The 70,638-nt window shown below is 40.3% G+C and overlaps 4 protein-coding genes and 1 pseudogene across 5 annotated transcripts; 1 reads left to right on the forward strand and 4 right to left on the reverse strand.

Moving 5' to 3' along the window:
• Window positions 1-3,703: 3,703 nt before the first annotated feature.
• Window positions 3,704-5,309, reverse strand: LOC309808537 (hemoglobin subunit beta-like). The gene is made up of 3 exons (XM_082628894.1): window positions 5,151-5,309; window positions 4,800-5,022; window positions 3,704-3,959 (listed from the first exon to the last, which is right to left on the reverse strand). The coding sequence occupies exons 1-3, from the start codon at window positions 5,240-5,242 to the stop codon at window positions 3,831-3,833; spliced, it is 444 nt and encodes a 147-aa protein (XP_082485020.1). The 5' UTR covers window positions 5,243-5,309; the 3' UTR covers window positions 3,704-3,830.
• Window positions 5,310-6,493: 1,184 nt separating this feature from the next.
• Window positions 6,494-10,338, forward strand: LOC309808520 (lethal(3)malignant brain tumor-like protein 2). The gene is given in 2 exon segments (XM_082628876.1): window positions 6,494-6,535; window positions 6,537-10,338. Coding segments are annotated over 2 exon segments (2,124 nt in total). The 5' UTR covers window positions 6,494-6,508; the 3' UTR covers window positions 8,634-10,338.
• A 5,334-nt stretch (window positions 10,339-15,672) lies between these two features.
• Window positions 15,673-17,057, reverse strand: LOC309808536 (hemoglobin subunit beta). The gene is made up of 3 exons (XM_082628893.1): window positions 16,899-17,057; window positions 16,548-16,770; window positions 15,673-15,928 (listed from the first exon to the last, which is right to left on the reverse strand). Exons 1-3 carry the CDS (start codon window positions 16,988-16,990, stop codon window positions 15,800-15,802), a joined length of 444 nt encoding a protein of 147 aa, XP_082485019.1. The 5' UTR covers window positions 16,991-17,057; the 3' UTR covers window positions 15,673-15,799.
• Window positions 17,058-23,303: 6,246 nt separating this feature from the next.
• LOC309808794 lies at window positions 23,304-30,041 on the reverse strand (annotated as a pseudogene). Its single transcript, XR_014296188.1, has 7 exons — window positions 29,950-30,041; window positions 29,603-29,825; window positions 28,634-28,751; window positions 27,975-28,032; window positions 24,530-24,657; window positions 24,179-24,401; window positions 23,304-23,559 (listed from the first exon to the last, which is right to left on the reverse strand). The product of XR_014296188.1 is annotated as an uncharacterized misc_RNA (transcript).
• A 6,396-nt stretch (window positions 30,042-36,437) lies between these two features.
• LOC309808538 (hemoglobin subunit epsilon-1) lies at window positions 36,438-37,887 on the reverse strand. Its single transcript, XM_082628895.1, has 3 exons — window positions 37,788-37,887; window positions 37,449-37,671; window positions 36,438-36,590 (listed from the first exon to the last, which is right to left on the reverse strand). Exons 1-3 carry the CDS (start codon window positions 37,877-37,879, stop codon window positions 36,462-36,464), a joined length of 444 nt encoding a protein of 147 aa, XP_082485021.1. The 5' UTR covers window positions 37,880-37,887; the 3' UTR covers window positions 36,438-36,461.
• Between the last annotated feature and the right edge of the window lie 32,751 nt (window positions 37,888-70,638).

The raw sequence follows: 70,638 nt of genomic DNA on the forward strand, positions 1-70,638 counted from the left end.
AAAATACATAAGGAAAATCTTAGAAGAACAGTGGTGTCTTTAGGCAGAAGAACTTAGTGGAATTATGGCTGTTAGGTTCTGGACAATTAAAGAGAGAGAAGACATTTACAAGGAAGGCTAAATAAAATAATTGATTTAAATAAAACATAGCAATGATCTAACTCCCAAATCAAACTGCAACTTGAATTATTTAAGGGAAAGTAAGAATAAGCAGCAGAGTCTGTTTTATATTAACTGTTTACAACAACTCCTGTCATGGAGTCCAAGATACAGATATATTTTCCCAAGTTCTCAACTAGCCCCTTATTTCTTTATGACTTAAATGCCTGCCCTCCCATGTGAGAGACATCTGAATGAGAGATGCGAAATAATTTAAATACACCAGTGCAATGAATATAAACGTTTTTATTAGGAAGAGACCAGATGCTCAAAACTCTTCTTTATTTTTCTATATCCAGGTTTTGGGCTATGAGGACAAAAAGGTCTTTCCTGGAAATCAGGAAAGGGGGCTTAGTGGTAATTGTGGGCCAGGGCGTTGGCCACACCAGGCTCCACCTTCTGATAGGCAGCCTGTAACTCCGCGGTGAATTCATTTTTAAGGTTCTCAGCCAGCACAACCACCAACACGTTGCCAAGGAGCTGTGTGGAAGAGTCAAGAAACAAGGGCATGGTTATAGAGGGACCCAGCTTAGCTTCAGCATATTTCAGTCTCATCACAAACTGTGCCCCTATAATATAATATTATTATGACATTCATCATGAGATGTGTGGTTTTATCATTTGTTTCAAAAATTACTTTTCAGTTAGAACTCTTTTGTACGTGCTCTAGTGTTCAATTTTATTTCCCCAAGTAGACCATTTCAGCAATCTAATCTATATGTTTCTGGGTAAAGCAGTTATTACTCCTCTCCCAGATACACAATATCTTAGTTACCACAGTTTTGGCATTCTTCCCAAAATAATAAAGCAAAATAAAATATAACAAAATAAATTAAATAAATACAATTAAATAAAACAAAAATGCTCCATGAACAGCAGAACTCATAGAAACAGAGGTCATACAAACAGAATAGTTTAAGAATAGTATGGTTTAACTCATTTAAAAAGAAAAAAAAGTCATATTTCTGTCTATTAAAAAAATCAGTATAACCGTAACTTTGATAAAGGAGTTATATTCTAATTATTACAGAACAGTTAATGTCTCAGTTAATAACTTCCTTATTAATATTTACTCTATTGGGCCCAGATTTTCATTCAGAATTAGCTTTGCTTACCTCATAAGTGGGCTATGTTACTGACATATCAAGAGCAAAGGGACAGTCTCTCCCAAGTTAAATTTGGAACTGTTCATCTTTAGAGGCAGAATCTTGGCTTCAGTCTGGAAACAGTTTACAAATATGTAAGACATTAAATCCTAAATCCAAACCTTCAGGGCCCTTCTCTGAGGCTCCAGAGATGGAAAATCTAGAATATTATGCTGAATTCCCTTGACATTAAATTAGTTTATTTTAAAATGGTTATGGAACGTAATGCAGAGTATTAGGTACTTCCCCTTCTCTCTCACAGCCTTCCTTCTCCCCTCCCTTTCCCTCTCTCTCTGACTCTCTGGCTCTGGCTCTCTCTCATTGCCTCCTCTCGTTTTCCATCTCTCTTTCTTCCACACACATACCCCATCTTCATGAACACATACTGAACATAGTCTATAAAGCAACATGGTAGAAGGAAATAGAAATTACCATTGGGTAAATTATCACATAAAATTGAAATCAAATGCTAAGGAATTAATTTTACTCCTAGACTTTTACAGAAGATCCACTTTAACAAGGAATGAAAGCATATAAAAAGCTGCCAGAGACTCCTTCCATCCCTTGACTTCCTCACTCCCGATGTGGAGACACCAACACCTAGTATATAGTAATCGTTTGAAATTGATCCAAGTCTTATCCCAGTGATGTTTTCTTGAATTCTCCAGTATTGGAGATTTTCAGGCCCAACTTCTTGTCTAGATTCATTGACCAGTTTCAGAGGTGAAGGAACAAAAGAGAGTGTAGTAAGTCTTTATATATATATATATATATATATATATATATATATATATATATATATACATATATATATATATATATTATGACCATTTAGAGGGAAGAATGGTACTTTGTTTCCTCATTTCCAGATTGTGAAACCCACAGCCTCTCTTACCCTCTTTCTAATCCTTTGGAAATCTCTTTGTCTCCTAATGTCTGATTCTTATGATGACTTTTCTGTGCTCAGGAGTGTGAAAGGAAACTTCCTAGAATCCTCCTGAGGCTCCTCTGCTTCTGGGATGTAACCAGGTGGTTCTTAAACATACTGTTGGGATGAAAAGCGTTCTCAGTGTCTACTGTGTGCAATGACCTGAGAAGAAACAAATAAATACTTAAAAAATCTTCTGCCTTCAGTTGATTCACAGTATAGTGGTGAAAGAGTAAACTGTAATGCATTGTCTATAACCTGGCAGTGAAACAGGATTATTATAAAAACACTTTTTATAGATGGAAGTAACATGTTCTGTTTCAGGTAGTCAAGTAAGTCTAAAATTAATCAACAGGAACATGATATAGATTTAAAGAAATGCATATAAGTTAGAAGGTTCTCGAAATCCTTCTAATGTTACATTTGACAAAAATAATGCTCATAGATACTTTATTACCTATGATGACAGAGCAACTGTCTGATGAGCGGTTTATTTTCCTATATGCTTCCTCAGTGGTTTACTTTCTTTGTGCATTAACATAAAGAAACTCTATGCAATGGTCTATTGTTTGGATTGTCCTCTATTCCCAGGAGTTCTAAGACAAGAAATAATTATTCATTCATTGATTATTTCATTTAGTAAGTATACATTTACTGTCTATGGAGGACCTACTACAAAAGGCACAGTAGTCACGTAGGATAATACAAAATACGCATAAATGCTTATACAGAATGGAGGGTGAGTGTGCTTGATAGGAAGAAAAGTGAAAAGTGGATAAAGGTAGGGGCAGGGTTTGGAAGGATTTCCTTAGGCAATACTGGAAAGTTCATTGAGACCAGGGTAAAAAGATATGTGAGCAGGTGGTATGTGATCACTGAACTTTAACTCAAAAGGGAGAGTAGGGTTAATTTTGTGGTCTTTTGGGGCAAGTGAGAGAGGGAGGTTATGCTTAGAACAGGAACATCTGATGTAGTATAGCATTGCTGCCTACAGCATGGAAGCAAGAGAAGTAGGATAAAAGGAGACATAACAGTACTTTGAGCAATAATTATGTGTCTGTTTGAGCACATTATTTTTTGAGTAATTACTGGAAATGAATGAGCATTAACCTGAACTTTCTGTCTCAGGTTTGAGGTCCCCCATAGAGCCCCTGTAATGCCGGTATCCTCTCTATATTTCAACTCTTCTTGACAGTTATAACGCCTTAAGATAGAAGTTTCATCCATTACTGACTGTGTATGGCCCCCTTCCTTTTCTCATTTCCCTTAACCTCTTTGTATAAGACACAAAGGCACCCTATCTGTAGACCTTCAGGGACTTTCCCATATCCTTAGGGAATAAAATGAGTAAAAGGAATCAGGAAATTGTGCTGAAAGTTCTTTATTAGGCAGAAGCCATACCCTTGAGGATAGACCTTCAGGGACTTTCCCATGTCCTTAGGGAATAAAATGAGTAAAAGGAATCAGGAAATTGTGCTGAAAGTTCTTTATTAGGCAGAAGCCATACCCTTGAGGATAGACATTATTTCCGCATGTTCAGAAAATAGAATCAAGGGAAATATGCTCTTCCAATGGTCACCAAGAAATAGGCCAGGATCTCAATGGTACTTGTGGGCCAAGGCGTTAGCCACACCAGCCACCACCTTCTGATAGGCAGCCTGCAGCCCCGGGGTGAATTCCTTGCCAAAATGACGAGCCAGAACAACCACCAGCACGTTGCCTAGGAGCTGTGTGGAAGAGATAAAAAGCAAGAGCATGGTTAGTAGAGGGACCCAGCTTAGAGTATTTAAGTCTCATCCCAAACTGTGTCCCTAGGGTATAAGCAGAAAAGTAGCTGAAGTGTCAGGGTTACTACTCATGTGAATCCATCCATATCAGCCTGAATTTATATTTAGAAATGTTTCTCTCTTTCTGCCTTAATCCAGAATGTGTTCTCATTTTTATTATTTAGAACCATTTCACGAAGCAATACAACATTTTATCCTCCTTCCTTCAAAAGGAAGAGATAAGAGGAAAATATTAGATTAACATTTTTTTTTTTTTTTTTTTTTTTTTGCGGTATGCGGGCCTCTCACTGTTGTGGCCTCTCTCGTTGCGGAGCACAGGCTCCGGACGCGCAGGCTCAGTGGCCACGGCTCACGGGCCCAGCCGATCCGCAGCACGTGGGATCTTCCCGGATCGGGGCACGAACCTGTGTCCCCTGCATCGGCAGGCGGACTCTCAACCACCGCGCCACCAGGGAAGCCCTAGATTAACATTTTTGGATAAAAAAAGAAAGTCTTTTTTTAAAATTAGACACCCTAAATAAAGTGTGATTTAAAAAGGAGAAGCCATTGCAGAGAACAAAACAGAGGAGAACAAGAATGAAAAAGAGGAGGTGATGGTTGTGAGCAAACAGGGTAAAATAAACTAAAATAAAAAAGTGGTCCCGGGAGTCCATAGTGCCTTAAGCAGAATACCTCTCTTCCATTCTAAACTGCATCCTGCCATTGAGCCCTCTCCCCATGACACGAGCTTGACCACAAAAAAGAAGAAGAAGGAGACCATTGAGGGTCCCATAGACTCACCTTGAAGTTCTCAGGATCCACGTGCAGCTTGTCACAGTGCAGCTCACTGAGCGCAGCAAACGTACCCTTGAGGTCGTCGAGATGCTTCAGGCCGTCACTAAAGGAGCCTAGCACCTTCTTGCCATGTTTCTTCACATTAGGGTTCTTCATAACAGCATCAGCAGTGGACAGGTCCCCAAAGGCCTCAAAGAACCTCTGAGTCCAGGGGTAGACAACCAGCAGCCTAAGGGGTGAAAACAGCAAAAGGACAGAGGGAGTCAGCACCTGTCAGGATCTCAGGGGATTGCTCTGTCTCCACGTGCCCAGCTGCCATTCACTCTCCTTAAGCGTGCCTGTCAGCTGGATACGTACCTGCCCAGGGCCTCACCACCAACTTCCTCCACGTTCACCTTGGCCCATAGGGCAGCGACGGCAGACTTCTCCTCACCAGTCAGATGCACCATGGTGTCTGTTCGTGTAGTTGCTAGTGAACACGGTTGTGTCAGAAGCAAGTGCAAGCAGCCTCTGGCCTTGCTCTTCCTTTTATGCCCAGCCCTGCCTCCTGCCATCCCTGCTTCTGTGACCAGATTGGCCCATGCTGGGGTGTGGTTCAACAGGGTGAGGCTTGAATGATGAGAGCCATACATCTCCTTAGCATTCCTGCACTGACTCCAGGCCTTCAGCCCTCTCTCTGGGTATCTCCAGGCCCCACTCATTCCAGCAATACAAATTGCTACTAAAATCATCATCCTTGGCAAATTCACTTGTACAATTTTTAGAATCACAGTGTAGTAATCTCTTAGAGACTGCCTCCTCTATTTTCTTAGTACACAACTGAAGAATCTGAGGTCCAGAATGTGGAAGGGATTTGCCCACTGTGATTCCACTTAAGACTCTATGGATGGATCATATCCTGTGCCTTCAGAATATGCAAAATTATTACAAGGACAGCAAGGATAAAACCTCTGCCCTAGTTCTAAGTATGTATGTCATTTCTTCTCTTGATTGGGATTAAATCCTTCTGGTAAGGAAACAAATATTCATTCATTCATTCATCTACTCATTCATTTTTTTCTTAATTTATGACCAAATAAATAATGATAGAAAAATAGAAATATGAATCGAGAGGTCCTGTGAGATAGTTCCTCTATTAGGGTTTGGGAATCCATAGATGAAAACAGAGATCTCTCAGTGTAGTAAGAAACACAAATAAGTAAAAAATTGATCACATCTCCAAGGTTTTAGTTACCCTGGGGGAAGCAATGTTTTCAAAGACTAAGCAGAGGCATATAACTTGTTTCTTCCTGGACTGACCTGGGAAAGGGTCTGGGAGAAAGAGAAGCTTCTCCATAATTTAAAAGGAGGGGTAAAAATGTGGAAAGGCATTCTAACCTGGGTTCAGATGATTTCTCTTCCTCCCCTAGGCCACTAAGAATGCTGTGTTTATAACAATTTCTCTTATTTAAATTCATCACCCATAATTCTATTTTCTCTCTATAATTTTGTTTGTTTGCTCCTTCTTTTACTAAAATTCATTCCTCTATATGTACAGCTTTTCCAATATTCCTTCTCCCTCTTTTTTCTCCATGTAATAAATCCTGTTAACTTCTTAGGCAGGAAAACCTTCTCTATAAGTATAGAGTTCTGCTTCTTACTATTAAAAAATTCAATGAGGAGGCCAATATGGCTTCCCGCACCTGGTGACGGTTGAAGAAACTGTGTTAGGTCTCATGGAGAAGCCCCGGGGCGCCGAGGTGAGAGGAGACTTCAGAACCAATGGAGGAGGAAGAGGAAGATGATGACTTGGAGCTCTTTGGTGGCTACGACAGTTTCCGGAGTTATAACAGCAGTGCGGGCAGTGAGAGCAGCTCCTACCTCGAGGAGTCAAGCGAAGCAGAAAATGAGGATCGGGAAGCAGGGGAGCTGCCCACCTCCCCCTTGCATTTGCTTAGCCCTGGGACTCCCCGCTCCTTGGATGGCAGTGGTTCTGAGCCAGCTGTCTGTGAGATGTGTGGTATCGTGGGTACGAGGGAAGCCTTCTTCTCCAAGACCAAGAGATTCTGCAGCGTCTCCTGTTCTAGGAGCTACTCCTCCAACTCCAAGAAAGCCAGTATCTTGGCTAGATTACAGGGAAAACCACCTACCAAGAAGGCCAAAGTCCTGCACAAAGCTGCCTGGTCTGCCAAAATTGGAGCCTTCCTCCATTCCCAAGGGACAGGACAACTTGCAGATGGGACACCAACAGGGCAGGATGCGCTGGTCTTGGGTTTTGACTGGGGGAAGTTCCTGAAGGATCACAGTTACAAGGCTGCTCCTGTCAGCTGCTTTAAACACGTCCCACTCTATGACCAGTGGGAGGATGTGATGAAGGGGATGAAGGTGGAGGTGCTCAACAGCGATGCTGTGCTCCCCAGCCGCGTGTACTGGATCGCCTCGGTCATCCAGGCGGCAGGGTACCGGGTGCTGCTCCGGTATGAAGGCTTTGAAAATGACGCCAGCCATGACTTCTGGTGCAACCTGGGGACTGTGGATGTCCACCCCATCGGCTGGTGTGCCATCAACAGCAAGATCCTGGTGCCCCCGCGGACCATCCATGCCAAGTTCACCGATTGGAAGGGCTACCTCATGAAACGGTTGGTGGGCTCCAGGACGCTTCCCGTGGATTTCCATATCAAGATGGTGGAGAGCATGAAGTACCCCTTTCGGCAGGGCATGCGGCTGGAGGTGGTGGACAAGTCCCAGGTGTCGCGGACTCGCATGGCCGTGGTGGACACAGTAATCGGGGGTCGCCTACGGCTCCTCTACGAGGATGGTGACAGCGATGATGACTTCTGGTGCCACATGTGGAGCCCCCTGATCCACCCAGTGGGTTGGTCAAGGCGTGTCGGCCATGGCATCAAGCTGTCAGAGAGGCGCAGCGACATGGCCCACCATCCCACTTTCCGGAAGATCTACTGCGATGCTGTTCCTTATCTGTTCAAGAAGGTTCGAGCTGTCTACACGGAAGGCGGTTGGTTTGAGGAGGGGATGAAACTGGAAGCCATTGACCCCCTGAATCTGGGCAACATCTGCATGGCAACCATCTGCAAGGTCCTCCTGGATGGCTACCTGATGATCTGTGTGGACGGGGGGCCCTCCACAGATGGCTCAGACTGGTTCTGTTATCATGCCTCTTCCCACGCCATCTTCCCAGCCACCTTCTGCCAGAAGAATGACATTGAGCTCACACCCCCAAAAGGGTATGAGGCTCACACTTTCAACTGGGAGACCTACTTGGAGAAGACCAAGGCGAAAGCAGCTCCATCAAGACTCTTCAACATGGACTGCCCCAACCATGGTTTCAAGGTGGGCATGAAGCTGGAGGCCGTGGACCTCATGGAGCCCCGGCTGATCTGTGTGGCCACTGTGAAGCGGGTGGTGCATCGTCTCCTCAGCATCCACTTTGATGGCTGGGACAGCGAGTATGACCAGTGGGTAGACTGTGAGTCCCCAGACATCTACCCCGTCGGCTGGTGTGAGCTCACCGGCTACCAGCTCCAGCCACCCGTGGCCACAGAGCCCACCACTCCTCTGAAAGCCAAAGAGGCCACAAAGAAGAAAAAGAAACAGTTTGGGAAGAAAAGAAAAAGAATACCACCAACCAAGACCCGGCCCCTCAGACAGGGGTCCAAGAAGCCCCTGCTGGAGGACGACCTGCAGGCGGCAGAGAAGAAGATCTCGTCGGAGCCCGTTCCTGATGAGATCATTACCGTGCGTGTAAAGGAAGAGCATCTCGATGTGGCCACGCCTGACAAGGCCCCGAGTCCAGAGCTGCCCGTTCCCATCGAGAACATCAAACAGGAGACAGACAACTGAGACTTCTTGCTGCCCACCCAGCCACCCAGCTGGCAGCCAGCCCAGGGCACCTCGACTGCCACCACCCCTCCACCCCACTTTCCTCTGGAGACTGAGCCTTTCCGCATGAATGCCGCCTGGTGCGGTGGGCGCTGGGCAGCGAACAAACACCCAGGGTCTCCCGGACCCGCCCTGTCACCTCTGCCCCCTCCCAGGCAAGGCCGGCGTGACTAGGGCTGCTGAGACCCGCAGACTCGCCTGTGAGCAGCTCCCTCTCCAGCTGGAGTTCCCGAAGCTCTTCCTTACCAGCCTCCGTCCACACCCACCGTGTCCCTCAACTGCCAGGGGTGAGGGGCCGCACACTGGAGGACAAGTTGGTTGGTGGGGGGGTGAGCTCAGCACGCCTGTGTGTGTGTGTGTGTGTAGTGTACAAGCACACTCAGCGTGTGTGTGTGTACAAGCACACTCAGCATGTGTGTGTCTGTGTGTATGTGTGTACGAGCACACACATCCCCTGAGAGGGAGGCTGCCACCAGCATTGAACTTAACCCGCTCTGGAGCCCAGCGGGGCTAGGACCTGTCCTTTTCATTCCCGTTAACCAGGGACGGGTCTGGCCCTGCCAGAAAGTCACAGGGCTGCGACAGAGTAGGGTGGTCAGCCCTGCTGGCTGAGGTGGCCCTGGAGGAGCTCCTGGAGGGGACACACTTCTGGCTCGTTTTCCTCACTGTTCGTGTCCTTAACTCCGTAACATGTTTTGAATCCCCTTCTCTCTGAAGTACCTTCTAGAAGTTCATCTAGCATCTGCCTAAATTTCAGCTGCTTTTTTTTTTTTCCAGTTAGTCTCCTTTGAAACTCTCCTCCCTCTGATCCATCCTCTCTTCAAGAGACCCTCTTCCTGGAACCTAAGGTGATGGCAGGTGCTGTCCTCAGCCCTTTTCTTTCCTTCTACATGTTTGGGGAGAGACGGCACGGCAGGGTGGGTCCCTGTGTCACCCCTATAAGGGCTGCAGCTGTGCCGGGCGGGTATCTGGCTCCCTGGACTGTCAGGTGCTTGCCAGATGGGGTGCTGACCGTGGATGTGCTCAGGACCCAGCTGTTGGGTGTCATCCCAGAGATGGAGTGACCAGCCCAAGGGGAGCTGATTTCCTGTCAGTTCAAAGAGAACTTGATCCTTTTTCCTTTTCTAAAGACCCTCTGCAGGCCCACATGGTATAGAAACCGGGCCCAGAAAGCACCCTCTTGCAGCCTGAGTTCCCCAAAACATGACTAGGTGTGGAACACAGTGACGACCAAGGACGGGACAGGTCCCAGGACAGAGGGGCCATGCCTGACCCCACCCCCATCTCACACACACCAGACTTGAGTGGTGACGGGTCAGTCAGTGGCATTAGCCCCCAGGGGAGGAAGGTGGCATGTGTGTGCACTTCATCTCTGCCTTTGTTGAGGGTAAACTGCCCAGCTGAGAATAATTCATCATCCCAGATGCCCTTGCCGCTAATGGGTCCAGTTCTGACTGAAGAGCTTCTAGGAAAACAGGACTTGTATGGCATTTTGGCCTTCGGTTGCTTCTTCCTGAATGGAGAAGTGAAGCCTACAGGTGCCATGAGCACAACAGGCAGAGCTGGAGGGCAAGATTAGCTGCTGCTGCGGCCCTGGACTGGCCTCCCATACTTAACTTGCATGAGACAATTGAATCCCTTTCTTGCTGAAAAAAAAAAAAAAAAAAAAAAAAATTCAATGAAAAAAGCAAAAGCAGCAAGCATTTCTGAGCTCAGCATAAGATCTCAAGTGCCCCTATTAGTTATGTTCCCTACTTTTCCTCATCTCTACCTTCTGCATCTTGCCTGCTTCCTGAATTCTCTTTTCCTTTCGGTAAGGAAAGGGCCATACGATTTTTACTCACCATGTTTCTCCTACCTTAGACTCTCCTGATTCGGGCACCTTGATGTCTAGAATCACCTTTCTCTCTGCTTTGTCATCATTGGCAACACATGTTTAACAAAAATCTCTCATCCTTTCAGCTCTAAGGCTCTGAAACTCCAACTAAAATAACTTTTAGGTGAGCTAGGAGAAAAGGACGTCTCTATTTCTCATTGTTCCAAAGAAATACATAAAATTCCCACTTTCATTGCTCCATTTTCCAAAATATTTTCTCCATCATTGCTAGATAAATAAAGATTCCTCAACCCTTTCACCTCTCCGAAGCCCCATCGAGCACTTGTGAACAAATTCACTCTGATTATTCTCAGACATGTAAGAAAATCTTGGTTCTTGTTTTGCTATCTGGAGGTTAGGGCAGAATTATATGCCCAAAAAAGATTATAGGGGGGCTTCCCTGGTGGCGCAGTGGTTGAGAGTCCGCCTGCTGATGCAGGGGACACGGGTTCGTGCCCCGGTCCGGGAGAATCCCACATGCCGCGGAGCGGCTGGGCCCGTGAGCCATGGCCACTGAGCCTGCGCGTCCAGAGCCTGTGCTCTGCAACGGGAGAGGCCACAACAGTGAGAGGCCCGTGTACCGCAAAAAAAAAAAAAAAAAAAAAAAAAAGATTATACGGTTAAAAAAGATAGAATTTAAACATTTTCAATTTATATTCATTCTTTTCTAAAACATTGAAGCAAAGAGGATCTTACTATTGTTCTATCCTTGGGAAAAAAATTTTACATGTTGATTTCTGGGGAAAGACGTCTTTCAAATGTTTTAAATGTTAAAAACAAAAACAACCAAAAAAACCAACCTCACATTTGGTTTGACCTTTAGGTTTTGAGTTTCATTTTATTCAATTGAAACCTCTATTAGCTTTATCATTGTTTTACGTTTGTACTCTTTTCAAGACCCTATTTCAGACTCCTGATATCAGAGGTCAGGCATATGTACGTGAAAGGACCACTTCTGGGGAAGTTTGGACATATCTTTTCAGGAAACCTGTGTCATGGAAAACTCATGGAACTTACTAAATAATAGTATAGAATATGTCTATATTATCCTGTAAAGAGCCAAATTGTCAAGGCTACAATTTTGCCGTCTTGACTGACAGAAATAGCACCTACTTAAAGACTTCCCCTACCATTTCCTGTTTTCAGAGGTGGTTTCCCTAAATTCTTTTGATTTTAATTTTAATTTAATTAATTAATTTTAATTGAAGTATAGTTGATCTACACTATTATATTAGTTTCAGGTGTACAGCATAGTAATTTATTTAGTACTTTTATAGATTATACTCCATTAAAAGCTTTTACAAGATAATGGCTATAATTCCAGTGCTATATAATATATCCTTGTTGCTTATCTATTTTATACATGGTAGTTTGTACCTCTTAATTCCCTACCCCTATCCTGACCCTCCCCTCTCATCTCTTCCCACTGCTAACCAATAGTTTGCTCTCTATATCTGTGAGTCTCTTTTTCTTTATTTATATGAATTTGTTTGTTTTGTTTTTCAGATTCCACATAAAAGTGACAACATGCAGTATTTGCCTCTCTCTGTCTGACTTATTTAACCAAGCATAATACCCTCCAGGTCAATCCATGTTGTTATTATGGCTGGGTAATATTCCATTGTATACATACACACCTAAATTCTTCAATTGTGTCTTCTTTCTTTTTTTTTTTCTAACATCTTTATTGGAGTTGTGTCTTCTTTCTTATGCCTTCCTCTGCCGTGGATGGCCTATGAGCCACTCTTCTGTGTGGACAACTGTGGCAGCCAGCACCATCCAAGTCTCAGGGCAAGAGTTGCTGCTTTGTTTCACTGTTGCTACTTGGTATGATTAAAGAGTTAAACAGGTTTCTCCTTCTATTATCATAACCCTGCAGGGACAAGGCTTCAAGTTGTAATAAGGCATCAAAAGCTCAGACATACCAGGCAAATATAAGGAAGAGTGAATTGTGTGATAAATGGTGTATGTTCAGAGCCTCAAGCTCAAATCCAGGTCAGCACTCAAAGGTTCTGGAACACTTCTCAGGCCCACTGACACCTTCATCATTGTGAGCTAATTTGTAGTCTGTGAAGGGATCCACAGCATGTCTGCTCTACTTTGATTCCAGCCGCAGTGAGCACTAAACACACACGTGCATGTCCCCCTGCCCCCCCCCACACACACACACATGCTACAAGTCCCCGAGAGAGAGTTTTTTTATTTTTCTTTTTCCTTTACTCTAGTCGGTCAAGTTTAACTAATTCCAAATGTTCTATACCAGATGGGCCTAGTCTGAATATAATTAAGAGGATGATTATTAACTTTCTTCAAGAGAATCATGACATTTATACAGACATGTGGGGTTTTATCATCTGTTTCAAAAACTACTTTTCAGTTAGAACTCTTTTGTACGTGCTCTAGTGTTCAATTTTATTTCCCCAAGTAGACCATTTCAGCAATCTAATCTATATGTTTCTGGGTAAAGCAGTTATTACTCCTCTCCCAGATACACAATATCTTAGTTACCACAGTTTTGGCATTCTTCCCAAAATAATAAAGCAAAATAAAATATAACAAAATAAATTAAATAAATACAATTAAATAAAACAAAAATGCTCCATGAACAGCAGAACTCATAGAAACAGAGGTCATACAAACAGAATAGTTTAAGAATAGTATGGTTTAACTCATTTAAAAAGAAAAAAAAGTCATATTTCTGTCTATTAAAAAAATCAGTATAACCGTAACTTTGATAAAGGAGTTATATTCTAATTATTACAGAACAGTTAATGTCTCAGTTAATAACTTCCTTATTAATATTTACTCTATTGGGCCCAGATTTTCATTCAGAATTAGCTTTGCTTACCTCATAAGTGGGCTATGTTACTGACATATCAAGAGCAAAGGGACAGTCTCTCCCAAGTTAAATTTGGAACTGTTCATCTTTAGAGGCAGAATCTTGGCTTCAGTCTGGAAACAGTTTACAAATATGTAAGACATTAAATCCTAAATCCAAACCTTCAGGGCCCTTCTCTGAGGCTCCAGAGATGGAAAATCTAGAATATTATGCTGAATTCCCTTGACATTAAATTAGTTTATTTTAAAATGGTTATGGAACGTAATGCAGAGTATTAGGTACTTCCCCTTCTCTCTCACAGCCTTCCTTCTCCCCTCCCTTTCCCTCTCTCTCTGACTCTCTGGCTCTGGCTCTCTCTCATTGCCTCCTCTCGTTTTCCATCTCTCTTTCTTCCACACACATACCCCATCTTCATGAACACATACTGAACATAGTCTATAAAGCAACACGGTAGCAGGAAATAGAAATAACCGTTCGGTAAATTATCACATAAAATTGAAATCAAATACTAAGGAATTAATTTTACTCCTAGACTTTTACAGAAGATCCACTTTAACAAGGAATGAAAGCATATAAAAAGCTGCCAGAGACTCCTTCCATCCCTTGACTTCCTCACTCCCGATGTGGAGACACCAACACCTAGTATATAGTAATCGTTTGAAATTGATCCAAGTCTTATCCCAGTGATGTTTTCTTGAATTCTCCAGTATTGGAGATTTTCAGGCCCAACTTCTTGTCTAGATTCATTGACCAGTTTCAGAGGTGAAGGAACAAAAGAGAGTAGTAAGTCTTTATATATATATATATATTATGACCATTTAGAGGGAAGAATGGTACTTTGTTTCCTCATTTCCAGATTGTGAAACCCACAGCCTCTCTTACCCTCTTTCTAATCCTTTGGAAATCTCTTTGTCTCCTAATGTCTGATTCTTATGATGACTTTTCTGTGCTCAGGAGTGTGAAAGGAAACTTCCTAGAATCCTCCTGAGGCTCCTCTGCTTCTGGGATGTAACCAGGTGGTTCTTAAACATACTGTTGGGATGAAAAGCGTTCTCAGTGCCTACTGTGTGCAATGACCTGAGAAGAAACAAATAAATACCTAAAAAATCTTCTGCCTTCAGTTGATTCACAGTATAGTGGTGAAAGAGTAAACTATAATGCATTGTCTATAACCTGGTAGTGAAACAGAATTATTATAAAAACACTTTTTATAGATGGAAGCAACATGTTCTGTTTCAGGTAGTCAAGTAAGTCTAAAATTAATCAACAGGAACATGATATAGATTTAAAGAAATGCATATAAGTTAGAAGGTTCTCGAAATCCTTCTAATGTTACATTTGACAAAAATAATGCTCATAGATACTTTATTACCTATGATGACACAGCAAATATCTGATGAGCAGTTTATTTTCCTATATGCTTCCTCAGTGGTTTACTTTCTTTGTGCATTAACACAAAGAAACTCTATGCAATGGTCTATTGTTTGGATTGTCCTCTACTCCCAGGAGTTCTAAGACAAGAAATAATTACTCATTCATTGATTATTTCATTTAATAAGTATACATTTACTGTCTATGGAGGACCTACTATAAAAGGCACAGTAGTCACGTGGGATAGTACAAAATATGCAGGAATGCTTATACAGCATGGAGGGTGAGTGTGCTTGATAGGAAGAAAAGTGAAAAGTGGGTGAAGGTGGGGGTCGTGGTATGGAAAGATTTCCTTAGGCAATACTGGAAAGTTCATTGAGACCAGGGTAAAAAGATATGTGAGCAGGTGGTATGTGATCACTGAACTTTAACTCAAAAGGGAGAGTAGGGTTAATTTTGAGGTCTGTTGGGGCAAGTGAGAGAGGGAGGTTATGCCTTAGAACAGGAATATCTGATGTAATATAGCATTGCTGCCTACAGCATGCAAGCAAGAGAAGTAGGAAAAAATGAGACACAACAGTACTTTGAGCAATCATTATGTCTCTGCTTGAGCACATTATTTTTTGAGTAATTACTGGAAATGGGTCAGAACATTAACCTGAAGTTTCTGTCTTAGGTTTGAGGTCTCCCATAGAGCCCCTGTAATGCCAGTATCCTCTCTATATTTCAAATCTTCTTGACAGTTTTTACGCCTTAAGATAGAAGTTTCATCCATTATTGACTGTGTATGGCCCCCTTCCTTTTCTCATTTCCCTTGACTTCTTTGTATGAGACACAAAGGCACCCTATCTGTAGACCTTCAGGGACTTTCCCATATCCTTAGGGGAAAAAAATGAGTAAAAAGAATCAGGAAATTGTGCTGAAAGTTCTTTATTAGGCAGAAGCCATACCCTTGAGGGTAAACATTATTTCCCCATGTTCAAAAAATAGAATCTAGGGAAATATGGTCTTCCAATGGTCACCAAGAAATAGGCCAGGATCTCAATGGTACTTGTGGGCCAAGGCGTTAGCCACACCAGCCACCACCTTCTGATAGGCAGCCTGAAGCTCTGGGGTGAATTCCTTGCCAAAGTGACGAGCCAGCACAACCACCAGCACGTTGCCTAGGAGCTGTGTGGAAGAGATAAAAAGCAAGAGCATGGTTAGTAGAGGGACCCAGCTTAGAGTATTTAAGTCTCATCCCAAACTGTGTCCCTAGGGTATAAGCAGAAAAGTAGCTGAAGTGTCAGGGTTACTACTCATGTGAATCCATCCATATCAGCCTGAATTTATATTTAGAAATGTTTCTCTCTTTCTGTCTTAATCCAGAACGTGTTTTCATTTTTATTCTTTAGAACCATTTCAAGAAGCAATACAACATTTTATCCTCCTTCCTTCTAAAGGAAGAGATAAGAGGAAATTATTAGATAGCATTTTTTAAGTGGATAAAAAAAGAAAGTCTTTTTTTTTAAATTAGGCACTCTAAATAAAGTGTGATTTAAAAAGGAGAAGGCATTGCAGGGAACAAAACAGAGGAGAACAAGAATGAAAAAGAGGAGGTGATGGTTGTGAGCAAACAGGGTAAAATAAACTAAAATAAAAAAAGGGTCCCGGGGAGTCCATAGTGCCTTAAGCAGAATACCTCTCTTCCATTCTAAACTGCATCCTGCCATTGAGCCCTCTCCCCATGACACGAGCTTGACCACAAAAAAGAAGAAGAAGGAGACCATTGAGGGTCCCATAGACTCACCTTGAAGTTCTCAGGATCCACGTGCAGCTTGTCACAGTGCAGCTCACTGAGCGCAGCAAACGTACCCTTGAGGTCGTCGAGATGCTTCAGGCCGTCACTAAAGGAGCCTAGCACCTTCTTGCCATGTTTCTTCACATTAGGGTTCTTCATAACAGCATCAGCAGTGGACAGGTCCCCAAAGGCCTCAAAGAACCTCTGAGTCCAGGGGTAGACAACCAGCAGCCTAAGGGGTGAAAACAGCAAAAGGACAGAGGGAGTCAGCACCTGTCAGGATCTCAGGGGATTGCTCTGTCTCCACGTGCCCAGCTGCCATTCACTCTCCTTAAGCGTGCCTGTCAGCTGGATACGTACCTGCCCAGGGCCTCACCACCAACTTCCTCCACGTTCACCTTGGCCCATAGGGCAGCGACGGCAGACTTCTCCTCACCAGTCAGATGCACCATGGTGTCTGTTCGTGTAGTTGCTAGTGAACACGGTTGTGTCAGAAGCAAGTGCAAGCAGCCTCTGGCCTTGCTCTTCCTTTTATGCCCAGCCCTGCCTCCTGCCATCCCTGCTTCTGTGACCAGATTGGCCCATGCTGGGGTGTGGTTCAACAGGGTGAGGCTTGAATGATGAGAGCCATACATCTCCTTAGCATTCCTGCACTGACTCCAGGCCTTCAGCCCTCTCTCTGGGTATCTCCAGGCCCCACTCATTCCAGCAATACAAATTGCTGCTAAAATCATCATCCTTGGCAAATTCACTTGTACAATTTTTAGAATCACAGTGTAGTAATCTCTTAGAGACTGCCTCCTCTATTTTCTTAGTACACAACTGAAGAATCTGAGGTCCAGAATGTGGAAGGGATTTGCCCACTGTGATTCCACTTAAGACTCTATGGATGGATCATATCCTGTGCCTTCAGAATATGCAAAATTATTACAAGGACAGCAAGGATAAAACCTCTGCCCTAGTTCTAAGTATGTATGTCATTTCTTCTCTTGATTGGGATTAAATCCTTCTGGTAAGGAAACAAATATTCATTCATTCATTCATCTACTCATTCATTTTTTTCTTAATTTATGACCAAATAAATAATGATAGAAAAATAGAAATATGAATCGAGAGGTCCTGTGAGATAGTTCCTCTATTAGGGTTTGGGAATCCATAGATGAAAACAGAGATCTCTCAGTGTAGTAAGAAACACAAATAAGTAAAAAATTGATCACATCTCCAAGGTTTTAGTTACCCTGGGGGAAGCAATGTTTTCAAAGACTAAGCAGAGGCATATAACTTGTTTCTTCCTGGACTGACCTGGGAAAGGGTCTGGGAGAAAGAGAAGCTTCTCCATAATTTAAAAGGAGGGGTAAAAATGTGGAAAGGCATTCTAACCTGGGTTCAGATGATTTCTCTTCCTCCCCTAGGCCACTAAGAATGCTGTGTTTATAACAATTTCTCTTATTTAAATTCATCACCCATAATTCTATTTTCTCTCTATAATTTTGTTTGTTTGCTCCTTCTTTTACTAAAATTCATTCCTCTATATGTACAGCTTTTCCAATATTCCTTCTCCCTCTTTTTTCTCCATGTAATAAATCCTGTTAACTTCTTAGGCAGGAAAACCTTCTCTATAAGTATAGAGTTCTGCTTCTTACTATTAAAAAATTCAATGAAAAAAGCAAAAGCAGCAAGCATTTCTGAGCTCAGCATAAGATCTCAAGTGCCCCTATTAGTTATGTTCCCTACTTTTCCTCATCTCTACCTTCTGCATCTTGCCTGCTTCCTGAATTCTCTTTTCCTTTCGGTAAGGAAAGGGCCATACGATTTTTACTCACCATGTTTCTCCTACCTTAGACTCTCCTGATTCGGGCACCTTGATGTCTAGAATCACCTTTCTCTCTGCTTTGTCATCATTGGCAACACATGTTTAACAAAAATCTCTCATCCTTTCAGCTCTAAGGCTCTGAAACTCCAACTAAAATAACTTTTAGGTGAGCTAGGAGAAAAGGACGTCTCTATTTCTCATTGTTCCAAAGAAATACATAAAATTCCCACTTTCATTGCTCCATTTTCCAAAATATTTTCTCCATCATTGCTAGATAAAGATTCCTCAACCCTTTATCTGTCTTAAGCCCCATCAAGCACTTGTGAACAAATTCACTCTGACTATTCTCAGACATGTAAGAAAATCTTGGTTCTTGTTTTGCTATCTGGAGGTTAGGGCAGAATTATATGCCCAAAAAAGATTATAGGGGTAAAAATGATAGAATTTAATCATTTTCAGTTTATATTCATTCTTTTCTAAAACATTGAAGCAAAGAGGATCTTACTATTGTTCTATCCTTGGGAAAAAAATTTTACATGTTGATTTCTGGGGAAAGACGTCTTTCAAATGTTTTAAATGTTAAAAACAAAAACAACCAAAAAAACCAACCTCACATTTGGTTTGACCTTTAGGTTTTGAGTTTCATTTTATTCAATTGAAACCTCTATTAGCTTTATCATTGTTTTACGTTTGTACTCTTTTCAAGACCCTATTTCAGACTCCTGATATCAGAGGTCAGGCATATGTACGTGAAAGGACCACTTCTGGGGAAGTTTGGACATATCTTTTCAGGAAACCTGTGTCATGGAAAACTCATGGAACTTACTAAATAATAGTATAGAATATGTCTATATTATCCTGTAAAGAGCCAAATTGTCAAGGCTACAATTTTGCCGTCTTGACTGACAGAAATAGCACCTACTTAAAGACTTCCCCTACCATTTCCTGTTTTCAGAGGTGGTTTCCCTAAATTCTTTTGATTTTAATTTTAATTTAATTAATTAATTTTAATTGAAGTATAGTTGATCTACACTATTATATTAGTTTCAGGTGTACAGCATAGTGATTTATTTAGTACTTTTATAGATTATACTCCATTAAAAGCTATTACAAGATAATAGCTATAATTCCAGTGCTATACAATATATCATTGTTGCTTATCTATTTTATACATGGTAGTTTGTACCTCTTAATTCCCTACCCCTATCCTGACCCTCCCCTCTCATCTCTTCCCACTGCTAACCAATAGTTTGCTCTCTATATCTGTGAGTCTCTTTTTCTTTATTTATATGAATTTGTTTGTTTTGTTCTTCAGATTCCACATAAAAGTGACAACATGCAGTATTTGCCTCTCTCTGTCTGACTTATTTAACCAAGCATAATACCCTCCAGGTCAATCCATGTTGTTCTTATGGCTGGGTATTATTCTGTTGTATACATATACACCTAAATTCTTCAATTGTGTCTTCTTTCTTTTTTTTTTTAACATCTTTATTAGAGTTGTGTCTTCTTTCTTATGCCTTCCTCTGCCATGGATGGCCTATGAGCCACTCTTCTGTGTGGACAACTGTGGCAGCCAGCACCATCCATGTCTCAGGGCAAGAGTTGCTGCTTTGTTTCACTGTTGCTACTTGGTATGATTAAAGAGTTAAACAGGTTTCTCCTTCTATTATCATAACCCTGCAGGGACAAGGCTTCAAGTTGTAATAAGGCATCAAAAGCTCAGACATACCAGGCAAATATAAGGAAGAGTGAATTGTGTGATAAATGGTGTATGTTCAGAGCCTCAAGCTCAAATCCAGGTCAGCACTGAAAGGTTCTGGAACATTTCTCAGGCCCACTGACACCTTCATCATTGTGAGCTAATTTGTAGTCTGTGAAGGGATCCTCAGCATGTCTGCTCTACTTTGATTCCAGCCGCAGTGAGCACTAAACACACACATGCATGCCCCCCCCGCCCTCCCACACACACGTTACAAGTCCCTTAGAGAGAGTTTTTATTTTTCTTTTTCCTTTACTCTAGTCGGTCAAGTTTAACTAATTCCAAATGTTCTATACCAGATGGGCCTAGTCTGAATATAATTAAGAGGATGATTATTAACTTTCTTCAAGAGAATCATGACATTTATCCAGAGATGTGTGGTTTTATCATCTGTTTCAAAAATTACTTTTCATTTAGAACTCTTTTGTACATGCTCTAGTGTTCAATTTTAATTCCCCAAGTAGACCATTTCAGCAATCTAATCTATATTTCTCTGGGTAAAGCAGTTATTATTTACTCCTCTCCCAGATACACAATATCTTACTTACCACAGTTTTGGCATTCTTGCAAAAATAATAAAGCAAAATAAAATATAACAAAATAAATTGAAACTAAATTAAATAAATATGATTAAATAAAAGAAAAATGCTCCATGAAGAGCAGAACTCATAGAAACAGAGGTCATACACACAGAATAGTTTAAGAACAGTATGGATTAACTCATTTAAAAAGAAAAAAAGTCATATTTCTGTCTATAAAACAATAAATTCAGTATAACCATAACTTTGATAAAGGAATTATATTCTAATTATTACAGAACAGTTAATGTCTCAGTTAGTAACATCCTTAATAATATTTCCTCTATTGGGCTCAGATTTTCATTCAGAATTAGCTTTGCTTACCTCATAAGTGGGCTATGGTACTGACATATCAAGAGCAAAGGGACAGTCTCTCCCAAGTTAAATTTGGAACTGTACATCTTTAGAGGCAGAATCGTGGCTTCAGTCTGGAAACAGTTTACAAATATGTAAGGCATTAAATCCTAAAGCCAAACCTTCAGGGCTTTTCTCTGAGGCTCAAGAGATGGATAATCTAGAAAGTTATGCTGAATTCCCTTGACATTAAATTATTTTAAAATGGTTATGGAACATAATGCAGAGTATTAGGTACTTCCTTTTCTCTCTCACTGTCTTACTTCTCCCCTCCCTTTCCCTCTCTCTCTGACTCTCTGGCTCTGGCTCTCTCTCATTGCCTCCTTTCGCTTTCCACTCTCTTTCTTCCACACACATACCCCATCTTCATGAACACATACTGAACATAGTCTATAAAGCAACATGGTAGCAGGAAATAGAAATAACCGTTCGGTAAATTATCACATAAAATTGAAATCAAATACTAAGGAATTAATTTTACTCCTAGACTTTTACAGAAGCTCCACTTTAACAAGGAATGAAAGCATATAAAAAGCTGCCAGAGTCTCCTTCCATCCCTTGACTTCCTCACTCCCGATGTGGAGACACCAACACCTAGTATATAGTAATCATTTGAAATTGATCCAAGTCTTATCCCAGTGATGTTCTCTTGAATTCTCCAGTATTGGAGATTTCAGGTCCAACTTCTTGTCTCGATTCATTGGTCAGTTTCAGAGGTGAAGGAACAAAAGAGAGTGTAGTAAGTCTTTATATATATATATATATACATATATATATATATATTATGACCATTTAGAGGGAAGAATGGTACTTTGTTTCCTCATTTCCAGATTGTGAAACCCACAGCCTCTCTTACCCTCTTTCTAATCCTTTGGAAATCTCTTTGTCTCCTAATGTCTGATTCTTATGATGACTTTTCTGTGCTCAGGAGTGTGAAAGGAAACTTCCTAGAATCCTCCTGAGGCTCCTCTGCTTCTGGGATGTAACCAGGTGGTTCTTAAACATACTGTTGGGATGTAAAGCGTTCTCAGTGCCTACTGTGTGCAATGACCTGAGAAGAAACAAATAAATACTTAAAAAATCTTCTGCCTTCAGTTGATTCACAGTATAGTGGTGAAAGAGTAAACTATAATGCATTGTCTATAACCTGGTAGTGAAACAGAATTATTATAAAAACACTTTTTATAGATGGAAGCAACATGTTCTGTTTCAGGTAGTCAAGTAAGTCTAAAATTAATCAACAGGAACATGATATAGATTTAAAGAAATGCATATAAGTTAGAAGGTTCTCGAAATCCTTCTAATGTTACATTTAACAAAAATAATGCTCAAAGATACTTTACTACCTATGATGACAGAACAAATGTCTGATGAGCGGTTTATTTTCCTATATGCTTCCTCAGTGGTTTACTTTCTTTGTGCATTAACACAAAGAAACTCTATGCAATGGTCTATTGTTTGGATTGTCCTCTACTCCCAGGAGTTCTAAGACAAGAAATAATTACTCATTCATTGATTATTTCATTTAATAAGTATACATTTACTGTCTATGGAGGACCTACTACAAAAGGCACAGTAGTCACGTGGGATAGTACAAAATATGCAGGAATGCTTATACAGCATGGAGGGTGAGTGTGCTTGATAGGAAGAAAAGTGAAAAGTGGGTGAAGGTGGGGGTGGTGGTATGGAAAGATTTCCTTAGGCAATACTGGAAAGTTCATTGAGACCAGGGTAAAAAGATATGTAAGCAGGTGATATGTGAGCTATTAACTTTGCCTCAAAAGGGAGGGTAGGGTTAATTCTGAGGTCTTTTGGGGCAAGTGAGTGAGTGAGGCTATGCCTTAGAACAGGAACATCTGATGTAGTATAGCACTGCTGCCTACAGCATGCAAGCAAGAGAAGTAGGAGAAAAGGAGACACAACAGTACTTTGAGCAATCATTATGTCTCTGTTTGAACACATTATTTTTTGAGTAATTACTGGAAATGGATCAGAACATTAAACTGAAGTTTCTGTCTTAGGTTTGAGGTCTCCCATAGAGCCCCTGTAATGCCGGTATCCTCTCTATATTTCAAATCTTCTTGACAGTTTTTACGCCTGAAGATAAAAGTTTCATCCATTATTGACTGTGTATGGCCCCCTGCATTTTCTCATTTCCTTTAACCTCTTTTTATGAGACACAAAGGCACCCTATCTGTAGACCTTCAGGGACTTTCCCATATCCTTAGGGAAAAAAATGAGTAAAAGGAATCAGGAAATTGTGCTGAAAGTTCTTTATTAGGCAGAAGCCATACCCTTGAGGATAGACATTATTTCCCCATGTTCAAAAAATAGAATCTAGGGAAATATGGTCTTCCAATGGTCACCAAGAAGTAGGCCAGGATTTCAATGGTACTTGTGGGCCAAGGCATTAGCCACACCGGCCACCACCTTCTGATAGGCAGCCTGCAGCCCCGGGGTGAATTCCTTGCCAAAGTGACGAGCCAGCACAACCACCAGCACGTTGCCTAGGAGCTGTGTGGAAGAGATAAAAAGCAAGAGCATGGTTAGTAGAAGGACCCAGCTTAGAGTATTTAAGTCTCATCCCAAACTGTGTCCCTAGGGTATAAGCAGAAAAGTAGCTGAAGTGTCAGGGTTACTACTCATGTGAATCCATCCATATCAGCCTGAATTTATATTTAGAAATGTTTCTCTCTTTCTGTCTTAATCCAGAACGTGTTTTCATTTTTATTCTTTAGAACCATTTCAAGAAGCAATACAACATTTTATCCTCCTTCCTTCTAAAGGAAGAGATAAGAGGAAATTACTAGATAGCATTTTTTAAGTGGATAAAAAAAGAAAGTCTTTTTTTTTAAATTAGGCACTCTAAATAAAGTGTGATTTAAAAAGGAGAAGGCATTGCAGAGAACAAAACAGAGGAGAACAAGAATGAAAAAGAGGAGGTGATGGTTGTGAGCAAACAGGGTAAAATAAACTAAAATAAAAAAAGGGTCCCGGGGAGTCCATAGTGCCTTAAGCAGAATACCTCTCTTCCATTCTAAACTGCATCCTGCCATTGAGCCCTCTCCCCATGACACGAGCTTGACCACAAAAAAGAAGAAGAAGGAGACCATTGAGGGTCCCATAGACTCACCTTGAAGTTCTCAGGATCCACGTGCAGCTTGTCACAGTGCAGCTCACTGAGCGCAGCAAACGTACCCTTGAGGTCGTCGAGATGCTTCAGGCCGTCACTAAAGGAGCCTAGCACCTTCTTGCCATGTTTCTTCACATTAGGGTTCTTCATAACAGCATCAGCAGTGGACAGGTCCCCAAAGGCCTCAAAGAACCTCTGAGTCCAGGGGTAGACAACCAGCAGCCTAAGGGGTGAAAACAGCAAAAGGACAGAGGGAGTCAGCACCTGTCAGGATCTCAGGGGATTGCTCTGTCTCCACGTGCCCAGCTGCCATTCACTCTCCTTAAGCGTGCCTGTCAGCTGGATACGTACCTGCCCAGGGCCTCACCACCAACTTCCTCCACGCTCACCTTGGCCCATAGGGCAGCGACGGCAGACTTCTCCTCACCAGTCAGATGCACCATGGTGTCTGTTTGTGTATTTGTTAGTTGTGTCAGAAGCTAGTGTAAGCAGCCCCTAGCCCTGCTCTTCCTTGTAAGCCCCACCCAGCTTCCTGCCCTCCCTGCTTCTGAGAGCAGGTTGGCCCAGGGCACAACACAAGTTCATTGGTTTGGGGGAATGTGAGATGTACTCTTGTTCCTCAGTTCCCTTCATCTGTGATTGTCTGGTCCAGCGTGTCGGACTCAGAAACCCTGCTCTCCCTGTACTTGCCTCCCAGATTCATTTCCTTCATCAGTAGCTTCTACAAATATACTGCCAGTCTCTATGCATAAATGTTTTAGTCAACATTGTGGAATTTATCTTACAGTTTAACCCATCCAACTCTTTCAATTCATACATAAGAAAACTAAAACCTAGAAAGTAAAAATTTTATCAAGTTGACTCTATATGGAGCTTCACTTTGTTTCTAGATATGTTTATAAGTTGTTGGAGTGAATAAATATTTTGCTATAGATTTAACTTTCTTTCTCCTTTGTATAATACTTTGGGTCACAAAATTCTTTCCTTTCCCATCCCTTCATTGAAATAAATGTCCATTAAGTGAAAGAAAAATAATAAATATTGTCTCTCTACCACCTACTGAAATAGGTTTGGGGAGCATGGATTATAATGGGAAGAATTTAATGAGAAATAAAGAAAAATATCTGATACCTATTGCATAAGTACTTACATGTATGATGTGACTAAAGAGAGAATGCAAAGGAATTGCAAACAAGATTTATCTTATTCAGCTTGTTAAAGTCTGACAGGGTTTCTGGGAAAATGCCAAGTGAAGAAATTTCCACCGCTGGGTCCTCAAGAAAAAAGTGGAGCTGGACCCAGGAATGAAGATTCAAAGCGAATTTCACTCTTTTCTCAATTCAAAATAATACTACAATGATATACATATATATACCCACCAGCATAGCTGGAAAGAAGGAAGGAAGGAAGGAAGGGAGGAAGGAGGGAGGGAGGGAGGGAGGGAGGCAAAAAGGAAGGAGGGAAGAAGCAAGGGAATGGAAGGAGTAAGAGAAGGGAAAATAATGGAATGAAAGGGAAAGAGGAGGGAAAAGAATATAAAGGAGAGGAGAGATTGACAATTCCAAAATTTCGCAAGGCTGTAGATAAAGGAAAGTTTTTATACTTTGCTAATGATAGTGTAAAACAGTATAATTGCTTTTGAAAATATTTGGTGGTGTCTACTGAAGCAGAATATGTGCAGCACCTATGACCTGGCAATTATACTTTTATATATACAGAAATGCTTGCTTGTGTGCATCCAAAGACATGTATACATGGAATGCTTATAACATCAATATGCCTCAGAATCTCAATTCAGTAGCAACTTAATTGTTCCTCACTTAGTGGAATAGATAAATTATGATATGGTAAGAGAATGAAATATTATACAACAATGAAAAGAATCTGTATCACATGCTGTAATACAGATTAATTGCACAACATAATGTTGATTAAAAATTACCAGGGATAATAATTCAAATTATATGATTTATATATAGAAAGATGGACAGTGTGACTGTAGTTCAGATGACAAGGGGGGAATGTAATATTATAGGAAGTTGCTATGAACGATCTTTACACTATGTTACAGTTTCTTTTTCTTTAACCTGAAAGTCAAATAAAACTTGAAAAATTCAAGGACTGGAGTAGCATGATTTGATTTGTATTATTTTGGCTTCAGTGGACATGGGGGTAAAATAAATGAGAGACAAATAGGATGATATTGTATTAGGGAGGGAAGTAAAAACATCTCTATTTTCAGGCTTGAGCAATTGATGATGTGATAGTCATTAAGAAGGGGAACACAAAAAGAAGCATCAGTTAGCAGGAGTCAATTAAGAAAAGATCAGGAGTTCAGTCTTGGACATACTGTATATTTTGTACTTTTGAGCAATCCAAAATGGGATATTAAGCAAATAGTTAGATATCTAGTTCTGAAGCTCAGAAATAATGCAATCAGTTCAAGAATATACAATGAAACAGGGCACAGGGCTTCCCTGGTGGCGCAGTGGTTGAGAGTCCGCCTGCTGATGCAGGGGACACGGGTTTGTGCCCCGGTCCGGGAAGATCCCACATGCCGTGGAGCGGCTGGGCCTGTGAGCCGTGGCCACTGAGCCTGCGCGTCCGGAGCCTCTGTTCCTAAATGGGAGAGGCCACAACAGTGAGAGGCCCGTGTATCGCAAAAAAAAAAAAAACAGGGCACAGAGGAATAGATCATAATGCATCATATAAACCACTACCACTACCTTTTCAAAAATGACAGACAATGCACTTTTTTTTTTTTTTTTTTTTTTTTTGTGGTACGTGGACCTCTCACTGCTGTGGCCTCTCCCGTTGTGGAGCACAGGCTCTGGAGGCGCAGGCTCAGCGGCCATAGCTCACGGGCCCAGCCGCTCCATGGCATGTGGGATCTTCCCAGACCAGGGCACGAACCCGTGTCCTCTGCATCGGCAGGCAGACTCTCAACCACTGTGCCACCAGGGAAGCCCCAGACAATGCACTTTACAAATATCTCCTTGAAACCTTGGAATGTATTTGTGGGGTAGGGGTAATTATCCCATTTACAAACAAGGAAATTAATTCTGAAAAATGTTAACTAAATGTTTCAAGCCAATGGGGCAATAATTTGACATTGTCTGTTAATCCCAAAGCCCTGGCTTTTCACTTTATGCCAGGGACTTCAGTACAGAAATTTGAAGTGATTTTTACAAAGGTGGCTATGCCCATTGCCAGCTCTAAGTAAGAGACATCTAGGATTTTTCTTCTTCTGTCAATAGATTTCCTCTTTGCATTCACTAGACAGGGAACCTGGTTATCACCCATGACTTCTCCACTCTCTATTTCGCTATGTTTCAAGTCCTGCAGCATCTTTGCCACAGTGGTCCTTTATTTGATTTTTTTCTTAGTTCCACCGCTCCTGTCAAGTTTAATCTTTTACCTATCACTTCAGTTTACTCACAGCAAATTCCTATGCCCAGATTCAGGGTAGATTCTGCCTTGTCAAATCTATGCCCACATATGGATCAATTTCCCTAAAATACCCTTTCATTATGTCACTCTGGTGTGCAAGAAACCTCACTGGTAATTTTGTTTGCAACAATAGCTTCTTTTACTTCTTTTTCTGGTCTCTCTAGCAGATTCTATAATTTTATACCACCCCACTGTTTTTAATGGGCCAGTTTCTCCTCTGTCAATTAGACCTGGCATGCTGATTCTTGAATTTGTCATTTTCCCTAATAAATGGCCTTTACCTCTACCAATAGAATTAGAAATGTGTTTCAGGTCACAGAGCTACCAGGTGATGATAGATTCAAACCAAAGCTGTCAGTTCATATGCTTTAGGGATGTTGCCTTCATTAGTACCATTGAAGATGCTAGGAAAAAGTTGAGAGCAGAGTCCTTAACTGTGTCTCTAAAAAGTACCATCTTCACTGTATTATAGCTGCTAAAAATATGTTTCTTATATTAAATAGAACTGAGCTATAGTCCAAAAAGAACTCTATCCTGAGTTTATACAAATAACAGCCTATACAGGTCCTCTACTTTGTGTCCTAACAACTCACTATCAATAATCATTTTGCATCTCTCAAGAGTAACTCCATTTCCTTCCTTTTTCTAAAGACCTTGTCCAACTCAAGAGTCTAGTTTCCCTTCCTAGGAGTAATTAGCCATTGAAGCCACTCTTATCCTGTAGAATCTTATAAGGGTCCCTTCTCTATCATCCCCAAGCTCTCAATCTCCAATATTCTCATTCCAATAGGAGTGCTTTCTTTTAGCTGAATCAACTTATAAAAGATAAAGACAGAGAGAAAATACAAGGATATTCCTTATAGAGCATGACTTTTATTTTATTTGTATTATATAGGAGTTAAGTCTGGAAGCAGGGCTCTCTCCCTCCACCTTCAGGAGATGGACTGTTGAGACCCAGGGCCCTCAGGTAGGCACCAACATAGTTGGCCAGGCAACTACTGGTACTTGTTGGCCAGAGCATTAGCCACAGCTTCTGTCAGCTTCTGCCAGGCAGCCTGCGTCTTTCGGTTAAATTCCTCGCTGAAGTGGGTTGCAAGACTATTAATATCATGTTGCCTAGAAGCTGGGGATAAAAAGAAGATAGTGCATAGTGAACAGAAGGTCTCAAGCTGCCCTTACAGCAAATAGATATAACATCCATTTCCTTCTTGCTAAGAGGTTGAGCAACTTTCATTGTCATGCTCCCACAAAAGTGCATCATTATATGCTTGACATTGGCTTCAGTGACTCCCAGCCCTGAACCCCCATTGTGTTCTATCCTTCTCTCATTTTCCCTGCCAACTTCCGACCCCAGAGCATTGCTATGGATTGCTTCTCTCCTTTTTTAAAAGTAGGATTATAGTGCTGGGCTTGATACGCGTAGTCCAAGTCTTCAGATATTGCATACATTCAAATTGCTTGGACACCCATTTGACAAAGAATCCAGTGCTTTGTATACAAGAGCATTTCATCATTGCTGGAGTTGAGAGGAGGAGGGGCAAACCATGAAAAAGTCGCTCTTACTTTGCTCTGCTTACTCCTGGATCAAAGCTCAAGAACCATGCAGAAATGTGTTCATCGATTTTTATAGAAAATTTCAGTTATCAAAAGCAAGGTGTTCTTCTTCCTGGCTCAATTTGTATTCTCCAGGCCAAACTATTTAGCTCACTTTTGGCCAGTGTTCTTCACGACATTTATTTTTAAGAAATAGCAGATGGCCAGTGGCCTCCACTGGTCATAGCATAATTAATTACTCTACTTGGTCTTACTTTTGACCTTAGGAACAGCCTAACTACCAAAATCAAGCTTTTTCCTGAAATATTACCTCCCAAAAATACCTCTATAGGATAAGACTTAAGTACCTGTGTTCCCTACTGTAACCACAGCACAGATACCTGGATGAAAGAACAAAGCACAAGCATGCCCAGAACTCACCCTGAAGTTCTCAGAATCCACATGCAGCTTGTCAAAGTGCAGCTCACTTAAATGTGCAAAGGTGCCCTTGAGGTCGTCCATATGTTTAATGGCATTTCCAAAGGAGGTCAGCACCTTCCTACCATGGGCCTTGACCTTAGGTTTGCCCACTATCGCAGATGCAGAGTATAAGTTAGCAAAACTGTAAAAGAACCTCTGGGTCCATGGGTAGACAATCAGGAACCTATGGGATGATCATAGTCACAGAGCAGATGGGAAGTCAGAGTATGTAAGAAACCTGACCAATCCATCTTTTTGGAAAAATTTCTGCCTTTCTGCCCCCTGTCCTACCTGTGTCCAGTGCTTACCTTCCCAAGCTCTCACCTCCAGCCACCTCTACATTCATCTTGGCCCACAGGCTAGCAACAACATCCTTCTCCTCAGCAGTAAAATGCACCATGGTGTCTGGGAGCTTACTGGTGATCACTAATGGGCCAGAAGCAAGTCTGTGCTGCTGCTTCTCTGCATGGCCTTTTATTCCTCATCTCTTGTCCCCAGGCCCTTACTTCTTCCAATAAAATGAGACTATTTTTCAAAGGTGGGTTGTCACCACCAGGGATGGGACTTGGGCAAGGGAGGGTCGGCTAGATGGACATTTGTGTCTCTGATAGTGTTGGGTGGCTCTATCAGGGGGATTCTGCTGTCCTCTCTCCTACCATCTACCATGCAATTCCTATCTCAAGCTCCCTGCCACCAACCCTGAGTTGACCATAAGGCATAAATAGATTTAGGAAGAGTAACAATTAGAACTCTGTTGAGCATTGTATCAAGTGTTTACAAGACATCATTCTGCTCTTCGGCCAGGGTATAGAAGAAGTCACAGCTCTTCTTGGTTACCAAAGCTATTAAAGCTTATATGGAGCTCATAATTTTATAGTTCTTGTAACCAAGAAAAAAGACCTCAATCCAGAATCTGTTTATAAATAAGATAGGTAAGAACTGTGTAATTTAGAGAAAAATTGAGCATCACCCCATTGTTGTTGAGTTCTACCAATAATATATGTACTTGCCTGAATAATTTTTTTCACTCTGATTATATGGACAAGTGTCTCTGGCCAATGCATGTATCTATGCATTTGTATCAGAGAATAAACAACTGGCTGTTGGGGAAATAGGTGTTCCTGTGTTCAGTGAAGAGAGTATTAGAATTCTCTTTGGCAATGGCTATGGAATAATGGAGTTGTCTCTTGTGTGCTGAATCCACACTCTCTGGCTGTGTGTAATGTTTCTTCATATCTAATCAGGCAGAGGCAATCTTCACTGAGAGTACTCCACACACCACTGCCACTGTGATCTAAGGTACTTTGGTCTCATGCATCCAAATAAGCATTTACAGGACTAGAAAAGGCACACTTGTAGTGGGAGAGGGAATGGTTCATTTTGTTTCCTTATTTCAGCATTTGTTTTCCTACATTTTGACCTCCAGAAAGCTGGTTTGTTTGTTTCTCCCTGAGATCAATCTTACAAATATATATACATATAATAATAAATAATCTCCATGTGTATTTACAGAGGTACTCTAAAATTTAAAGAGTTCAACCCAATATATTCAGTATATTATAGATGAATTTCTACTACTAGAAAATAAATCCTGTCTATTTGATATAGCAAGAGGCTTTTATCTATTCAGCTTTGAAAAGACTTAAATGTAAAATGTGGATAAGAATTACTAAGCTTCTGGAAGCTGGTTTACCATGACAGACATGATTATCTGTGAGCTCTCCATCCCAAGCTATGTTAATGTGAGCACTTTGGTACAGAGATATGAAGAAAAGAGTTTGAATTAATGCTAAAAGAATTTGCTTCAAGATAAGAGGTCAATGAAATAAAATAAAGAAGAGGGACCTATGACTACAGCTAGGAATCCCAGTCACACTCAGGTGTGGGTTTGGCCTGCCAGGGTGGATCCAGTCACTTGCTGTTTGGTAGCCCTGACCCCCATCTTCAGCAGAGTATGTGCACCCTGCAAGCCCCCAGACTCAGGGGCATCTGCAACTCTGAATGTCGTGGAATAACCACCCATCTTTCTAGGAAACCAGGCAACAATTCTGGAAGTTACCTCTAACTCCTGTTTTTCTCTCACCCTTTTTAGATAATCACTCTTTCTGAGCAGTTTACAATGATCTCTCTTTATAAATGCTGTAGCCAATCTGCATACGTTTCTCTCCTGATAACAGCAATCAATTTAACATTCCTAGGCAGCTTTCATCACTTTAAGCAGACAGTTCTTTAGTAAATCCCACAACCAGTTCTTTGGAGTTGACTTTAAAAAGAGTTATCCCTTGCTCTGACGTCCAACCCCTCCCATCCCTAGTCTATGCTCACAAGGTCTGTGACAAACCAGCTGCTTTTAGAAAACGTGTTCTTATAATTAGAATGGAATGACAATCCTTGCCTGGACTTTGCCATCTTAAGACCTGGCTTAGTTTTCCTCTAAAGAATCTCCACTTTGGTGTTCTACCTCCACCCAGATCCTTTTCCTTCACAGAAGTCTTCTCTCAGACTCACTTAATCATCTGGTCCTGAGGAGTTCTTGTCTCATGACACACTTCCCCTCTCACCAGAACTCTCCCATATCTTTAACTTTAACTGGAAAAACTCACAAGTGTATGTTTCTTCCAAGTGTATATACCAAGCTTAACCCTTTATTGCTCTGTTTTTTATTTTCTTGTCAAAATCTCTACTTCATACAAAAATTTAATGGGGAGCTCACACACACACACACACACACACACACACACACACACCCCTCAACATATAATCCCTAAGGTTTTCACATATTTAAGAGCACATGCGAAAAGCAGAACTGAAGACAATTACAGGAGAAATCTTAGCAGAGCATTGCTACTACTACTACTATCGTTATTATTATTATTTAAAAAATAAAGCTATTTCTTGGTGATGCTACACTACTGGGCAGGGCCCTCAGTGATACATGTGGGCCAGAGAGTTCGCCAGTCCAGTCACCATCTTCCTCCAGGCAACCTGCACCTGGGGGGTGAATTCCATGTAAAAATGGTTTGCCAAGCCGATCACTAGCATGCCTCCCAGGAGCTGTGGAAGTGGAGAGAGACAACAGATGTGCCCAGTGAGCAGAGAGCTCCAGGCTGGCCTCTCAACTTCCACTTAGAACCCAGCGATGTCAACTTTTTGCAAAGTCTGGGGCCTTGCCTAGTCACTAAACACAGCTAGTTTGTTCTCCTTGATAGACTAGTACTTGACCATGATTTCACTCTTTCTATATTCTTAGCACCACCAACTTCATATTTAGTGGGTTTAAAAATAAAAACTCCTAGCTTTCTACTCCAGCCCACATGTTCCAGCTGTATCCCTCCCTCAGAGACACTTCGCCCCACTTCTGGACTTATAGGACATAAGTTTGAAATGGGTCTCTAGAGGCAATTCTGTACAAATGTCCAGCCAATGTATGAATAGCCTTAGCAATATATTTGTGAACTGTAGGTTCCTCCCTTATACAGAGCCAGCATATGCTTGCATAGACATTTCTCCTTGACTATTTTTTTCTGCCTCCAGGAGGGGAAAAATTGAAAAATAACAAGTAAAGGCAAAGTTCCTTTCATACAATTATACTTTCCAATAGACACTTTCCTCATCTCTATACAAGCCTCTTCTAAAAGCCAATAGAGTCCAAACAGGTCCCTCTAGACTTCTAAGAGCACTGTTTAGGCCCAAATACGTTACCTCTTGGTGTTGGTCCAGTCCTCTGGAGTTTCTTTCCTTTCAGCATCAATATTTCCAAATGTTTCACCTCCCACAGCTATCCTTGATTGCTTTCCAAATTTGATTATATCACCCCTCTATTTTCAAAGGACTCATCTGTTCTCTCTCATGCAGACCTGTCATGCTGATTCCCCAAATTCAGGCTTTGAATTTGCCACTTTCTCACAAAATAACCTTTTATTTCCACCAAAGGTCAATCGGTTTCAATAATGATAACTATCCTTACAGCTAAATTTTTAAAAAAGTATTATCATTCATAACAAAAGATCACATATATTTATGAATACATATATGTATATAATGTAGATAGGTAGAATTTATAGAGGACATAAATGCTACCACTAAAGGAAAGAAATTATACAGAAAGTTAATTATCTTTTTTTAGAGAAAGATAAAGAGAGCTTATGTTCCAAGTAGTGAACTAAAGATGTGAGATCTATTAATTTATTTAATTCTCATAAAATAGTCTTTGATAAACATGATCAGTGAATGAGGGTTTAATGTATTTAGTAATGTATCTCAGGTCATAGAGCTAGCAGGATGCTCAGTGAGTTCTTAGGTCTTAGGGATGGCTCTCCATTAGTATAATCGACAATACTGGGGAAAGGCCAGGCAAGGGTCCTTGACTTGTGCTCTGAGAAACACATTTCATCTCAGTACAGCTGACCAAAAACTATGTTTCTTACATTAAATAAAATTAACTATAATGTTTTGTCAAACATTTATTCCCATGGGTTCTCAAATGTTCATTCAGTAACTATTTGTTGAATGACTATGATCATAATTGTTCTATGTACTGGGGATTTAAGATAGACAAAGAAGAAGAAAACCTTCCTCTTAAGATTTATAATTTGGGGGTGGAAGATACAGAAAATGAATAAGGAAACCAATCAACAAAATAATTCCCCTTATTATCATTTGCTATGAAGAAAATTAATATCTGGAATTAATGAGAGAGGGACACAATTACATCAGGGATAGTCTCTCTAAGGAGGTAGTAGTTGAGATGGGGCCAGATGGAAAGAAGGAATCTGCCATGGGAAAGTATTGGGATAGAGATTCTGAAAGATGGAATAGTGAATCCAAATCTCTGAGGAAGCAAACCTTTGGTATGCTAGAGATAGGAAAAATGGGCTAGTGTGGCTCATATGTAAATAGTAAAAATGAGAATGGCAAAAAATATTGTTGCAGAGAAAGCATAAACCTAATAACTTAGAACTTCTCTTCAGCGGTAGAGAGTAAGAAGCCAAGGTGGGATTTTAATCCTGGTAACGACATACTCTGTAAACCCTCTGACTCTTAGCTAAATGAACATTCCAAGCATATTCTGTTTATCACATTGTTTTACTCAGGTGCCTTTTATTGCCTAACAACAAAAATTAGACATCCTTTCTGACCATCTACTGTATGCATATGTGTACGCATGTGTGTGTGTGTTAATTATGAATTTGTTTTCCATTAAGCTGTCTTGAACTGGCAAAATCTAGATCTAAATTTATATCCCTAAGGGATAAAGAATGAATCTTCTGCTCACCATTTCGTCATCACCATCCCTGACCCCTTGACATTCATAGAATAATAGTTGAGGGGCAAGAAAGATGGAAAGAAACTGATTGATTAAAAATGTACCTTGCTCTCATTTGTTGACTGGTTAACTGGCTGGGTTAAACGGTTTAGTGCCATGAAGAGCCTCTGTTTACTCTGTTTAGGGGAAAAATGAGAGTCTATGGGACCCAGAGAGACCAGTGCTGTTGACAACATGCAACAATGTAATCACTGGTCTCTCATCCCCATTGTGGAGACAAAAGGCCAAATTAGAAGGTAATTCACAGAACATGTTGTGATCAATGTGTGGGAGCAATGAAATGCTTAATAGAGTTAAATTTGCCAAGAAATGATACTCTAACTTGTAAAGTGTGAAGATCTTAACCTTTGATAGGACAGTTTGACTCAAAGCCTGAAGGTCATGATTCCCTCACCAACCTGGCAATAACTCCCTCAAGAATGATTCAGTTAATGCCATTCTTACATGAAAGTCCCCAAGTCATTGCAGGCCTCTTCTCGATAGATCCAGGCTGAGAGCTTTCAATCATCTCTCATCACTTCCTTCCTTCTCATCCACCCCAGCCAATCAGAAAACATGTCCTCCTCGCTTTCCCCTTGTTCATCCTTCACTTTTTGCAGACCTCCCTGCTCTTCTTGGGTGGAGGTCATTATGTCTGTTCTTCTCAATTAGCATCCATGTCTAGACTCTGCAATTTTTAATTCATTTTGTGTGCATTAAGCAGATGACTCTCCCCCCGAATCCTATCCCTTGGGTCATTTAAAGTTCTAAGAATATTTATTGTTTACTCTTGCCACTATCATAGTAATAGCTTTTCTTTTAATATTCAAGGCCTTGCATTATCTAGTCTTTCCTAACCCTCTACCTATGTCTTCCTCTCTCCTTTACTTCCAGAGAGTCACTTTCATGCACGTTACCAAGCCCAGGCTTGCTAGTCTTAGACTATGCACCTTTGTTAGTATCTTATCTTATCTCCTACACTAAGTCTTGGTCATCACCCGCCCCCCATTCACATACTGTCTTAATTCTAGCTTTATTTTAGTGCATGTTACATTCAATCAGTATATGATGCACAATGACTTCAAGTGTGTTAGCCTTGGCTTTTTTCAGGCACTGCTTACTACCTCGTTTCTTCCCCCTACAATAAGTTTTTGCCACACTGTCCTGTAAGTCCCTGCCCACTTAACTAACCATTTCCCACCCCAGAAAACTCCTTTCTGCATCTTGGCATCCTCTCAATCATCCTGAATCCTCCCAGGACGTCTGTCTTCTGTTGATGAGTCCACACACACTTCTCAAAGGGCTCTTCTTCTTACGTCTCTCCCCACCCCTCAGCCAATGAACCTTTTCTCCTTTAACACAAGAGTAAATGATGGAGAAGATACAATATTAATTTTTGATCACTGAATAGAATGTACTTTATTAAACAGAAGCTGGGCTCTCAAGGCCAAACCCCAGTCCCCATGTGCAGAAGGAAGGCATTGGGGACAAAAAATGGTGAACTAAAAAGAGAATTCAGTGGTACTTGTGGGCCAGAGCAGTGGCAACACCAGCCACCAGCTTCTGCCAAGCAGCCTGCAACTCAGGGGTGAATTCTCTGCCAAAGTGAGAAGCCAGAATAATCACCATCACGTTGCCCAGGAGCTGTTAGGTGAGAGACAAAATGACAATTAGATATGTTGAGTAGAATTTTCCTAAAAGAGTTGCAGAAAATAATGGCTTAATACTTACACCCACTCCCAACTCCACATCGTAAACTGTTCCGTGGTTTGTATCTGTGCAATAAACTCTGATAAGCTAGTTCTTAAATTTTATTTAAATTCTATGAGCCCTCCATTCAACATTCTGTCTACCTGTATCTCCTCACTCTCTCCCATTTCACCATTTTTATTTGCCTCTCTCCCTCCCTCTCACATTTACCAGTTGTCTAATCCTTGTAATCATAGGATTTCAGGGCTGCATAGGTTCTTAGAGTGAGTTTAGTAAAGTCTCCAACCTATGCAGGAATAAGCCTCCACTTAGTCCCAATATTGATGGGTAATTTAATATAGTTAGAGAATTGATTGATATTTCTTTGAGACAATCTGCCTAAAAATTATTCTCCCAAATATCTTCCTAAACTTCAGTCATCAGGAGCCACATAAAATAAGACATTTCTCTTTCCTTGAGACAGATTTTCACCTACCAAAAACCAGATTCCATTCCGCCTTGAACAAGTCTGTTATTCTTTGATATTCTCTAGGGTAAACAAATCCAGTTCTAACAAAAGTCCCCGAAAAGTTTTAAGCAAACTCAGGCTTAAAAGGGCTAGTAGCCCTTTAGTGTCACTAGTCCCGAATCAAGGTGCTTTTGGTATGTCCACTGGAATTCTACCCTCTTAACACCAACTTTGATCTATGATTTCTGAGATCTTTGCTAGTCTTTGCAACCAAAGACTCAACTTCCATTATTATTCCAAAGTAAAAAGCATAAAAAGAACACATGACCATTTCCTGAACTCACCCTGAAGTTCTCAGGATCCACGTGCAGCTTGTCACAGTGCAGCTCACTCAGCTTAGCAAAGGTGCCCTTGAGGTTGTCCATGTTCTTAACAGCATCTCCAAAGGATGTCAGCACCTTCTTGCCATGGGCCTTGACCTTGGGGTTTCCCATTATGGCAGAGGGAGAGGACAGGTTGCCAAAGCTATCAAAGAACCTCTGCGTCCAGGGGTAGACAACCAGGAGCCTATGAGATGAGACCATAACAGATGGAAAATCAGTGACTCGAAAAGTTTGAAGAATTTCCTGGTCAATTTACCAGGCTCATATTCACCATCCTCCCCCATGAAGTCCAGTTGCTACCTGCCCAGAGCCTCGCCTCCAGCCTCTTCCACATTCACTTTGCCCCACAGGCCAGTGATAGCTGCCTTCTCCTCAGCAGTAAAATGAACCATGATGTCAGGTCTTGAAGCTTACTGGTGATCACAGAAGTGTCAGAAGCAAGTCTGTGCTGCTGCTGGAAGGTGTGGCCTTTTATTCTTTACTGCTGAACTTCTGGCCCTTTGTTCCCCCTAATCCTTTAAAGTCATTGGTCAAGGCTGAGCTGTGTCCCTCAGGGGTGGAGTCAGGTCAGGAAATGGTCAGCAAGGAAGATGTATATTGAGTATGTGATAATGTGTTGGTTCCTGAAACATCCTTCTTTTGTTGGCTCCTCCTCCATCCTCAACACAATTTTTCATTCATTCTCTCTTTTCACCCTCTTCTCTCTCCATGTCATCCTCCACGATGACATACATGTCTCCCATTCTCCTTATCCCAGAAAGACCCATAGAGGGCAGTTAAGCCCAAGATAGAGTTCCAGTCAAACCAGGTTTAATATTTTGGTTAAGGATGGTGAGATGGTGACAGGGACAAAGACACAGTCAAGAAAAAAAAAAAATTGTTGACACAGAACCTCAGCCAGTTCTAGCTCTCTTGAGGAGTGGATTATAGCCAAGCTCTGGATTTTAGTTTTCTAAGGGAGACAAAACATATACACGGTTACTTCAGGAAGCTGAATGGAGATACAAGGGATCTACAATAGAACTAAGACCTCAATCCCAAAGTAAAATAATCAAAGATTATTTCATAGAGAGAAGAGGTAGAATAAGCTTACATCCTGTGCCTCCAGGGAACTCTCTCTGTCCATTTCTCTATGACAACAAGGGAAACTGTCTACTCTGGAGATATTGCCCTGAGTGCTCTTCTTGATTTTCTGTACTTATTTATACCAGCGAGGTTGCTAAGGAGTCTGAAATTATTTAAAACCAGGACTAGTGATCAAACTGAGGAATAGATGAATTGATATGATAGGTTAGCAGTTGAAGTATGTTTAATGTTTGTTGAAGCCATCAGTTCAGGAGACTTCAAGTTTCCCTAGTGTCCTTATTTTTTGTTTTCTTTTGTATTTTGATGTCCCTGTTGGCTCTGGGTTTCCCGAAGAACACATCATCATGAAATAGGTTATGTACCTTGCAACTTTTCCAGCTGCAATCCTCTGTTATTATACTGGAGTCCTGTTGATATAGTGATAAGGAATGGTGGAGGAGAAGCCATCTATAATTGTATAATTAAAAATCAGCCTTCAGTGGACCAGTTTTCCTGGGCTGTGACCTTCACAAGTGTTTCTTAGCTTATTCCCCCCTTAAGAAAGATAGGAAACACTCCCTGGGCTAGACTATATAACCTAGGATGACAGAATTCTAGGTTGAGAGAGAAGACATTTGATCACTGACGTAGAGGACCAATGAAAGGACAAGAAGTATCTGGCTACTCAGTGAAGAATAACCCTTGTATGAATAAGAGTTTTATTTATTTACTTATTTATTTTTAAGTATAGTTGATTTACAATGTTGTGTTAGTTTCAGGTGTACAGCAAAGTGATTCAGTTTTATATATATATATTTTTTCAGATTCTTTTCCCTTATAGGCTATTACAAAATATTGAGTATTTTTCCCTGTGCTATATGGTAGGTCCTTGTTGTTTATCTATTCGATATATAGTAGTATGTTTAAGTTAATCCCAAACTCTGGTAACCATAAGTTTGTTTTCCATGTCTGTGGGTCTATTTCTGTGTTGTATATAAGTTCATTTGTATCATTTTTTTTAGATTCCACATATAAGCAATGACATATGATATTTGTCTTTCTCTGTCTGGCTTACTTCACTTAATATGATAATCTTTAAGTGCATCCATGTTGCTGCAAATGGCATTATTTCATTCTATTTTATGGCTGAGTAATATTCCATTGTATGTAAGTACCACACCTCTTTATCCATTCATCTGTCAATAGACATGAAGGTTGCTTCTATGTCTTGGCTATTGTACATAGTGCTGCTACAAACATAGGGATGCCTGTGTCTTTTTAAATTACGGATGATTTTTTAATCAGTAGAGATAGGGTTCTAGGTTTCCAAGGCAAATTTGTATAGATCCACAGTGTGAGTACAATGACCCTTCCCTTAGACCTTGGGTATGAGGATCAGACATTGTCAAAGCCCAGGGAATAAGAAACAGGCTGCACAAGACCAAGAGTTTGGGAAACGAACCTCACCTGAAGCAGACAGTATAAGTATGTTCCATTCTCCTTCCAGTTCAGAGTGTGGACACAAGGCTTCTCTTAAATTCAGAGTGTGCGGTTGATCTCCTTTCTCCTCCCTTATACCCATTTCAGGGCTCATATATCCTTCTCTAGTAACAGTCTTTGGGAAAAGAACTGGTTTGCCTCCAAGGATCTGGCCCATCCCTTGCTTTCTTATTACTAAAGATTGTGGGAAAAGGCTTCAAGAAATGTTACAGTGTTGAAAGACAGCATGTCTGTAACTCAGTTCAAGGCTTATGAATTCTGATTCTGAAGTCACTTAAGCTGAATATAATTTCATTTTTGCTTAGGTGCTTGTTGATTCAAGCTCAATTATCTCAGCTGCTCATTCTGAAGTATTTTATTTATTTCTCCTGTGAAATACCATGATTATTGTCTCTTTTTTCTAGATGAAAAACCCAAAGTTCAGAGAGATAAATGACATGATTATCCATGATACATCAGAAAGATTAAATGGTCAGAAAAAAGAAAAAACTAAGAGTATTCATTTATTGCCTATAAATTAAAATTAATAAAATAAAAATATTATCTCTTAAGGTATTTAAATGAAAAGTTTTAAAAGAAACTTCAAAATTTGTTAAAGATTAACTCCTGCCTCTTAGGGTGTCCTGTGGCATTTGTACTTTGGTAAACTCTATGCAGGATTTTAAGAAAGATGTAAGATGCCTCTTTTTAGCAAGGAAAAATAAAATATTTCCTTAAATCTTGCTAGCTTATTTATGACATATATACTAATCCTGTGAGTCAAATACTGTATTATCTTTAGGTGCTATTAGTATGGAGGATTGTATAAATTACATTGTTAATAGATAAAATAAGTCTTTGATCCCATTACATTTCTTCATAATATTAGCTGAGAAAAAATCCTTCAAAAGTTATTCATTACCACAAATGAGTTTTTTTCTATTTTTTATTTTAAAATTGGAAAATTATGGACTGGGTTTATAAACCACCGAAGGTACAGAAAAAGCTGCTTAGGATTCTTGATTAGTGAAGCTATAAGTTAGTCTGCTTTCATTATGCATCTCAATTTATCTTCTTATAGCAGAAATAGATGGGATAAAAGTCCTATTAAGTGTTGCATTAGTCTAGAATAAATTGCGTACCACGAGTAGCAGGAAATTCTAATGGCTGCCATGCAGGGAGTCAATGAATATCTTCTGTTATGATTGCAAAGAATGAGAGAATAGACCACGACCACTGGTCAAGCAACACTACTGCTTTGTAATCACTGGGCCTCTGCATCATGTCTCACAAAGGTTGCAGGTGACTGTGAACCCAAGCTGGGTCTCATTCTCAGAGGGATTTCTTTTGTTGGAGGCTTATAGCATGGACATCGATGGTTTGACTGACCTCTGGGACCACTGTGACTAAGGCATAGCCAGAGATGCATGTGAGTGTTAATTAAGCAAGAGGAATCTTCACTGGGAAGAGGGAATGGAAAGGCAGAACCAGCCAGTTATTGTACACTTGTCTACACGATGAACCTTGAAGGTTAAAGCTGGAATCTGGCAACTTACAAAAGTCAGAAACTTCCCATATTCCCATTTTATAACTTCACTTTCTTGGCTTCCTTGATGCTTTTTGACCTTAAGCAAAGTTGCCTTCATTTATTTTTATGATTAATTTTTTGAGAAATTCCTGTTTTTTTATGTTCAGTTTAAATAGTATTGCCTAGTGTATTCTATGAACTAAGACAACTCTGAATAGTTAGAAGGAATGACACTATCATTAGAGCCAGTGCTTGCTAATCTTCCTTCCCTCTACCCCACTACTATAGCTCATTGGTCCATATCTCATGGTTCTTACTCAAGACTTTAGTCAAGTAGTAATTTACAAACTTTGCTCATATGTAGTAGCTCTGAAGCACACATAAACTCAATATTTAAATTTCTACCTACGATTGATTCAAATGAGATTCTTCTAGGTATAGGGCTTAGAATTCTGTGTCCCAAGATTGGGAAGTCCTTGACTTGATGACTTAGAATTTCGAAAAAGTAATGGCTTTTTTTTTTTTTTTTTTTGCCTAGTCACGTTATCTTCAGTACTTTTGATACTCAATACTGAAGCTATAGCATAGCATGTTTCTTGAATAAAAAATCTGCATCTATCAAACAGTATAAATTTGAGGTTTGGTAACTATGCAGGCCTTAAATGGAAGCAGTATGGTTAGATCCCACCCATTAACAAGATCATCTACCATGAGGAATTATGAGAAACTAGGATCCTTTGACCTAGTGAGGGCAGTTAATGATCACTCCTCTCCCAAACCCCTTTCAGCCTTTGCTAATTCTAGCCCCAGAAGGGCTCCTTCTGAAACCAAATTTTCACAACCCCCATCTTACTGAATCTGAGGCATCTCTGAGGGAAAGGAAAACTTCTTAGATTCCTAGACCAACAAGCTACTGTAGCCCTTCTCTCTACTCCAGCCCCATTTAGGCATTAATGTCACCAGTTATTTCCTGCACCTGTTTTGTTTTTTGTTTGTTGGTTTGTTTTCCTTTCCCTTCCCTTTTCCCTTCCCCTTCTTCTTCTTCTCCTTCTTCTTCTTCTCCTCCTCCTCCTCCCTCTTCTTCTTCTTCTTCTGTGTATTCATTTGTTTTCTGGGGTTTGGGTGTGCATTTATTTTATTTTGGTTTGTTTTTAATTAACAGAGGTAGACAGATCCAGTGTTTTTTTCCTTCTGGGGACTTGGGCTGGTGATAGCTGGGTGGGGTCAGAAACTGTGAGCTTAGATAGGAGCTCAGGACTACACAGAGCTGTGGCAGAGAAGAGGACTAGCTAAAGAAGTGAAAGCCAAAGTGTTTTTCTTACTGGCTTCAAAGACTCTATTCTTGGTTTTTATACAAGTAGACAAGTGAAAAAGATTTTGGGTTAGTGTTTGGGGGTCTTGTATGGTTAACTGTTTAGAAATGCCTGATAAATATGCTCTGTGTAAAATATATTTGTGTGCATGTGTGTGTGTGTGTGTGTACAAATATGTGAGTATTATCAAAATATGAAGGCAACAGTGACTAGATAATATGCAAGACCTCAAAAGACAGGGGAACAAATCTCACCCTAATTTCAGTTGCTATTAAAAATACATTTAGTGATAAAAAAGAGAGACTCAAAGTCACCTGAAAGAAACAGAATGAGTCCCAGGCCAGAAGCTCTTAACTATGATTATAGTTAGATTATAATCTATGGAATGTTCTGATGTATAAAGAGAAGTGTATTAATCATTAGACAGTTGACCAACAAAGAAAGTATAGGAAAAAGAATGTTGCTCTGTTGGCTCAGAATCTAGAGATGTTTTGAACCTCACATAACATTTATGTCCAGACCAAACTTATCCTTCCCATGAAGATGGATGAACAAGCTATGTCTGACCGTAGTGGCAAGATGCTTACTTAGCATGCTTGAATCCAGCTGCTTGCTTTGGAACAGTTTGTTTCCTCTACTTTTACTTGATTGATATAAGGAAAGAATGTATTGCTCACAAAGACATGAGTGTTCAAGTTATAAATCTCAATGTAAATGGATAAATAAGTACACAGGTTTCTATTTTTAGGTTTGTGTGCCTTTCATTTTAACAAGAATAAGACTTTAAGAGTCAATCTCAGCCTACAGAAGAAATGGGCCACATCCTAGAACTAAGTAATTCGATCAAGGTCCTGGTTGCTGAGGTCTAAATAGATCTAGTTGGCATTACCTCTTTTGGCATTATTACACTGTATATCTTGGTATGTGTGTAGCGGTGGGTGTATGTGTATATGTCTTTGTAATGATAGATGTATGTGTTTGGCTCTTCAGTTGTTCATTCAATACTGCAAAAGTTCTAAGAATACAGAAGCAAAACAAAACAAAACCTTTTCATGGAGTTGATAGTAAAAGAAGTGAAACAATAAGTAAATAAATAAAATGTATGGTATATGCCAAATGATGTTAAGTGCTATGGAGGAAAAGAACACTGGAATGAAGGATAGAGTTTGATGGGGACAAGGGTGGAAGGGTATTACTACTTTAAAATGTGTGGTAGGGATTTCTTCACTATAAGGGGACACTTGAGAAGACACTGACAGATGAAAAATAGCCACTGCATGTGGATTAAATGTTTAAGACATAGGAATTACAAATATAAGTATCTTAAAGTGGGAAGATGCTTAGAATTTTCTGGAATTGAAAATAAGGCCAATATAGGAGCAGACTGAGAGGGAGAGTAGAAGTGCTCATTGTGGAGGTGCTAATCTATAAAATTTGTGACAATAATAATACCTGTATCATAGAGTTGTAAGAAAAAGCATATATATATTTATAAACATATATGTATACATATTATATCTGCACATGTTATATATATACATACATATACACCTATATTTACAGATACTCATATATACATGCACATATATACATACACATATATGTGCGTATGTGCCAACAAACATTGGCAATTGTTGTTATTGTAGGAAATTGTTATGGTAGGAAATTTGGCTTTATTATGATTGATGCAGGAAACTATCAGAGACCTTTGGACAAAGAGGTTACCATACATGATTTACACTTTTACAAGTGTGCTTTGGCTGCAGTATTGGGAAGACACTGTCCAGTGACAGTTGTAGAAAGAGAAGGATCAATTAGGACTCTGCAGTAAGAGTTCAGGTAGAGATTATAGTGCCTTACACGAGGGTGGTAGCAATGCAGATGGTAACAAGGGGTCAGACTGTAAATAAATGTTTAAAGTAATGCCAAATGGATTTTCTAACAGGATGTGGAATTTGGGAGGTGCTTTTGTTTGTGTGTGCACACGTGTATGCCCATGCTCTTGTACATGTTAATTTCTGAATGTGCGTATATGTCAGTGTGAGGATTTGGAAGCTGAACAAGTAGAGTCTTTATGTTGAGTTTTGTCAGTTCCTTTGTTCAGCACACTAACTGCCTCAGAATTCTTGCTTTAAAATGAAGATGGTGGAAGGGTAAGTAGGAAAATCAGAAAATATCTCACATGTCAGAACTTTACCCAAAGTGACGTGAAGACTGCATCTCTTGGGTGCTGAGCAGAGGCTTATAAGGTAAGACATTTTCCCATGACAGTGGTAGCACCAAGACTGGCCTTAGATGTTTCCTTAAGTTGAGGGTCCCCAAGTGGCATCCCTAGTCATGACCAGCACGTGAGTGTGGGCCCTCTAAGAGCACAGAGCCTTTGTCAGCAGATGTCTGAGGGTGCCCTAAAATGCCGAACAATGTTTTCCTTTTCCTCTGTTTCATGCCTCTCTCTTTCATCATCATATCTCAGTCCTTACCTACAGGACACTGCAAAGTAGGTGTGCAGTATCTGGAATCTTAAAAAGGTGAGACCTGGAAAAATTATTTAGTCATCCAGCCCTGCCACATCTTTATATACACGAGGAAACTGTATATAAAGGTTCTGTCCTGAGTTATATGGTGCATAAGAAAGGGTCAGGGATCTCACTAGCAAAGGTCTTATGCTTCTTATTACTCTGATCACATTTGATTAATGACTATATATTTTGTGAAATTAAAAATCCATACACATGTACTTATAAGGTTTTTTTTTTTCCTGCTTCTTGGTGTGAGAGACTACCTGCAAGATGATTATTAGATGAACAACAACTGATCATTCTATGGCATTTATGGGATGGCCAGAAATACACTTTTAAATCCAACGGGAATATATTCTAGGACATGTCACATTCTGCCTCGGTATCCCTCTCTCTTCATTATGTTGGTTGGAGTTACAGTCAGGCAGTCAACTTCTCCTTTCTTGTCACCTGTCCTGTAAGCCTCCTGCTGGGGACCCAGATAGCAGTCATCATGCAGGGGCTGAGAACATCTGGCCATACACCCTAAGCCTCAGCATGACTCAGCATGACTCAGCATGGCTGTGTTGGGGCCAGATCCTGGCCTATAAGGCTATGCAGACCAAGAAGATAGGGAGCAGGGCATTGACTCAGAATGGGGCCCAGCATAAATGTCTATGCTTAGACTATGGGAAGGCAGCAGCGGAGGCTTAGACAAAAATGAAATATGAATTAAGGGGAAATTGGAGCTTATTTAATTGGAGATAAGGTGGCTGAAGGGGATAGAGGGGCCTGGACTTGTAGGCAAGACAGTCATCTAGTAAATGTTTTTGGAGTAGCTGCTATGTGCTAGACACTAATTTCACTGCTTGAATCATAAATAAGAATAAGACATGTATCTTACCTTCCAGGAGTCCTAGTCAAAAACAATAGTTAATTATATACAATATTTTTCATACTTAATAGAGATATATTCAGGAGGGGAAATGTATGACTCTCTTAAGTCTGGGATCTTTTTAGGGAGTAAATAATATACCAAAAGATCTTACAGGATTAAAGAAATGTAAGCTGGGTCTTGAGAGATGAATGATTTTTCATAATGGAGAATACCTGTTCTCCAATGCTCTTTAGGCAAGGTGTATAGAACTAGCTAGAATACAGTGAGACAAATTGATTTAACCTTAGAGAGGAGCCCCCCTGGTGCATGGTCACAGAAAGAGACTTCATCACTCACCACAATAAACTCTCCCCTCCTCCTCTCTTCTACATCAGAGGTTTCGTAAGTCTACTGAGGTCAGGAAAATCACAGAAAGGAATAGGTTGTCAGGGTCTTCAATGAATACAAGCCCATTCCTGATCAAATAGGGCTGACAATGCTTTAGCCAAATGTTGCCATGAGGAATTGGGAGAGGCTCAGTGATCCCAACACCACCTACTTCTTATGTAACCTTGGGCAAGTTTCTTAATGTCTCCATGTCTCTGAAATATAGGATGGTAACATGACTTAGCTCATAGGATAAATCATGACAATTAATTTAGTTTATTATGTAAAGAGATAGAGATACAATATATGCTCACTAAGTATTATCTGTTGTTATAGTATTATAATAAGTATTTACATCATATAACTATTAGAGTCACATCTTATGTCCAAAGGATGATTAGAAATACAGATATTTTGAATCATTTCTTTTTTATTTTTTTCTTTTTTAAATAAAAATCATACATTTGTAAAGTGTATAACATGATGATTTGAAAGCCACAAGCCAAACTTGTGGCTTGGCCAAGGGTAAAGAGGTCATTTGGGCCACTATAGACCTCCAGTGTTCTCGGGGACCTATACATAACCTACAATCCAACAATCTCTGTAGTCCAAGCTAGAGCCTCTTTTTATTCTGAACTTGTTTCCAATTTTTTTCTTTAATTCATTCTCTTTCAGACTTTCTTATGGAGACACACCCATGTTGAGGATGTATGGTCTGCAGTTATGACTTGAACCCTAATCTCCAATATCCAAGGTATAAAATTGGGGAATAGGGGCAGTTTAATCTGCTTCTATTTCTTGGGTCCACAGTAGATGTCCGTGTTGGTGTTTTGTTGTAGGAAGAGCACAGTCTTTAGCAGCAGCAGAACTGGGCCTACATCTTAACCTCACTACTTACTAGCTCTATGAGCTTGGACAGGTTATTTCATCTCTTTGACCCTCAAGTCCCCCACGCTTAAAAAGAGACAGTGTAATGTAGACAGCTGGAGAGCTTGGACCACCTGGGTTTAGATTACAAATTGGCTACTTATTCAAGAAATTGTCTTACATTTTCTGCACCTTGGTTTCCTCATCAGTTGAGAAACATTAATGGACTTCTGAATATTGGTATGAGGATAAACTAATTCATATAATGAACTTAAATTATATCTTAGTATATACTAAATACTCAAGAAACATCACTTATCATTAGCATGGATTACAACATGTTTCATGATATATACTTCACAGAACTACCATATTAAATGAGACTATTTAAATACCCTAGAATGGCACCTGACATATAGAAAGATTTCAGTAAGTATTAATTCCCATCCTCTTTTAACTTTTCTCTAGTCTAAATCTCCTCTGTTTTTTCAAATATTTTTCTTGTGGTCTCTAGTTCCGTAATCATCTTGTTTCCTGTTCAACTTCTGGTCAGATTCTTAGTGGATCTCTTATGCTTCAGAATGTGAAGAGAGGTTTTCTTAAAGTGCAAACTTGCTGTCATCTGCCTTCATCTGCACCTGTGGCTTCAGGTGTTTCAGCCTTAAAGCTAAGCTCTGGACTTTGACCACAGTACCTGGGAAGATAGCCCTCCTGAGGGAGGGGAAGGCTCCTCTCACACGACATCTCAGGCCATTGTTAAATGATATATTGGGCTTTGAGAGTCTCTACATATTTAAGAGTGATTGGTGTTATTTTCTAGAACTTACCTGCTGCTTTGAGACATCTGGTCCCTAGGGAACCCATAGCTCTGGCCTGAATTGCTGTTACTGGTCCAGACAGTGTGTATCTCTTTTGATCCTCCATAACCCCATAAGATAGATGTAATTATTACTCTTATTTTACAGATGTCAGGACTAAGTTCTTTGCCCCTAGTTGAGGGAATGGGGAGTCTCACGTGGTGGTAAAATGTAAATTGCTGCTATGCTGTGCCTCCCTCCCCTTTCCTGTGCTCATTTCTGTACTCAGTCTATCTGCCCTGAGACTCATGGCTCCACCCGGAGCTGCCAACTTGCCCTAACCACCTATCTGAGCCCACAGACCTGTAGCCCTTCTGGACTCTGATAGCCGGTAGCTAGCCTTGGCCCTGCCCTCTCTGTGATCTCTGATAGACACATCTTGCACCCCAGCTCCTAGTGTCCCCATGGGGACCTCGGGTTTGCTGAGTCAAAGTTCGCTGAAGTTCAAGCCCTAAGAAACTCCTGCTCCCAAAGTTATAGTCAAGGACCTCTCCATGCCTGCCTCCTTCAACCAGAGCCCCGGGCCCTGCTTTCCTAGGCCTGTCCATCTAATGCTGCTCAACAGTGCAGCAAAGGGCTTGTGAGCAGTAGATCCAGTGTCTGACTTTGGGTCCAAGAACTAACATTGTCTCTTACATGTCTGACCCTAGGCAAATTCTTTGATTCCTCTGAGCTTAGTCTTGTCATCTAAAAACAGGGATAATAATTGTATCCATCTTATGGAGTTAGTATGAGGTTGGAAAGAAATATGACACACTGTCTGTGAAGCAGTAGCTTGTTTAATTAGACTTTAGAAAAGTTCTCAAAATATAGTAGTAGATTTTACCATCCATTAATCCTGTCCAGCTTCTCCCACACTCTCCTACTCACTCTCTCTCTCCTTATTCTCCCATATTCCTCTTCATTCTCTCTTACTTATAGTGATGTTGGATATTTAGAATGGGATTTCAGGATAAGCCATTAACAAGCAAAGTATTTCTTGAAGGAGCCATACTTATCCAATGGATCATCTCAGCAGGGTTCAGGGAGAGGAGGGAGGATCAAGGTCAACAGCAGGAGCCAAGGAAGGAACCCTGGGCAACTGGATTCAGAAAACTGAGAGTAAGAAGCTGAGGACCAGTTTCTGGATGCTGGGAGAGTCTCCTCATGGGAAACTCCTTCAACTAAGAGGGGCACAGACTGGGAAGAACAGTTTCTGGATGGAGGTGAGGACATTCTGATAGGACAGTTTGAAGAGAAGGGCTCTGGAGGTTTGGAGCAGGGGGCTCCCTGTCACATGAAGGATACCAGTTCCGTGTGGGCACTGGGTCTCTTTCCTATGCATGTCCTATGAGCTTCCTGATTTTCAGCCAGGCTTCACAAAGCCCTAAATTCCCATCTGCTGGAGCCCTGAATGGGGAGAGAATGTTGTGGTTTTCACTTCACTTGGAACTCTTTCTAGCTCTGGTTCCCAGTTTGCCTCAAGACATCCCCTTGATAGTGTGATTCATCCAATCAAGAAGTGTGGGGAGGACTTCCCCGCAGTGGTTAAGAATCCTCCTGCCAATGCAGGGGACACAGGTTCCAGCCCTGGTCTGGGAAGATCCCACATGCCACGGAGCAACTAAGCCCATGTGCCACAACTACTAAGCCTGTGCTCTGGAGCTCATGAGCCACAACTACTGAAGCCAACGCGCCTAGAGCCCATGCTCCGCAACAAGAGAAGCCACCACAATGAGAGGCCCGCGCACCACAACAAAGAGTAACCCCCGCTCTCAGCAACTAAAGAAAACCCACGTGCAGCAGCAAAGACCCAATGCAGCCAAAAGTTAAATAACTGAATAAATAAATAAATTTGTGAAAATAAGAAGTGTAGGGAGAGCCTTTTCTCATGTGCATCCATCATCGTGTATATGATGAGGAAACAGAGAATAAAATGTAATGGCATAGGCCTTCACAGAGCTATATGAGTCTAGGCATTCATCAAGAACTACCTTCTGCTTAGGGTAGGAATCCCCTCTGAAACACCCCTGTTTCATACTATCGTGAGTGAAGCACTTTCTAACATGAGGAGGCACTCATGGCTTTTCCACTGAGCCCATGTTTTTGTTAGACAACATAATATTTACAAAGTTCTTAAGCAAATGAAAATCCTTTAACCCTTTGTCACATAGTATAACTCAAATACCTGTTTCAGAGGATAACCTTTCCATATTGGAGTATTCATACATTTGTTAAACCCAAATTGCATGCTTTGCAACATGTGCTGGTGACATAACAGTGAACCAGAGAGTCACGTCCTTGACTTCACAAAGCCAACTACTTAAACGAAGATAATAATCATAATCACTACCCTTCCTCTACTTGGTATACTCTTCCCTGACCTCAGAGAAATAAATCAAATGATATAAGTTATGCAAAATCCTTACAATCCTTGCAATGTCTGGCACATTAGTAAGCCTTCAACAAATGTCAGTTATTTTATTATTACTGTTATAAATGAACTGATGTAAAGTGCAGAATAAAATAGTGGTCCGCTGTAGGACGTTCGACACAATAAAAATAGCAAAGGTCTCTAAGAGTACTTAGCATATATAAGCCACTACTTTGCATATATTAACTCTCTCAATGTCAGAACAATCTTATGAGGATGTTAAAACCCCATTTTACAGGTGAGAGAACTGAGTCATATAGATACAAAGAGCTGCCACTCAGGCCATCTGGCTCCACAGTCTGTTCTCTTAACCACTGCTGTCTACCGCCTAAGACTTCCCTGCAGTAAAGTGTTGAATCTCTGAAATGAGTCAGTGGTGATGGTTAAGTGGGAAGGGTGTCAAGTTCTTTCCTAAAGGTATGAGAAGAGAGAGAAGGGCATTCTTTCTTCTCCACATGCACAAGTGAGCCAGCACACACACAGCTAGTACCCAGTGGGCCTGGTTAAAGAAGAATGAGAGGACCTGAGGATGTCTTGCTAGTATTGGGTTCAAAGAAGTCCTGGTTTAAGAGTTGAGGGAACTTCTGAATTTAATCAACAGAAATTCTGTCCTGGCAGAAGAGCCATTTACTCTAGCCTGTTGTTTACAAAAGAGAAATCTGAAGCACAGAGAAGGATGGGGACTTTCTCAGTATGATATAATTTGTCATAGAAATGCCCAGTCTAGGACTCAAAGCTCCTGACTTGCTCTCCCGTGCACTTTCCCTGAGCCCCTTTGCCTTGAACTGTGGTCTTTCTGAGAGAAGGAACAGATGGAATCTAAAATATCTTAGGTAGTTTCATGCCACAGCCAGGCTGAGTGGGCTCCTGGTTAGTTCCTTAAAATTAAATATGGCATTTGAATACAGAAATAAGCAAACCCTGCTCAGGGGCTGGGAGGGAGAAGCTGCCCATCCTGGGTCCTGGCCCTACAGATAGTGTTATCGGAGACCTCATAGAGCCCCTCCCATGCCTGGGTCTTGAAGTGAGTTAGCCTAGCACAGGGGCAGGACAAGCCATATCATTCTGACCTGGATGCTAAGTGGGAGAGAGGAGAAAGGGCTCATAGTCCACAAACTCAGGCTATGACTCTTCTCTCCCTAAGAAAAGGAATGACACTCAGAGGTCTGTATATACCTTGCATCCCTTTTTGTGTGCCTTAGCCCTTAAAGAGCTCTCTGCTCTCAAAGTGATGGTGAGGTCTTTGCACTATATGCCATACCATACAAACCCTTGTGTCACCCCACACCTGACATGGACCATACCTTTCCTCCTAGGTCCACATGCTTGTCTTTACATGATAGTAAAGGAACCACTGAAAAATTTACTATTTCAATTTTTTCTTGTTTCTCTTGCTTCAGTGACTTAGTGGGGAAAGTGCATAATTTTTTCTCCATAAATTGACAATAGATTTAATTTCACAACAACTTTGTTGTGTTTGAGTAAATTCACAATAGCTTTTAATTGTTAGTGTCTGGGAAAGTTACGTTATGGTGAATAAGAGAAAGCCATACAAGTTCAGAAAATAAAAACTATCATCACTAGGCCTTAGTTTTTTATCAATAATATAAATATTATAAAACAAACACAGTTATGTGATAATGTATATATAGCACCTAGTCCAATGCCTGACACATGGTAAAAAATCAAGGAAAGTCATTGCAGAGTTTTCCAGTGACAACCTCCTGACCCTGACTATAGGATAGTAAACAGTAGACAATACATAGTCAATGTTCCAAAAAAAGTGACTAGAGCAGGGTCGGGATGGAGGTCAGAATTTAATTGTTAATAATCAAAAAGAGTTTAAATCAAAAACAAGAGCTTGGGTTTTTCTAAGAGTGGGGACTGGATGAAATGAGTAGTCTGTAGGAATCTTTGTAAAGAATTAGTGGTCCCCAAAAAACCACTGCCTGGAGGTAATATTTTTTCTCATATAAAAAGTGCAAACAAGTCCTTTTCCTGTCTTTTAAAGTCAGCAGAGAGTGACCCTGGTCCACCTTCAGGGTGAGGAAAGACTTGAAGAGTTTAGGACTGTGGCTTTGGGTGTTGACATACTGTTCTTTGTCTTCCAAGTTCAACCCTCCTGTCTACTTCCGCGGCTGACACAGTAAGAGATAGACTGAAAGTGCTGAGAACCTGTGATCTCAGATTCAGGGAAAGAGGAGTCATTAGTGTTCATGCTCTATTTTTTTCTTTTTTTTATTGAACTATAGTTGATTTATAAGATTATATTAGTTTCAGATGTACAGCATAGTGATTCAGTATTTTTACGGATTATACTACATTCAGAGTTATTATAAGATAATGGGTGTAATTCCCTCTGCTGTGCTATATGTCCTTGTTGCTTATCTATTTCATACATAGTAGTTTGTATCTCTTAATCCTGTATTCCTAATTTGTGCCCCCTTCCCTCTTCCCTTTGGTAACCTCTGGTTTGTTTTCTATATCTGCGAGTCTCTTTTTGTTTTTCATATACACTCATTTGAATTATTTTTCTAGATTCCACATACAAGTGATCTCATACCATTCATTACCTATTAAATGCTCCTGAATCTTTTTAGTTCAATCATCTACGAAGCATGAGTTGTCGGTCAGAAATTGGGTTTTTTTTCCAAACATTTTGATTTCCTTTGACATCAGAATTTAATCTAGGCACTGATGAATTAAATAAGGCCGGTATCTCAGATCTGAGACCTGGGGCTTTCCTCCTGTCCTGCCCCCACTACCACAAATTATGCAATCGAGTTTCCGACATTTGGGGAAATTGCAGGGGTCAGCACATCCAGAGTGCAATGGATAAGGCTTGCCCACGGAAAACCACCTTTGTGATCATGGTATCTCCCTTGCCAGGTTAGTATGAGACCTGGGCTTTTTAAACAGGGTAGGAAGACAATCAGGAAGGGAAGCAATTACTTCATATACCCATTCATCTATTCATCTATCTATCTATCATCTATCATATTCATTCATTCATAAATGTAAGCAAAAAGCTTAGCATGTAGAATAGTATGTAAGTGCTCAGGTCTCCATGTGTGTGTGTGTGTGTGTGTGTGTGTGTGTGTGTGTGTGTTGATATGTGGGTTCAGGGTTGAACTAAAGTTGAAGTACAACTCTGCTGCCCCCCTGTGGTCCCCAGACTACTTTGCAAGTCTCTGTTAATGGCTTAGCTTAATTTTGAGATGCTTTGGGGGGAGTAAACCCTGCCTTCTTTGTGTTTTAATATCCTCATAATAACCACAGAATAATAATTTTCAAAATATCCGAAGAGTGTAATGTGTAGGAGGGCATTATCCAAAATTAGACAAACTGCAGGTTGAGTTCAGTCTTTGGAACATACATATGACATTGAGAAATTTAATTAACTTGTATGAGTCCAGAGACCTTCAGCATGAAATTGGTATAATAGTGTCTCCCATCTAGTGTTTAAATTAGACCTTAATTATCTAATGCATCGACATACTTATTATAGTGACTAGCATAAAGTAAGAACCTTATAAATATTACCTTTTAATATATATATTTTAAGCACCTTCAGCATATCATTTACTGATCTGAACTTTACATGTAATATCTCACTGAGTCATTAATAAACTATGCAGCAAGCATTTATTCCCCTTTTCCAAGTGAGTAAAGTATAACTCAGAATATGCAATAAAATATTTAAGCATTGTGTAGCTAGAAAATAATTTCATTTATAGAATACTCTAGCAATACAAATGCATATAAATTAAAAATTGAAAGTTCTTATGCAACCCTAACTTCCTAATCTCATTCCTCTCCCTAAAGGAAACCAGCCTTAGCAGTCTGGTGTGAATCTTTGTGGAATATACTTCTGATATGTGGGGTGAGGGAAGCTATGGTGGAGAGGGAGAGAGGGAAAGAGGAACAGAGGGGTGAGGAAAGAGAGTCAATATTTCTGTATCTCTTGAAAAAGCTTTTTCCATTACGTTAAATTGAAGGTAATATTGTCCTTTCTGAAATCCTGGAATAAATAAAGACAGATTAATATCTAAAATCATTTTGAAGGTCTGTGACATTTTGAAAATGCAAGGTGATGTTTTACTATCCCTTGCTTTACTATTAGCCATTATCTCAGGGGACATTACCAGGGAAAAGGGAAGCTGGAAGAGGTACCCAGATACCTTCTCTCTGCAAGGTGGGGGCACCCACCTTCAATCAAGAGACCCCCTTCAACAGTCCCCTCATATGGAGGTTCCACCCATCTTAGCCTAGTAACTTCATCGATATTTCCTTCCTTCTAATGGTCATAGCAACAGCAGCAGCCTAATTTTCTAAACAAATCTTCCAGATATGTGTCGGAGAATATAATACACTAGTTAAAAGACTATATATATGTGTGTGTATATATATATATATATATATATATATATATATATATATATATATATATATTTGTCTTTTTTATCATTGTGATTCCCACTGACATTCTCAGTCTTTCACATGATTGCTCAGGTTTTAACTGAGGTCCAACCGGCTGTGGAACATTAAATCAGAGAAGAACTTATCTTTATGCTTACAGGTTTAAGCTGAAACTGCTAAGCAGAGTGAATTAGAAAGCTTACAAATGTTTTCCAGAAACAATTCTTCTCCCAATCAGTGCATAGGGAAGGATAGTGGACAGTGGGCCCTATATTATGATGAGCAACCCTAGCATAAATCCTCACCAATTATTAGTCCAGACATAAGCACAGGCTAAGTGGATCATGTCATGGAGACAAGAGGACAGAGATGGTGGGAGCAAGAAATGAAAAGCCATTTGATCTAGAACAGTAGAAAAGAATAGGCATGACATAACAACACATGATTCTGATACTAACAGTTCAGGAGACTCTGGTAATAAAGATGGAGGCATAATGCAGGGAGTAGCAGATAACCCCATGGTAGTCAAAGGATTTGGTTGTCAGTACAGAGGATTCCATAAAAGATAATCTAAGGAGGAAGCATTATTGGACACAGGCTTAAAAGATAAGCTCTGAGGCATTCAAACACAGGACCCATGACTGTGGGGAGGATGGGGAAGGTAGAGACCAGATGCATTTAAATCCATATGGAAAGAAACATAGGCTCATCAAGGAAGAGTTCCTTCCTGATGTTGGCCAGAATGGCAGCACTGCCCATGGGGACATGTAGAGATAGGAAAATGGAATAGAGATCCAAACAGGGAGGGCTAGGGATGTCTGTGAGATTAAAGTAGAAGGTTCTTGGTGTTAGTCATTCTGGGTGTGACTGGTAAAACACTGCAGAGGCCTTTGTCTTAAATCTATTCAGAAATCTGGGTCAAATTTCAAACGTCTAATGCATAAGGATGCAACAATGGATTTAGATAAAGTGCAGTGATTCCTTACAGTTCATGAATGATGATCAATTTAGGTGACCTTGAGGAAATGAGCAAATGTGGGGAAAGAACTAAGAAAATCTTTTCCATCTTTGGAGGTCTGGAAGCGATAGTCTCTTTATCCTAGGTGAGAATTTTAAATGGCATTGTTAACAGAAAGTAGGATTGGAGTAAAAGGAAACAAATAAGGCATAAACAAATATAAATTCATGATATCAGACCCATGATTTGCTTCATTAACTTTAGGCAGCTTCTCATACAATTCGGGTTTATTTATTGCTTATGTCACAGGCAGATAATAATTATTAGGTAGTTCTCCTGGGTGCTCACCTCCAAGCAGAGGCACAGGAATCCGGACTCTCCAGCATCTGAATTCTCTACCTCAGGATCCTTCTCTTCCTCTCACATGGAAGGAGAAACAAGAGAGAGAGAGAGCATGATGAGAAGGCACCCCTGGCTTTGCCAGGAACACATTATTACCTTCATATTCCTTTATCCAGAACCAGTCACATGGCCAAGTTAATCATAAGGGCTGATGGAACAGATAGAGGAGCACGTAGATTTCAGGGATCTGTACTGTCTCTGCCATACTAGTCACTAGCGTTTAGCATTATCTCAAAACCTTCTGTCCAAAAACAACAGGAGTATTGATTGTAAAATCAAAGGCACAAAGAAGCATATATTTATTGTGCTTAAGGAGTGAGAATAAGACCTGGAGTGCCAAAATATTACCAAACTCCATAATAAATATTATACAACTAAATAGGTTGAATCTATCTTCTCTCACCTCAAACTGTATCTTATTCCAGAACAAATAATTTAGGCTTTGAAAAAGGTTTCTTATGTGTATTGTTGCACAGTAGTTACGAGTGTATATTCTGGGGCTTCCCTGGTGGCGCAGTGGTTGAGAATCTGCCTGCCAATGCAGGGGACACGGATTCGAGCCCTGGTCTGGGAAAATCCCACATGCCGCGGAGCAACTGGGCCCGTGAGTCACAGCTACTGAGCCTGCGTGTCTGGAGCCTGTGCTCCGCAATGAGAGGCTGTGATAGTGAGAGGCCTGCGCACCGCGATGTAGACTGGCCCCCGCTCGCCGCAACTAGAGAAAGCCCTCGCACAGAAACAAAGACCCAACACAGCCAAAATAAGTAAATAATTCTTTTTTTTAAAAAAAGCATATATTCTAGAGCAAAACAGGTGCATTGATATTTTCCCTCCACTATTTACTAGCAGCTTGATCTTGGGATATTACTCTGTGTCTCTGTGCTTCTCATCTGTAGAAAGGAGGTTAAAATAGCCCCTGACTCACAGCGTTAATAATTCGTTAACATATGAGCAGTACTTTGTACACAGAGTTAGCCAGAATAATTATATTATTATTACTATTACTAGTAGTGTATTATCTTTGAATCATCCTGCTTGTGTATGTTGAGGGTATGGGGAGTTGGAGCAAAGACATGAGGATCACATATGGGTAGAAGTGAAAATAAAAGAATGGAATTATATCATCAAGGGTTTACATCAGTCTTTCTCTGAAAAGGGGTAGAGAAGGTTAGTCCCTTCCACAGAAAAGCATGGCAAACGTAACATTTATTCAAGAGAGGCCATGCATTCTATATCCATGTGGTGGCTAGCAGAATGCCCAGGAGAACTCTGACTCAGAGCTTTTGGGAACCATGTGCCAATGGACAGACACACCACTCTATTGGTTGACTCATGGGTGGGTGTGAGATAAACCTCTCTTCTCACATATGCTAAGACGTGGTTTTATTCTAGAAGTATTTAGAAGACTAGGTCCTAGTTTTCATGGTTAAGTACTTTATGTATCGATCATTTGGAGTATATATATGTTACAAAGAAGAACAAAGTTTCTTCCTTAGAAACAAAGTTCAGTGCAAATTTAAAAGAGTAGAAAACAGACATGTGAACACAGCGGGGGAAGGGGAGGGTGAGATGAAATGGGAGATTAGGACTGACATATATACACTACCAAGTGTAAAATAGATAGCTAGTGGGAACCTGCTATATAGCACAGAGAGCTCAGCCCTGTGCTCTGTGATGACCTAGATGGGTGGGATTGAGGTTAGGGGGAGGAGGTGGGAGGCAGATCCAAAAGGGAGGGGATATATGTATACATATAGCTGATTCACTTCATTGCACAGCAGAAACTAACACAACATTGTAAAGCAATTATACTCCAATAAAAATAAATAAATATATAAATAATTTTTAAAAATTAAAAAAAAATAAAAGAGTAGAGAACATATTATGCTTATTTATTTGAGGTATACCTTTGAAAACGGATGTGATTTTATCAGGTAAATCAAAAACAAAACCTATTTCTCAAAGAAGCAGAAAGAACAAAGTCCAAAGGGAAATTCCCAGTAACGTACAGAGATTTCCGATAGGAGTATGACATATGCTAATGTATAAAAGTTTTGCAAGTAAGTTAAGTAGTGAAGGATTTGAGAATCTCAGAGTTCATAGATCATTTAGAGCTTTGTACAGTCCTCTGCATTTTGCCTGGATATTTAAAATGATAGTAAATAAATTTGCTGCTTTTTCTCAGATATTTATCATAGTGGGCAATCTGTGAGATAGCCTGTTCCATTAGTGTACAACTCTGATTGTTGAAATGTTTTTCCTATATTGATTTAAAACTGTACTTCCTTATAACTTGCCACAATAGATTTTAGTTATTTTATATAAAGGAACTCAAAATAAGGATTACTATTTTTTCCTCAAAATGCCACTTTTATAAAGCTATGTTATCTACCCACTCATTTTCTTTACCTTAAACTTCAGTTCTAATCCCTTCTCAGTTTCTATCTACGATTAGAAGATCTTTGTCACTCTTGTTTTCCTCTCTCCAGTACTTTTGTATGAATACCTCTATTCATTTTTTTTTTTTTTTTTTTTGGCGGTACGCAGGCCTCTCACTGTTGTGGCCTCTCCCGTTGCGGGGCACAGGCTCTGGACGCGCAGGCTCAGCGGCCATGGCTCACGGGTCTAGCCGCTCGGCGGCATGTGGGATCTTCCCAGACCGGGGCACGAACCCGTGTCCCCTGCATCGGCAGGCGGACTCTCAACCACTGCGCCACCAGGGAAGCCCCCTCTATTCATATTTAATAACAGGTTAATGGATGCATTTTCAGCACTCAAAGACAGATTTAGGCTAAAACATCTAACCAGCATATATATTACCTTTTAAAATTTATTTGTTGTATTCATCTGTTTCACCATGACAACATGATGAGGAGAAACGGAAAGAGAATTCCTGGTACATTTTCTCTCTTAAAGTCACTTCCTATCAGTTAACTCCTTCTTATCTGCCCCTGGCAGTGTGAGCTGACCATCTTTTCTATGATCCCAGAAGCTTCTGATAAATATGCTGCATTTCTTATAGTTTATTTTGACATATTTCAATTCTGTATTTGCATTTCTTTCTTCCTAACTAAGCTAGCCCTAAAGGGAGAATTAGGGATATTTTATTTACCTTTGTTTCTCCAGTACCTATTGTAGGACCAGGTGCAGTTTAGACACTTAATGAATTTTGGTGAGTGGATAAATTTTAAATGATCCCTCAGGTATTTATTAGATATTCAGTATGATACAAACTTACCACTGAGATTCAGGGAAGTAGATATACCCAGGCATAGAGATATAATAGAGGAATAGATGCCTGTGAGCCAGAGGAAGTTGATACCTCTAGGTACACCAGAAGACTTAGGAACAAACCTGCACACTTTTACACACACTATTCATAAATATAGCCCCTTCACACAGACAAGCATAATGTAGGTCTTACATATACTCTCAAAAGCATAGCCTTGCCAACCTCCTTCTCCTTCTTCTTAGCGTCACTCACCCTCATACATCTTTCAGATATGATAGCTTGAGCTATGTACCCCTCACTCAAGTCTTCAGCAGGTATGCAAGGTCCCTTTTAACGTGTGACAGATGGACAGAATATTCTACTTATGTTCATCTGACCAAAACACCTCACTTGCATCACAAACTCTTTTTTTATGGATATATCTTATTAAGTTCCACAATGTATGATTTTGGATAAAATACTTAACCTACCTAAGAAACCCACCTAAGTCTCAGTCTTTTCATCTGTATATTAGGAGTTTTAATGAAAAGTAACTCAAAGAATTTGTAGGAGGATCGATTAGATAAAAGTTTGAAGCTCTCAGGGCATTGAGTAGGTACAGTAAGATAAGACCACATAACTGACTTTATTCTATTATTGTTACACCCTGAACTCATGTGAGCATCCAGGTTCTACACCTAAGCTTTTAAGCCACCTTAAAAATACCTGTATTTCCCACTTACAGTTATGGAGTTGAATCTTAATTTTAAATGCAGTACCTATGTTTATCCTTATTACAATTCATTTTGCTAGTTTTGTTCCCTTGCCCCATCTGTCAACAATACTTTTGGATCCAGCTGTTCAACAGTGATAACGTTTGATAATCACACCAAGAGGCTTGGGTGGGCTATCAGAGAAGTCAAGGCTAGTGAATGCTATAAGGGGGATCAGTAAGAAGTCAGATAACAGGAGTGGTTGGGGAAGAGGTCTCATGAAGGAGTATCCACAAAGAAAGGAAGAAAATTATACATATAATATAAAGACAACAAGACTCACGTGATTGCTATAAGGTGCATGAGAAAGAGAGGTAAAAAGATAGGTGGACCTGGCATTTAAGATTTGGATGTGGGAGATTTCTGGCTGATGGAAATGGCTTAGGAATGGACATGGAAAGGGTGGTCAAAGTGGAACATAAGTGGAGGTTAACACCAGCCAATTGAAAATTATTAAGAAATGGTAGAAAAATAGTTAATATCCATGTAATGGAACATCCATATGAGAAATACTACTCAACAATGAAAAGGGAATAAACTATTGATAAACACAACATCTTAGATGTATTTCAAAGCCATTATACTAAGTGAGAGAAGTTAATCTTAAAAAATTACACATCATACAATTTTTGTTATATGATGTTTTTGAAAAGACAAATGTGATTGTCAGGGGTTAGGCATGGAATGTGTAACTATAAAACATAGTGAGAAGAAGTTATTTTAGGATGTTGGAAATGCTCTGCATCCTGAACAAGTCAATTTTACAGTATGCTAATGAAGAGAGAGAGACAGAGACAGAGAGAAAGAAGATCCAATAACCTTGTTTCGCAGATGGAGAAACTGGAAACTGAAGACTGAGGTGAAGCCTGGAGAAGATCACATGGCTAGAGAGTGTTTCTGGGGACACCCACACCCACACATATGCACTTGCATGTGCACACACTCACACACACACATGCCCATGCCTACAAACCACCATGAAATAAGGGGAAGAGGACAAGACCCAGGGAACCGAGATTTTAAGAGGTTTAGTAAAATATTTGGAAAGGTAGTGGTAAAAAAAATTTTTTTTTCAGATTTCAGGCACATATAAAAGGAAAGGAAAGAAAAATTACAACATCTTCATTACCATGTTTAAATTATGAAATGTTGAAAACTATCACTTTTCATTTGTAAATCAGAGCTGTTAAATAATTGTCAAATTCTTTGCCCATAAACAGTGTGTTTGAAAGCTGTGTGTTGCTTAGATTTTTTTTTTTTTGTCCCTTCTTAAGAACTGCTAAGTGGGCATGAACATGCAACGAATTAATTCATGTTAAGTTCTTGGAATAATGGCTGAAGCAGGATGTTTGCTATGACTGTGAGAAATTGAAGTCTGTCACAAATTAAATAAATCAGCCCTAGCCACACCCCACAAATAACATTTTTTAAAGGACTGCATTAACAGCTTTGGAGGTTTATAGATCATCTTTGGGAAGATCATAAACTGATGGGGAAAAACAATTATGCCCGGCCTGAACTCACAATATGATAAGGAATAAACTGTCCTGACTTAATAATCTCTCAGGAGGAAAGCATAGACATGGTTCCTGCTTTCAAGTCAGTACTAACTTAAGATGTTCTGTATAGGAGGGATTTAGGTTTGGCAAACTGGGTGGTGAGGTCAGAGTAAGAATGGTCAAGAAACTCGTCTTGAAGCTGCACTTGTTTGGAAGGACACTGTTTTTACTTAAATTGTACTGTAACTATAATATGACTGGATCGGTAGGTAAATATTGATTTATTAATGAAAATTTGGTTCAAAGCAAGGAATTATAGAAAAGAATGCATATGCTATGAATTTTATTTAAAATTAAAATCTACACATGTATATTTATTTTAAAAAATCAATAATTTTCAATATTTATTCTGTTGCTTTTCTTCATTGGTTTCTGACAATTGATACAGGCTCTTTAAAGATCAACAAAGTGTAAAAGCATATTATGTCATCCCTTGCTACCGCATGGGTAGATTTGAGTTCTCAACTTGATCCCATTCACTTCTTTGTATTGATATCTCTGGGTTTTTTTTCTGAATGTACGAGTTCTGTATCATATCTATTTTTTTTCTAACATATTGCCTCTAAATTTGCACCACACATTTATTGCTGAAGGCTGTCTTCCTATAATAATCAAGGGAATAGCATTGAAACTCCCTTTCTAATAATTTTTCAGGAAATAATATAATTTATTTCATTTGTCACTTTTACAAAAATCTTTTACGTGTCTTAAAATTTTAATACAACCAAACTATTTTTTTACTCCTATTGACCACCTTGCAATGGTCAGTTGTGATGCAGGTTGCCTATACGTAGTTCATATTCTGGAATGATGTTCATTTCAGACCATACGACAAAGGTAACTAGAAACTTATGTCCCTAAATGAAATACACTCAATATACCAACTTAGAAAAATAAAATAAGTGGTACATAGAGAAAGACAACCAAAATGACAATGAATAGAACCCTCAGGTCCAACTTTTCAGGGACCATCACTAACCAGTTGCACAGTGACTGAATCTAATCTAACTAACTAATTCATTAGTTTTACAGAGCTAATCCTGTATCTAAATATCCCTTTTAATTTGGAGGAATCTCTCATTACTTAGCATTTAGTTTTTAATTAGTTCTCCCTTACCATAGAAGCTAAAAGGATGAGATTTTTGCTCCCCACAAGCCCCAAATGTAGGACACAGTCTTGTTCAGGCTCCAACATGTAGATTCTACAACTTGGTTCAAGAATGATTAAGACAACATAAATAGAATCTCATAACTTGGTTCAAAACTAATATGCAAAGAATAAAATGTAAAGAATGGACACTGTGACAGCGGTGTTCTCAGGACTGGGGTTCATGGTTGCAGCAGTAAATCCATGCCTTGTTTCCACTAAAAGAGGATTGATGAATATTTACTACTTGTTCCATGGGAAATGCTTTATTTCCTGACACTTGGCAAATAATTCTGAATGCCACCCCAACATTCTTCCAATAAATATCCTTGATTAGCCTAAGAGAGCCAGTCAGTTTCTCTAACTTGCAACCTCTATTGCTTATAAATATTGCTAAATCATATAGTAAATCTTATAAATGGTATTTTTACATTGGGGATTCTCCAGCTCTTCACTGATAGACAACGCATGTCCATATATCTTGCATTTAGGGAGAGGATAATGAAGGTGGAGGCAATTGATATATGCTTTTTCTAGTGAGAATGATAAATAAGGTTTTTCCATGTTGAAGTTGCTGGAACTTTCTTAGAGTGCTCACTGCCTGGATAGGACATCAGTATGGAGATTTCCTTAGGTGAGGTAGAGAGAATCTAGACTGAACTGGTTATTGCCTGGGCTTTGTATATAAGCTCTCAGTCAGAAAATAGGATGTGGGGAGGAGATTCAATGAGAAGAACCAACTTAGAAATAGGAAGAAACAGCAATCTTCAGAGAGCAATGAACATTAACTTTTTAGATCACATGCTCATGACCAGACTAGCTCCATATAGTAGCATAGAACCAACAGTAGATGAATAAGTTATCATTACCTATAGCATTAACAACAGACTGTAGACCATGTTTCTTTTTTTAAAATTTTTATTGAAGTATGGTTGATTTACAATGTTGTGGTAGTTTCAGGTGTACAGCAGAATGATTCATATATATTTACAAATATATATATATATTATTTTTTAGATTCTTTTCCATCATAGGTTATTACAAGATATTGAGTTTATTTCCCTGTGCTTTACACTAAGTCCTTGTTGGTTATCTATTTTACATATAGTAGTGTGTATATTTTAATCCCAAACTCTTAATTTATCCCTCGCCCACTTTACACATTTCTCTCCAGCTTGATTAAATCTTTTGTATTTTTGTAGACTATATTTCAACCAAAATGAACAGCATAGACTTAAAGACTTTTAAGAAAGTTGAAGAAAAAAACTATTCGATCAGTGCATAACATTACTTTTGCCAGGTTTTCTGCTTTCATTAGCAGAAAAGTTTCATAAAGTAAAAAAGCTCTGAGTTCTTTTATGTGAGAAGCAAGTGAGAAGAGACAGAAACAGATGGTGAAATATCAGGAAGTAGAAAGTTGGAAAGAAGAAAAATTAGTATATTGATGTTTAGCAGCCATTGGGAAGAAGGAAAGGCATGCTAAGGGATCTGGCTTTAACTAGCTGATAGGAAATTGGTTGGTTTCTATTGAATTTTTAATTGTATCAATTTCCCTTTAATAATAAAATACATGGATTTGCTAAGGGAAACTGAAGTTCAGGAGTAAGCTTTCCAGAGTTGTATACATTTGCTAGTTTTCCTCACCAAGGTTTGTTTACTTATAAAACAACATCATTTCCAATACAGTTAGATTCAAAACATAGATATGGGAAGATGATAAATATATCATTCTAATTCTATTTTATAGGACACACAAAATGTACCTCCAACTGCACATGTTTTTTCAGACCAACCAACTTTGAATCAAGCTATTTTAGTCTATTTATCTTGACATTTTCTAAAGTAGTACTTCTTCCTTTACATACAGGATCTGGAACATCCCATCTCACTGTTTCCTATATCCCTTTCCCCAAGATCACTGACATTTATACTCTTTATTAGAATGCATTATGTATATATTCTAATATTAATATATTGGATTAATATTAATATATAATATTAATTATTATAATTAATATATTAATTTTATTAATATTAATATATATAATCTGCTCAAGTCAACTTACAGTTTTATGTAATAATTTAAATCTCTTCTCTCTCTGAGAAGAATGGGTGAGCATAAAACCAAGTTTCTCTTCCAATAATGGGAAAGGCCAAAATATCCTGGAGATCTAAAGATTCTGAAATAAAGGCTCAAGCCCTACGGTGCACAGAAAATAGGCAAACAATGCTTCTCTGAATCTGCTTGGTCCTGATGCTGTAGGGCATTGTAGTTAGTGTCATCCCAAGGTCTGTACCTGCCAGAATAGCCAGGAAGTAGTACATGGGCTTATGAAGACTGTGGTCATTCCAAATAAGGAAGAGCCGTGTGCCATTGCCCAAAAGGATGAGAGGTAAATGATAAAGAAGAGAAGAGAGATCCAGTGGTGAATTGCTTCTGAGCCCAAGAAGCCAGTCAGAAAGAAGGGAGCAGCACTGTTTTTGGACCACATGGTAGGTATTGCAGATGAAGAGCTTTTTCAGGGGTTATGACCTCTTAATATGCAGTATTCTTTCTTTCTCTCCATCTTCTTATAGCATATTGTCACGTCATTTCTCTTCCCAAAATGTACAAGAATGTGTGATTGTCTCCGTTTTAATTAATTATAAATCTGTATTTACAAAGCCGTTGCCCGCAATAATAAATAACAATACTAACCATGTTAATAATATGAACATTTTACTCTTCAGCATCCAAATTTTATTCTGTCAATCACACATCTCACGTCTATGTTTCTAGTCTTTACTCCTAGTCCCCCAAATGATCCTTTGGCTCTGTTTCATACTCTTCACTCTTTTATTGCTCTTTGTATTATCTTTCATATTTATGTATTTTTTCCAATTTGGGCCAATTGAGATTTTCTCTCTTGAAACCAATCAGATATTTGTCTCACTGATTAATCACTGAGGAAAATGATTAATCAACAGAATTGAGTCCATCACCATAAAATGTTTGAGAAATATTATCAATATTGCTATCTCAAGAGGATGTTGAATAAGATGACTCATGAAAGTCTAGAGAAATCAGAACAAGTGGGCACAGTTGGTAAACTCATTTTGAGAAAGTATGATTACTCTGTAGACTTGGGGCTCAGGACATTTTCTGTGCTGCAAAAGATCTGAGGCCTGAAACACCAGAGATAAACTTAAAAGCAGGAAAAGAGACAGGAGTTGAGAGCTCTTATAGGAAATATTTTGAGGAAGACAGACTCCTGGAACAAAAGTCTCAGAAGCCAGAAGACTAATACTTATACTGAGCCATAGATTTTCAAAAAAGACCTAAGTATCTGAATGGCAAAAGTAATATAAGAAATTCTTTATTGAATACATAAACTTTACACAGCCAGCTCTAAGGAGAAGATAAGGACTCCCAGAGGGAAAAAGATGGTGACTACATTACTGATGGAGACAATCATATAGAACTTCTAATATTCATGAATCTAGAAAGCTTATATCCAGAAAAAATTAAGAATGGGCTTCTATAGAAAATTTTGAAACATGACATATTTATAATTACACTCTTATCAAATCAAGTTGGCTTTGTTTGCGTATAACCAAGAAACTTCATAGCAAGTTGACTGCAATAACAATTAAAGAGAACCACAAGAGAAACGTTAGCTTCTTCCAAATTCAATTGAGTCTATATGTACCCAGGGTCTTTTTAAATATTGTTTTCTCTTATAAACATCACTAATGATATCTCTGAAGGAGAATTCAGAAAGAATGAAGTGACAGCAATCTTTGTACCACTTCCATTTCATAAAAACTTATAAAAATAAGAATAGGTATTTTGAGAATTTTGCACATAGCATATCTAATAATGAGCAGTGGATGATGTGGGGAGATGGACAGAGGAAAGGTGAACATGCTATGGAAATCACCACCACTTCAAAGAATACTGTCAATGACAAAAAGGTCAATCTGGACATTGAAGTGGCAGGTACTCTGTTGATGTGGGTACTGATAAGACTGCTAACTAAGTTGATCCAGTGAACTATGTCCTACGTGGGGCTCCCTTGCCAACACTTATCTACCCCTACACAGGGCTAATGTGTAAATCATCATAAATTATAATTCCTACCACACCATCCCCTTAACCTTTCAACATTGCCTTTCTAATAAAACACATGAAATGGAGAGATAGAGAAGGGATAAATGCCATAATTTGTTGTATGGGATAGGGACAAATGACCTATTTGGACCAGCTGTCACCCAGAGTGTGGACCAGAGAGAGGAAGCAGGAGAAAAATCCAAACTTGCTTAAACAACATGGACTTGCAAAAGTCTAAACTAAAGGTTTCGGATTTTGAATGAGTTTTGGAATTTGAACTGATTTACATTCCTTAAAACTGTGTGGTAATTGTTTCCAGAATAACTATTAAAATGTATTAATATTTTTTTATTTTTTTTTATTAGTTTCTGCTTTATAACAAAGTGAATCAGTCATACATATACATCTGTTCCCACATCCCTTCCCTCATGCATCTCCCTCCCTCCCACCCTCCCCATCCCACCCCTCCAGGCGGTCACAAAGCACCGAGCTGATCTCCCTGTGCTCTGCGGCTGCTTCCCACTAAAATGTATTAATATTTTTGATGGACTAAATTAGAAGAGTACTCTGTTCATAACTGAACTGCAAGTACTAACTGATACTTCTGTGCCAGTGTTCATTGCAGCATTATTCACAACGGCAGAAAAAGAAATAATCCATCCCCTCCTGCCCCAGGGGCCTTCCAGGCTGCCAAGCCTACCCTAACTGGGTTCCTGCGGCGGGGACTGGCACTCCTCCCTCCCTTCCCCACCCCTGGTCCATCTCTCCAGCCACCAGTTGGGCTGTGACATTACTCTCAGGGATCAAGTGAGAAACAGCGCCTTCTACTTTTCCCACCCCTTGTCCCCCACAGTCACGTCACCCACCATCTGGGAGATGGAGGGCCGCATGTGTTCTCTCAGCCAGGGGGTAACAGAGGGGCCTGTGGGCCTCCCCGGTGGCCTGTGACTCCAGTGCAAGCGTATGGGCCCTGGGCTGCCCAGCTGGGGAGTTTGGGGAGGAGGCAAGTTGAGGGGCAGGGGGTGGGGGGGGAGGGCACTTGGCTAGCTAGCTGCCAAAAATAACAAGCAAACAATCTGGAAATAATAGAATATGTGTAACAGGGAAATCAATTTTTAAATGTAATATGTACTTAAAACAGACTTCCGGGGAAGATGGCAGAAGAGTAAGACACGGAGATCACCTTCCTCCCCACAGATACACCAGAAATATAGCTACACGTGGAACAACTCCTACAGAACACCTACTGAACGCTGGCAGAAGACCTCAGACCTCCCAAAAGGCAAGAAACTCCCCACGTACCTGGGAAGGGCAAAGCGGAGAGATTCCCGCACAGAGGATCGGTGCCGACCGGCACTCACCAGCCCGAGAGGCTTGCCTGCTCGCCCGCCGGGCGGGCGGCGCTGGAAGCTGAGGCTCGGGCTTCGGTCAGAGCGCAGGGAAAGGACTGGGGCTGGCGGCGAGAACTCAGCCTGAAGGGGGCTAATGCGCCACAGCTAGCCGGGAGGGAGTCCGGGAAAACTCTGGAGCTGCCGAAGAGGCAAGAGACTTTTTCTTCCCTCTTGGTTTCCTGGTGCGCGAGGAGAGGGGATTAAGAGCGCTGCTTAAAGGAGCCTCACAGACGGGCGCGAGCCGGGCTAAAGGCGCGGACCCCAGAGACGGGCGTGGGACGCTGGGGCTGCTGCTGCCATCGCCAAGAGGCCTGTGTGCGAGCGCAGGTCACTGTCCACGCCGCCCTTCCGGGAGCCTGTACAGCCCGTCACTGCCGGGGTCCCGGGATCCAGGGATGGCTTCCCTGGGAGAACGCACGGCGCGCCTCGGGCTGGTGCAATGTCACGCCGGCCTCTGCCGCTGCAGGATCGCCCCGCACTCCGTGCCCCTCCCTCCCCCCCGGCCTGGGTGAGCCAGAGTCCCCGAAGCGGCTGCTCCTTTAACCCTGTCCTGTCTGAGCGAAGAACAGACGCCCTCCGGCGACCTACACGCAGAGGCGGGGCCAAATCGAAAGCTGAGACCCAGGAGCTGTGGGAATAAAGAAGAGAAAGGGAAATCTCTCCCAGCAGCCTCAGAAGCAGCAGATTAAAGCTCCACAATCAACTTGATGTACCCTGCATCTGTGGAATACATGAATAGACAACAAATCATCCCAAATTGAGGAGCCAGGAGTCAGTGCTGTGCCTCTGAGGTGGGAGAGCCAACTTCAGGACACTGGTCCACAAGAGACCTCCCAGCTCCACATAATATCAAATGGAGAAAATCTTCCAGAGATCTCCATCTCAACACCAGCACCCAGCTTCACTCAACGACCAGCAAGCTACAGTGCTGGACACCCTATGCCAAACAACTAGCAAGACAGGAACACAACGCCACCCATTAGCAGAGAGGCTGCCTAAAATCATAAAAAGTCCGCAGACACCCCAAAACACACCACCAGACGTGGACCTGCCCACCAGAAAGACAAGATCCAGCCTCATCCACCAGAACACAGGCACTAGTCCCCTCCACCAGGAAGCCTACACAACCCACTAAACCAACCTTAGCCACTGGGGACAGACACCAAAAACAACGGGAACTACGAACCTGCAGCCTGCAAAAAGGAGACCCCAAACACAGTAACATAAGCAAAATGAGAAGACAGAAAAACACACAGCAGGAGAAGGAGCAAGATAAAAACCCACCAGACCTAACAAATGAAGAGGTAATAGGCAGTCTACCTGAAAAAGAATTCAGAATAATGATAGTAAAGATGATCCAAGATTCTATTTCCAAGATCCAAAATCTTGGAAATAGAATAGACAAAATGCAAGAAACAGTTAACAAGGACCTAGAAGAACTAAAGATGAATCAAGCATCGATTAAAAACACAATAAATGAAATGAAAAATACTCTAGATGGGATCAATAGCAGAATAACTGAGGCAGAAGAACGGATAACTGAGGTGGAAGATAAAATAGTGGAAATAACTGCTGCAGAGCAAAATAAACAAAAAAGAATGAAAAGAACAGAGGACAGTCTCAGAGACCTCTGGGACAACATTAAACGCACCAACATTCGAATTATAGGGGTTCCAGAAGAAGAAGAGAGAAAAGGACTGAGAAAATATTTGAAGAGATTATAGTTGAAAACTTCCCTAATATGGGAAAGGAAATAGTTAATCAAGTCCAGGAGGCACAGAGAGTCCCATACAGAATAAATCCAAGGAGAAATACGCCAAGACACATATTAATCAAACTGTCAAAAATTAAACACAAAGAAATCATATTAAAAGCAGCAAGGCAAAAACAACAAATAACACACAAGGGAATCCCCAT

Source organism: Mesoplodon mirus (genome assembly GCF_964341445.2).
Source record: "Mesoplodon mirus genome assembly, chromosome: 7".
In the NCBI taxonomy this organism is placed as follows: domain Eukaryota; kingdom Metazoa; phylum Chordata; class Mammalia; order Artiodactyla; family Ziphiidae; genus Mesoplodon; species Mesoplodon mirus.

Coding starts and splice junctions, on each gene's coding strand:
- LOC309808536 (XM_082628893.1), bottom strand. CDS start 16,990: ATGGTGCATCTGACTGGTGAGGAGAAGTCTGCCGTCGCTGCCCTATGG. Junction 16,771..16,898: donor GGTGGTGAGGCCCTGGGCAG/GTACGTATCCAG, acceptor TTCACCCCTTAG/GCTGCTGGTTGTCTACCCCT. Junction 15,929..16,547: donor TGGATCCTGAGAACTTCAAG/GTGAGTCTATGG, acceptor TCTTCCACACAG/CTCCTAGGCAACGTGCTGGT.
- LOC309808537 (XM_082628894.1), bottom strand. CDS start 5,242: ATGGTGCATCTGACTGGTGAGGAGAAGTCTGCCGTCGCTGCCCTATGG. Junction 5,023..5,150: donor GGTGGTGAGGCCCTGGGCAG/GTACGTATCCAG, acceptor TTCACCCCTTAG/GCTGCTGGTTGTCTACCCCT. Junction 3,960..4,799: donor TGGATCCTGAGAACTTCAAG/GTGAGTCTATGG, acceptor TCTTCCACACAG/CTCCTAGGCAACGTGCTGGT.
- LOC309808538 (XM_082628895.1), bottom strand. CDS start 37,879: ATGGTTCATTTTACTGCTGAGGAGAAGGCAGCTATCACTGGCCTGTGG. Junction 37,672..37,787: donor GGAGGCGAGGCTCTGGGCAG/GTAGCAACTGGA, acceptor CTCATCTCATAG/GCTCCTGGTTGTCTACCCCT. Junction 36,591..37,448: donor TGGATCCTGAGAACTTCAGG/GTGAGTTCAGGA, acceptor CTCACCTAACAG/CTCCTGGGCAACGTGATGGT.